Raw genomic sequence first — 72089 nt, 5'->3', positions numbered from 1 at the left:
ATCCTCTCATGGTAAGATTTCCCTCCATGATCTTTTAATGATCCTTTAAGCTTAAGGAATTGTGGATTTGGTTTGATTTCTCTATTTCTCCTCTCCTTTATGAAGCTAGGGTTTGTTGTTAGTAAAGTGGAAGCTTGAGTTTGAGTGGGTTATGGTTTTACCTTGATCAAGGAAGTAACATGAAGATGGAATGGGATGATTTCATTACCTTTCCTCACAAAGAGTTTCTTTTGAAGTTTAAGGGTTGAGTATGTGTTTGGAGGGTGATGTTTGGAGCTTGGTTTTGAGCATGATATGGTGTCTTGGTTTGCAAGATAAGGACAACAAGATAGAGGAGGTTTGGGCAAAGGAAGCAAATGGACCAAAGTTAGGGTTTTGCATGGAATTTGATTGATGCTTCAAGAGCTTATTAGGTGAGTTCCATAGATAGATTTCCCACCCTTTGGGATTATGTTATGCCATGTATATGATTAATATGAAATTCTAGGGTTCAAGTATATGTTTAGTTACCCCATTTGTATGCCATGCTTGCTTGACTAGTGAATACTTGCTGAGTTTATGTTTTACAGGTTTCTAATGATCCTAAGGGTCATATAACACTTAGAGACACTTGGTTTGAGGTTTTTGGGTCAAAAATACCATTTTTAAGTGTTCTGGACTGTCCTAACTCGCCACGGCGAGCTAGACCTGCGAATGGGGGGTCCTGCTCGCCTCCAACTCGCCACGGCGAGTAACCACTCGCCTCCCCAGTGAAATCACTCGCCTAGGCGAGTAAGACAGTGAGAATCTCATTGTTTTGCTCGCTTTAGGCAGGCATGGGGCTTGGCGATGCGGTTTTCTCCGTGGTGTCTTTTTACGAACGTAAACCCCTCAAACCAAGGTCCTAAATGATGATCAAAGAAAGCATGATTCTTATGATATGAGGCAAGTATTAAGCATGTTAGTAAGGCATGGCATACGATAGAAACAAGTTATGAACCGGGTAGCAAGTATCCATTAAGCAAGGGAAAACTAGAGCCTCGACATAGTTGTCGAGAACTAGCTAGTTAGCAAGAATTCCTAGATGTTAAGATGCGAAGTTTATTATCTTCGCCCATGAACAAGAATAAGATAACATGTATGTTAAGGTGTGGTTTGATTAGTTAATCACTCCACCATGATTAAGAATGTGTAAGCATGAACAAGTATGAGTTACCGCTAATCGGATCGATCAAGGATCCGAGGTAAATATGTATGCATGATTAGGTTTAACCTAAATGAATGACAAGACCATGATTTATGTAATGTAGGTGCCATGTCTCTTGCAATCCATGAAGGTATGGATTCAAGGGGTTCTCATGATGGGAACGGGGAAGGCTCCGTAAGGGGATCACATGGTACTGAGTAATTAAGATGTAGGTGGCATGTCTCTTGCAATCCATGAAGGTATGGATTCAAGGGGTTCTCATTATGAGAACGATTTAAGCCGTAAGGGACCCGCATGTCACTGAGGGAGTCCGATGTACGTACATCGGTCATGATGGGATTGTACTCGGGGTTACTCCACCCGGGACTATCCGTAAAATGAATCAAGATGATAATTGTTTGTTCAACGCTAACATAACAATGAATGAACGTATGCACGACTATGTATGTTATGTTACGATTATGTTTCTCAAGATTATGATTATATTATGAAATCCAAGAATGATTTCCATGCATGAATTAGTTCATGACCAAGAGCATTAGATGCTTTATGACAAGCATAAGACATGGAATAGAGCAAGTAAGGATTATGATACCGATGATGATATTAGGTTTCCCCTTATCGTCCGGTTAGAATCGTGCCATGATATGTTATGTATAGGCCATGATACGTAGAGCGTATTCTTGGCAATGCGGTTCTAGGTTCCCTCTCGACCGCCATGACACGTATAGGAAGTGAAACCTATAACAAGTAAGATAAGACTATGACGGCTCTAGTATGCACTACCGTCTATGTATGCAAGTCCCCACACACGTATAATCAACCGTCAGGTTGTAATGTAGACACGTGGTGACCGTAGGTTTCCCCGAGGTTACCTATAGCCTAGGATTTAGGGGAACTCACTGAGACATTATGTCTCATCCCAATCCTTATTTGTTTCAGATTATCAGGATGGATGGCAAGCTAGTAGCCGAATGGATTTTCAGCAAGAGCTCGTTCGTACCTGAAGCGTGAAGAATATGGATCTTAAGGATGTATTTATTTTAGATAAGATATTATGAGATGTATTGTTATTGTACGAACGTGTTTTGTTGTATATAAATTCATTCGAAGTTTCTATGTTGTATATTTTAATGTATCCAATACTAAATTCAACGCGCGTGCTAGACTTTCTAGATACGTCTAGTATGGGTGTTACATTTGGTATCAGAGCAGGTCGATTCAGACCGTGCCTTGGGTCATTAAATTACAACTAAGGTAGTGGGACCATTGGGTTCCGGGTAAATGTTCTAGTTGTTGTTGTTAGTTGAGCCTGATCAACTCAAATTAGCATTCAACGATTAGAATGGATGCCTGAGAGCTGAATAGGACCCAGGAGGAACGAAGTATGGAATGAAGTAGTTGATCGTGCCAAAAGGTGGCCGGTGAACTAATCAAGTGGAAGGGTGAATCCTCCGGGAATCTAAAGCATGTTAAGAAGGGATGTTCCGACAATGTCGGGTAAGATGATAGTAATACTCCATGTACCCGAAAGAGAAGAAGTTGGATATATGTATCTAACCATGACCGGAAGTTTCGGTAAGAGTTGTTGTTGGAACGGGTTTATGATATTTTGAAATGTCAGTACAAGGCTACAAGGTAGTAAGAGGTCGACATATGTTGACGGAGACAGCAGGATCTCAAGAATAGCACTATGTAAATGAAGTTAAGGACATGAAGGTTTGTCAAGTTGCGTAAGTGGCAACGTAAAGAAGTAAGCTATTCGTAGTGGAGGAAATTAAGGATTCAAGAGAAAGTTTTATGTAATTAGGATTAAGGCATTGATTTCCGACGTGCCAAGAATTGTATCGAAAAGGTTGATGTTGCCATGCAAATGTTATAGAATGTTTTACGATGCTAGGAATGAATGACGTGCATTGGTTACTTGAAAAAAAAAATAATAATAATATAGTGGGAGAAACTCATCCATAGCGAACTTGGAACGAAATTTTCCGTTTTTATGAAAATTACCCGTTCGTTCCAAAGGTTTGCAATGACTATTGGTGAGATGTCCTCACAATAATCTTTTATGACATCAAGTAACGAATGCATATCATCTCCTAAGATTTTCAAGGAAAAAGGCATAGGCAACGATCAACGAAATCGATAGGGTTTAGGGTAGCTTTGGAAGTTAATGTGTCAAGAGTCAAGAAAGAGCTCAGATCAAGAGATTGGAAGTTCCGGTATTGATACGGAAGTCATAGATGTGAAGGTATGAAGAAAGAAGTTAAAACGGTGCAAGTTATGGAAAACACAAGGTTCTCAGAATTATGACGTATCTCTCGAATCTATGTTTTGCTTAATTGACTTGCTAAGGCTCGATATGATGTTGAAATATAAAGTTTAAATAATTTTAGAAAGATTTGTGCCTATGGGTGATTGAAGTTGACATTTGAAAAATTCATAGGAAATTTTCTAGGAACCGGGTTGCTACGACACTTGTAGAGCGGGCTAGACTCATTAGAGTCTAGGTTTGGTGACACGTATGTGTTATCAACTCGTTCTATGCTTCCCGAAGCAATGGCTGGGGCCTAAACTCGATATATATTTATAAAGTAGAAAATCACCAACGGCAATGACCCATGCGCTATTTTATGAAGTTTTCTTTAAGGAAAAATTAACGAGCAAGCAATGATATGGTTCAGCAAAATATAGTATGCGAGAATGCGAAGGTATAAGGATTAGATGTTCAAGAAAGATATGTTCAAGTGCAAGATGAGTTTGTCAAAGAATTCGAGTTCACTCGGAAATAAGTTCAAGTATGATATGTATGATAAATGCAACCAGCTAGAACGTAAGGATTACCCCCAAGTCATGTATTATGAGTATAAGATAAGTTATCGCGAGTTTTGAATTTACAAGGCAAGTGTAAGGTGGTGATGTTGGTTGCAACATGGAAGTTCTCAAGACGTAAGTAATCAAGTGATAAGCATGAATTGAAGTCTCAATTGCTTTAATGGATTAGAGTAATGGTTTAAGCCAACCGGTGGGGATCAGAGTAACGCTAAGGAATCAAATTGTTAATCATGAAACATGGAATTTTAGTGTGAAAGAATTTTCGGTTGGTAACATAAGTTTGGCAAGAAGTATTATAAGACAAGTGAGGAATTCTCGAATGTAATAAGTTATAATGGATGCATAAATGATGATGAGGAGAATCAAGTTTAATGTTCTGAGTGAGGGAAACAAGTTAAAGTCAAGAGGTCCGAGAATTTCCTACGGATATGTAAGCATGTTATCGTGTGAGAGAGAAGCAACTTTGAAGTGATGTGTGATGAAAGTTATGCTCTTGTATGCAATACTTGTTAAGTGACAACGATATATGTTAAGATATGTCAAGCCATGATTTTATAACTTTTAAAAGCTAAGATTGGTATTAAGGAATTTGGGAACGATGCTTATTTTAAACTCATGGAATTATACAATTTCAAAACTAATAAGATACGTTTTAAGTAAACTCACTTAAGACGTACGAACTTCAGGACCATCTTGTTGTTGACAAGTTAGGAGCAAGTTGTTAAATTTTTTTTTTTTTTTTTTTCAAAATACAGAAACTCGTTGGGTGGTTCTGTGGTACCATTACAAATTCAGTTTTGGAAACGATAAACTCTTTTAGTCATGTATATATTCGTTCCAAGAACCCGAATACCAAAATTTAAGAAAAATTTCTTCAAGAAAGATGCTTGAACATGTATCGTTATCAGTTAACAAGAGACGACACTTGAAGGTATACGCATGTTATGGAAACGACAAAGTTCGTATGAAGCCAATATCCTACAAGATACACAGAAATGTGTTAAGAATGTTGATGTATGTGCAAGTAGATTTGCTAGAGAGTTTTAAGAACATGTGAACCACCACGTCGGTTGTTAGATTGTAAATGAAGTGACAATTTGATTTCACTCCTTTATGTCAAGCTATATGATATTGCAATGAAATCGCAAGATTTCTTAAGACTCGTTAAGAGATTCGTGGAATCGTCTATATGAGTAATGTATGTAAGAGGAATAGTTCGCAAAGTGCGGTAAGAAAGATCATATATGCATGAAAAGATGTTTTATGTTGTAAGTAAGCACTGCAGGGCAAACCTGGTTTCCGATAGAATTCCAGTTAAAAGGCAAATCCTGAGTGTTTGTGTTTATGATAAGATACTTCAACGAATGTTTTATGTTAAGTGGGTAAGATACAATCCGAAGCAATGAGTCTATGTTTAGCATGGAATGTCCCAAATCATGATGCACTAAGGTAACTCAGAGTTTAAGTGTTATTAATATCAAGAAAGCTTTATGCTTGTGTATATGAATCAAGAAACAAGACGAAACCTAAGCAATGATGAACTTCTTGGATGTATATGAATATGAAAGGTATGGCTCAGACCATAGATGGTGAGTTTTAGTCATGATGATTGGTAGTCGGTCTCTAAATTTCGAGGACGAAATTTTTTTAAGGGGGGTAGAATGTAATATCCCGCCTGACAGTGTCGGTATATTACCCGTTGACTGTGTCAGAGGAATTAAATTATGGAAAAGTAAATTAATGGAAATAATCTATGACATGTTAGCATAATACGGAAAAGTATCAGTGTCGTATTTAATACGCCTGTGGCAAGGGTATTATGGTAATTTCATGAAGAAAGGATATTTAATTGGATTTACCCAAAAATATCTCACTTTCTTCTTCTCTTTCTCTCTCTAGTTGGCAAACAATTGCTCTCCCTTCTCCCTACTATTCTCCATCGCCCTCTTTCTCTCCTTCCTTCCTTCAATCCTTTGCAAATCTTCTTCCCCATGGATTCTTTAATTGGTGATGGATCATACTTCATGGTTTCTTTCTTCTCCTCTTTCAAGAACAATTAGGAACTTTGGGAGATTGTACTACTTCTTCTCCTCTTCACCAACCCTTCTTGAATCTTCATCCTCTCATGGTAAGATTTCCCTCCATGATCTTTTATGATCCTTTAAGCTTAAGGAATTGTGGATTTGGTTTGATTTCTCTATTTCTCCTCTCCTTTATGAAGCTAGGGTTTGTTGTTAGTAAAGTGGAAGCTTGAGTTTGAGTGGGTTATGGTTTTACCTTGATCAAGGAAGTAACATGAAGATGGAATGGGATGATTTCATTACCTTTCCTCACAAAGAGTTTCATTTGAAGTTTAAGGGTTGAGTATGTGTTTGGAGGGTGATGTTTGGAGCTTGGTTTTGAGCATGATATGGTGTCTTGGTTTGCAAGATAAGGACAACAAGATAGAGGAGGTTTGGGCAAAGGAAGCAAATGGACCAAAGTTAGGGTTTTGCATGGAATTTGATTGATGCTTCAAGAGCTTATTAGGTGAGTTCCATAGATAGATTTCCCACCCTTTGGGATTATGTTATGCCATGTATATGATTAATATGAAATTCTAGGGTTCAAGTATATGTTTAGTTACCCCATTTGTATGCCATGCTTGCTTGACTAGTGAATACTTGCTGAGTTTATGTTTTACAGGTTTCTAATGATCCTAAGGGTCATATAACACTTAGAGACACTTGGTTTGAGGTTTTTGGGTCAAAAATACCATTTTTAAGTGTTCTGGACTGTCCTAACTCGCCACGGCGAGCTAGACCTGCGAATGGGGGGTCCTGCTCGCCCCCAACTCGCCACGGCGAGTAACCACTCGCCTCCCCAGTGAAATCACTCGCCTAGGCGAGTAAGACAGTGAGAATCTCATTGTTTTGCTCGCTTTAGGCAGGCATGGGGCTTGGCGATGCGGTTTTCTCCGTGGTGTCTTTTTACGAACGTAAACCCCTCAAACCAAGGTCCTAAATGATGATCAAAGAAAGCATGATTCTTATGATATGAGGCAAGTATTAAGCATGTTAGTAAGGCATGGCATACGATAGAAACAAGTTATGAACCGGGTAGCAAGTATCCATTAAGCAAGGGAAAACTAGAGCCTCGACATAGTTGTCGAGAACTAGCTAGTTAGCAAGAATTCCTAGATGTTAAGATGCGAAGTTTATTATCTTCGCCCATGAACAAGAATAAGATAACATGTATGTTAAGGTGTGGTTTGATTAGTTAATCACTCCACCATGATTAAGAATGTGTAAGCATGAACAAGTATGAGTTACCGCTAATCGGATCGATCAAGGATCCGAGGTAAATATGTATGCATGATTAGGTTTAACCTAAATGAATGACAAGACCATGATTTATGTAATGTAGGTGCCATGTCTCTTGCAATCCATGAAGGTATGGATTCAAGGGGTTCTCATGATGGGAACGGGGAAGGCTCCGTAAGGGGATCACATGGTACTGAGTAATTAAGATGTAGGTGGCATGTCTCTTGCAATCCATGAAGGTATGGATTCAAGGGGTTCTCATTATGAGAACGATTTAAGCCGTAAGGGACCCGCATGTCACTGAGGGAGTCCGATGTACGTACATCGGTCATGATGGGATTGTACTCGGGGTTACTCCACCCGGGACTATCCGTAAAATGAATCAAGATGATAATTGTTTGTTCAACGCTAACATAACAATGAATGAACGTATGCACGACTATGTATGTTATGTTACGATTATGTTTCTCAAGATTATGATTATATTATGAAATGCAAGAATGATTTCCATGCATGAATTAGTTCATGACCAAGAGCATTAGATGCTTTATGACAAGCATAAGACATGGAATAGAGCAAGTAAGGATTATGATACCGATGATGATATTAGGTTTCCCCTTATCGTCCGGTTAGAATCGTGCCATGATATGTTATGTATAGGCCATGATACGTAGAGCGTATTCTTGGCAATGCGGTTCTAGGTTCCCTCTCGACCGCCATGACACGTATAGGAAGTGAAACCTATAACAAGTAAGATAAGACTATGACGGCTCTAGTATGCACTACCGTCTATGCATGCAAGTCCCCACACACGTATAATCAACCGTCAGGTTGTAATGTAGACACGTGGTGACCGTAGGTTTCCCCGATTACCTATAGCCTAGGATTTAGGGGAACTCACTGAGACATTATGTCTCATCCCAATCCTTATTTGTTTCAGATTATCAGGATGGATGGCAAGCTAGTAGCCGAATGGATTTTCAGCAAGAGCTCGTTCGTACCTGAAGCGTGAAGAATATGGATCTTAAGGATGTATTTATTTTAGATAAGATATTATGAGATGTATTGTTATTGTACGAACGTGTTTTGTTGTATATAAATTCATTCGAAGTTTCTATGTTGTATATTTTAATGTATCCAATACTAAATTCAACGCGCGTGCTAGACTTTCTAGATACGTCTAGTATGGGTGTTACATTATCACTCTTTGCATGTATAATTTATATTCTCTTTTACTATGTATTATACTAGTGTAACGCCCCGTGCCAAGCACGGGATACATTTTATTTAAATTTTTTTAGCCGCGTTTACATATAAATAAGTTTTTTTTAGATATTATTTAACTTTTTTAGTTTGATTTCATTCAGAATTTTGATATTATGTGGTACTTTATCTTCATATTTAAAATTGAGACAGAGTCGGCAGGGACATGCCAACTCTGCTTAAAATACTGAGAAAAAGTACAACTATGCTTAAAATATAAAAAAAACTATAAATAATTACTATATTCTTAAAAATATATCTAATTAATAAGATGTATGATTATCTCTGTTATAATCTACCATTATGGCTGTGCCCTCTCTTTAGAAATCGTGTGAAGAGTGGGGACAATTAGGTTCAAGTTTTAGCATATTATAATAGGTTGGAGGGAGTTCATGTGAAGAGTGGGGACAATTAGGCGTATATGTGGTAGAAACACTTCCATAGTGCTAAAATAGCGGCGGAGATGGGGTTTGAAATTGGTTTGATGACAATTTGACGATAGTGGAGAGTAATGAGAAAAATACACTTTTTTGCCATGATTCGTGGTTGTAGAGTGGTCTTTTGTGTATTATAGTTAGAAGACATTTATAGTTATTTCAAAATAACTCTGTGCCATTTAAGGAGATGCGTAGGTTAGAGTCGGATGGGGTTGAGACGATGTCATAGATTTTTTTTTGGAAGGAGGTGCAAGGGATATATTGTTGTTCTTTGATGGACAACATTTTTTTAAGGCTAGCGTCATTGATAAGTGAACATGGAAAGTTAATCATGGTGAAAGGTACCCTAACAAAGGGGTATATCATCTGATGATGCAGGTGGACCATGATGAACCTATGGCTCTAAAAAAATCTCATTGGGAACAAAGTAGTCCTCTAAATGTCTCTCTCTTTTCGTGGAGGCTCTTAAATAACTGAATCTAACAAAGGATAACTTAACTTGATGGAGTATTTTAAATATGGACTCATTTTTATGTTCTCACAGGTGTGAGAAAGAGGAAAATGTTAATCATTTTTATTTTTAGTGTGAATTCTTTGATAATATTTGACATAATATTCTAAAGTGGTTGGATAATTATTGTGTTCTTCCCATTAATTCCTGCGAGAGTACTCTTAATGGTTCTCAACGTTAAAAAAAAAAGGTTTATTTTAGTTTTTAGTTGATTTTTTTGACTTGCATTTGGATTATTTGGAAATACATAAATTCTTATATTTTTGTCACAAGAACCCGTTTATGGTGTTATTAGATAAATTTACAATTCTCATTTAGTGGTGGCAAAATGCTAAGAAATTAGGCTGGTATTTTGAGTTGCAATGTTGCTGGAATAATCCTTCTACTTGTCTTGGTTATTCTACCTCATGATTTGATTCTTTTATACCTATGCATCTCGAACTTTGTATTTTTCTTTGTTAGGCACATCTTGTGCTTGAAGGATTTTTAATATAATTAATTTGATGTCTTCATACAAACAAAATCCACCTTAGTCAAGACACTAACTACATCAATATATCTATCTATCTATTATAATAAAATGGAGAATAGTGTGCAAACCCTACTCCCCAACCCTAATATCCTATTTTACTTTGTTGCCCTTTATTTTTGCCAATTCATTCCAATTTTGCTCTCCTTAAATTCCCATATAGAAAAATCCTTTGAACGTCCAACCAATCAGTTATAAACCTGCATTAAAATTGTAACCGACAATACCAGATATCCCATTCTATACTTTCTCTTGCAATCAACCAGATATAATATTCCATACTTTACCTTTCTATTTTCATTCCGTTTCCACTTTCCAATCCTTTTCTCTCTCTATCTCTCTCTCTCTCTCATGGACGATAGGCTGACGATAAATGAAACTGGAAAAATTAAAGAACCAAGACAATGAGAGATGAAGGTAACACCAAATACATCTCCTTTATACATTCTTTCTTTCTTTTCAAAAGTTTAATTTCAATCCTTTTTTTTTTTACTTTAGGTTTCAGAAAAAGATAAAGGCATGAGAGAGGATGAACACAACTTTGGTTCCTTTTATTCAGAATATTTAAGTTTCAATGTATTGAACTTTTTTTTTTTGGGTTTATGGTTTTAGGTAAAAAAAAAGTTATATTGCTTTGTTTAGATCAGTCAAGCTTTCAGTTGATCTTTTCTCTTTGATTTTCTTACACAATTTGGTTGATTTTTTATTTTGTTTGATTTTGCTTTAGATAAGTTATGATTCTTCTATTATCTTTAATGTTGCTACACAATTCAGACAAATAAAAATGTCACATTATTTTCACATATATTAAAACATAAGACCCGTAGGGCCTTGGCCCTCTTTATCTACCAAAAAAAAAACATAAGACCCGTGCGTCGCACGGGTCGACCGTCTAGTAATATCTTAAATGGTAAGTAACTTAACACTAAAATTTTCACGTTGTTAGAAAAGGGGTGGGGATGGGGGTTCAAAATTATTGTAATGATAAAAATATGATTCAAATATATATATATATATATATATAACCAAACAATTACATTGATGGTTATAAATTATTACCTTGAAACAATTTAATTTTTGCTAACATAATGACAACAACAACATTTTGAGATTCACCAGAAGATAGAAAAGAGTTCAACTCTTCAATATACTCTCCAAAAAGAGTACATTTAACGCGATACCTATTCAAAATTGTCAAAGATTATACAAATATTAATTAATACCATAATACATGTTTTAAAAAATACACTTACAAAAAAATCAAGCACCCATTTGACTCCAGTTCAATGACATTCATCTTAATTTTTCCACTGTCTCTTTGATATTCTCTTTAAACACACACTCCAGTCATGACTCCAATTACATCAGGTGCAGGTGTAAACGAATACACGTTTGATGGGACCAAAGCAGTTTTAGATAGTTTGACTTTTGTGTTGATTGTGAAATTCAGTTTGTATTCGCTGCGTGATGGTCGATACAAACCACTGTTGCAAGCAACATCAAATGAGGAAATCGTGAACACCATTCCCTCTTGGAGCTGCTCCTTAAACTTGTAGATCAATGTTCATCGTATAGACGCACCAATTCAATCACCCTAGATAACAAAGATTAAAACACTACACTTTAAACAAAAAAATACAAAAAAACAAAAAACAAAGACGATATGAAAAATGTACCTTTCGATCCTTTGGAACCAACTCAATGGAAAATGATAGTTTTTATTTTTGTAGTCTTGAACAAACCAAGCACGAACAACACTCACAACCAATGTTCACAGTTGTTTTCTTGGCTAAACATCAAAGATGAAGTCGTGTTTCGTAGACATTTTTCTTTGCAATAGAAAAAATTACAGAAATAACTTAGAATATAGTTATCAGAGAACCAAAGAATAGAAAAGGAAGAATTATATTTTGTGATTCTTGTGTACTCGTACCCAAAGGCGCTACTATTTATATAGAAAAATAGTACTATAACGGTTAATATCTATTAATTATTAATTTGACCGTTTTAGAATTAATATTATCAACGTCTTTAATATTATAAAATGTGCATTAAACGATTAGATTATATTTCATGTAACCTACAAAAAACTAACTTCATAACATTTGAAATTTAATAATATCTTATTAATATTAAGTAATATAATTCTGTAACGAATAAATATTAATTATATAACCTTAAAAACTAATTACTACAATTAAATTTTTAATTAGTAGGTTACTGTAATAGCGTAACGGACAAAAATTCAAAATATAATTTATTGAAGTTATATATTATAATTTTGTAACCTACCAAATTTTTAATGTTATGTATAAATGTTAATCGAATACTAATTATATTAATAATTATTTGATTGTAACGTACAGATTTTTAATGTAACATATAAATTTTAATCAAAACAATAATTATATTAATAATTATTTGATTGTAACGTACCAACTTTTTAATGTAACATATTAATTTTAATCAAAACAATAATTATATTAATAATTATTTGTTTGTAATCAACTATGTATTTTATGTACAATTTAATGTTAAATAAAAAACGGTTTTTAATAATAATTATAATTATTAAGTTTGTATTAAAAATAAGGAGAAATTTTTGGAACTAAAGCCAAGTAGGATTTTGTTGAGGTGGACATCTTTAGAGGAGAGGCTATTTCTAAGAACTCTAAATTGTTAGTATAAAGATGTTATTATAATCCTAAACACTCAAAATTAGGGTTGAATGAGGAACCTCTATAGAATTGTGTGGTCCATCTAATTTATGACGTCCTCTTAAAATGAAATTTGAGTTATGTTCAACGTATTTTCTTTTTTGTAATGCTTTTCACCGTCTAATCAACTTTGATTCGATTCTAGATTCAGTGGCGGAGCTAGAAAATATTCTGGGGTGGGCCAAATTATTTTTTATCCATTCAAGTGACCAATTATTTCATGTGCAAATTTACCGCGTAAATGAGTTTTATTTTTGGATCAACCAAAGCCTAAAATCGACATAAAATTGTATAAAATCTCGCAAAATAGACCTATAATTGAATTATTTAAATTTTTTGGGTGAGCCACTACATCATGGGAATTTGGATCAACCGAAACCTAAAGCCGACACAAAATTGTATAAAATCTCGCAAAGTAGACCTATAATCGTTGATTTTTTAATTTTTGGGGGTGGGCCGTGGCCCACCTCAGCCCATGAAGGGCTCCGCCACTGTCTAGATTATATATAGCTTGTTATTAATAAACACTAGATTTTGTAACATGATCTAGATATAATGTTCATTGTTATTGGCCTAGACATAGAAAAATTACTTGGCAGGTGAGAATTTAATGATCTTGAATGCTTTTGATACTATGAATTTCACCTAATACATATCAGGGTTTCATATTATAAATGGGGTCACGAGCCGTAACTGGTTTTAGTCTATTTTGTTAAACGTTGTGGACATAAACCTCAAATTGCTCTTGAAACAGGAACTAGTATTAATAAACAAGGACATAGATGGGTTCAGGAAATCGCTTCTAATCATTCTAAATCAAACTCTATTTATTTCCGATTGCAACCAACTCTTTAAATGTAGCCTATCTGACATAAACCTCAAATTGCTCTTGAAACAGGAACTAGTATTAATAAACAAGGACATAGATGGGTTCAGGAAATCGCTTCTAATCATTCTAAATCAAACTCTATTTATTTCCGATTGCAACCAACTCTTTAAATGTAGCCTATCTTCAATATACCTAAATTACCCTCAAATAATTTTACTCTTAAACCATTAATTATGAGAGAAAATCCAGTCTTCTCTCTAAACTTTCTTTCTCATTAGTGATCGGATCAACCTAATTTTTTAGTAAAAGAAACTCCAAATAATTGGGTATTTGAGAGAAACCCAATTAGGTATTTGAGGGTTGTATTTGAGGCCAGATAATTGGGTTGTATCTAGTTTTTTAGTGAGATAAACTTCAACTTCTCTCTAAACTTTCTTTCTCATTTGTTCATCGAGGAGGGGTGGTTTTAGGTCATTTTTTGACCTAAAATCACCCCTTTTACATCTTTTTCCCCGTTTCTTTCAATCTAAATAAGTGGTTTTCACATATATCAAGTTTTTTCTTTTGTATTTTTTGTCATTTCGTCGTCTAAGTGAGGCGTTGTGTTGTTCGTCGTCTTGTGCGGCGTTTGATTTCGCGTTTTGTCGCAGTGTTCATTTAGTTCCTATTGAAAAATCGACATCAGTCAATTACAAATTAAACCAATGATTTCGGCGTCAACGTTGCAGATCCGGAAGCATGGTGTTTCGGTGACTTAGGTTTTATCATATTATTTGTAGGCATTTTGCCGTTGTATGCTATTAACTAGGGTGTTGTGAGTTTGTTCGCAGATTGACCCTTTACGTTTTTAGCGTTGTTTGTATCTGATGTACTCTATCAATTTGAATGAAAGAATATCGTTTTGTTTTTTTCAAAAAAAAAAATGATTTAGTTTCTAATAATATGTATTTGTTCTTCTCTTAGCAATTCAAAAATTATTTTAATTTATATATAAACTACACCATGATTCAAAGAACTAAAAATCTATCCATAAGTTTTAACCAATTTATTTTTAAACCAATTTTCCCGAGTTGCATTGATATGTTCTATATATATATATATATATATATATATATATATATATATATATATATATATATATATATTTTTTTTTTTTTTTTGACAAAAGATATTACTCCCTCCGTCCCATAATACATGACACAGTTGACCATATTACGCATGACAATTTATAATTTTGAGCTTAAATATCTTGAATAATATGTTAGAAATTTTTTTGAAAATTTGATATTTTGAAAATACTCATCGAGACGAATCTAACGACATCTTATATGATATTATTTATCTTTGTATATTAGTTAGGTCAAAATTGAAAATTTTCAAATGAGTCATCTATTGCGGGACGGAGGGAGTATAAAATTAATTAAAAAATAACATTTGATATAATTCAAATAAAAGAAATAGAAAGTGCAAGTGTTCGTTTTTTTGCTGGTTTTCCTAAAAAAAAATATTAGTAATTATATTTATTTTAAGAAATATATATACTAATATTATCCTCTTTTTATATTAAAGAATCCAAATTTTAATACATTAAATCTGAAATAATTATTTATTTTGAAAAATAGAAGTAATTAATTTGATCTGATCTCAAGCAAAAAAACCATCATAAAAAGCTAGCCTATATAATATATTTGGCAATACAAGCATATTTATTAACACAATCTTTTCATAATAAAAAGAAATCTTATCGTTACAAGAAAAAAATATATCTTATCATATACAAATCTTTTCTGATCTTTAAAACCCTAACATCCCTTTCACTATTCTTACTATAAATTTAACAGAGAACGACACAAATTCCAATCATAAGATCGTTATATAGTTAACGGAGAACTTATAGAATTCTAAATAAACTCACAAGAAAAACCCTAGCTACCTCGTCTCTTTTTTTTCTTTCTTTCCCTTCTTCTTTCTGCTACGCAGAGAATTATTGATAAAACCAATAGGCTCTCTGATAGTGTTTTGAACCCTTCTTCATCTCATTACTACCGATTTACAGCAACATGCATACACGCAACACTACTTTGCCTCCAACACCACAAATCAAAGAAACCAGAGGCCGCAAACCGTTTGGAGACACAAGCAACAACCAGATACTCTTCAAGAATGCGATAAACACATCAACAGCGAAGAAGGAAGGGAAGGAGGCTGTTGTGAATTCCATGAAACTCAAACCAACATCAAATACCAAAGTAAGATACACAAGCCACAAAATGATACTATTGAAAAAGGCAATTAAGAAATCAATGGAGAAGAAGGGAGGAAAGGAGGCTAAGTTTGCCAAGACCATGAGGATAATTAAGCCGATACGCTCATCACCAAAACGTCCTCGTCGTCTCGCCTTTAAAATCCGGCCTTCTAGATTATCCACTATGTCTAATTCTCAAGACTTGCTCATCACTCAACCAGGTCAGTTAATCACTAATTCTAAAGACATTCCGAATAGAACCAAAGCAAGATACACAAGCCACAAAATGATACTCTTGAAAAAAGCAATAAAGAAATCTATGGAGAAGAAGGGAGGAAAGGAGGCTAAGTTTGCTAACACCATGAGGATAATTAAGCCGAAACGCTCATCACCAAAACGTCCTCGTCGCCTCGCCTTTAAAATCCGGCCTTCTAGATTATCCACTATGTCTAATTCTCAAGACTTGCCCGTCACTCAACCAGGTCAGTTTATCACTAATTCTAAAGACATTCCGAATCATTCATTAGTTTGTCTACCTTTGGATTCTATTGCTGGATACACATGCTTATCGGATTTGATTGATTTCAATTAACAGCACTAGTTCAAGCAGTTGAACTTATCTATTTGGCATAGAATAAAATCGTCCAAGCTTAGTCACTGATCTGCACATCAAAGATAATACATATTAGAATTGTGAATAAAGCAAATGTAGAAACGACTAAATTAAAATTGTGAATACGAGGTTTTGGTTGTAGGGTGTTTCAAATCAAATTTGTTGTCGAAATTGAAAGTTAGCCGAGTGATCTACTAATAGCTTTCAATTGTGATTCTCTTTGCGCTGCTTCAAACAATTACACCAATAATAACTCTTCTGATAGAGATCAAGCACATTAATTTATTGTTTCGATATTTTTCCCTTTCCTAACCAATTATTTGTTCCTTTTTAGGTCAAGGCCCAATTGTAATTGATTTAGAAGAAAACAAGGAGTCTTTGATTTCTAAAAAAAGACCAAGACCCAGTGCCATCAAGCTCAACGGACCATCCTATCCTTCCTTTTTAGGAAAAGGCCCAATTGTAATTGATTTAGAAGAAAACAAGGAGTCTAGACCCAGTGTCATCAAGCTCAACGGACCATCCTATCCTTCCTTTTTAGGAAAAGGCCCAATTGTAATTGATTTAGAAGAAAACAAGGAGTCTTTGATTTCTAAAAAAAGACCAAGATCCAGTGCCATCAAGCTCAACGGACCATCCTATCCTTCCTTTTTAGGAAAAGGCCCAATTGTAATTGATTTAGAAGAAAACAAGGAGTCTAGACCCAGTGCCATCAAGCTCAATGGACCATCCTATCCTTCCTTTTTAGGAAAAGGCCCAATTGTAATTGATTTAGAAGAAAACAAGGAGTTTTTGATTTCTAAAAAAAGACCAAGACCCAGTGCCATCAACCTCAACAGCCCATCCTATCCGAAGATGTCGAATATAAGCAAGAAGCAGTCCGACGAAGTAGCACTTACGTTAGATATAAAGACGAGGACCAAGGTAACTCGATTGTCTTACCCTTGTTTTAATCATTTCAGGTTTCTGTAATCATGTATTTTTCTTGTCTTGCAGAGGGCAAAACTCTCTCAACAAGGACCAAAGGAGAATGTGGCAACCCCTGATCTGCAAATGAATAGGGCAACACCATCCACCACCAATGTAAATTTTTTGTTTGACTAATGATTAAGTTTTCTTTTACATGGCTGTATAAAAATCCTAAATCTTTTTGGATATCTGTAATTTCAGGTTGTTGGGTCTTCAATCCCTTAACAATCCCAACCGCCAAAGATCAACAAGAAGCCGTCACTCAAAGCAACTTTGACATCAATAGAAAGAAAGATGAGAACCAAGGTAACCATATTGTCTTATTATTATAATCTTAACAACTTCCAGAATTTTCCTTCTGTAAATTATTATTTTTTCTTTTATCTCGCAGATGCTGAAATCCTCTCAAGAATCACAAAAGGAGAAGGTTGTAACCCCAAATCCTCTAACGACTAGGGCAACACGTAGTTCCACCACCAATGACTATGTTTTCCTTTACTTAGTCCGATAACAATCCCTAGTTTTTATGAAAAGTTTTTGGTTTGTATGACAAACATTTTGTATGTAAAAGAGGTATGAATGCATGTAAATAATAGTAGAGATAAATTATGGTTCACGCTATTCAAAAGTGGTTTAGATATCGACTCCATCCATTTCAATTATCTTTGCAAATTTTAGGTTTTTTTTTTTTTTTCCTTTTCAAAAGTGTTTTAGATATCTACTCCATCCATCACAAGGGGATCAAATAAAAAGAACCAAATGTTACTGAAATCATCTTCATGCACAAGGGGATCTACAACATGTAAACTTTTATGTGAACGAGGATGACGGTGTACGTAAGTTATAGTTCTCACGGTCTGCTTTTTTATGGTTTATTGTGAGAGAAACTTTATGGAAGAGACACAACCTTTTTAACATGCAATTAGTCACTTCCATCAAGTCACCAATATTTATAGGAAGTGGACAAATAAATCATCCAATTAAAATTTGCCAACTATTTCTTGAAAAATTCTTGAAGCTATTTTTCTTGAGAAGTAGCATTTTCCTTTATAGAAATAGTTGCACCCTTTCATGAATAGGTATATTACCTTCCATGAGTCACCGTAAATAGTTTAAATTTATTTAAATTAAACTTACATTCTCCAACTTGACTCATATGGCTTAACAATACATCAATCATAATGTGCATCAACTAACCTTACATGCATTGTTTACATCATACATCATAATTAAGAATATAACCAATAAAAGTCATAACGATTATATGTTAGTTAATTCGACATATTTCCTTTCATGTACTACTATATTAACTTTTCTCCTTAATATAAGTATAAATATAACTAATAAGAGTCATGACGGTTATATGTCAATTAATTCAACATATCCCTTTCATGTACTACAATATTAGCATTCTCCTTAATACGACCTTAAGTTGAAAGGTGCATAAGGGTTCAAACAATTATCAATAATTTGTTTTCAACATCAGTAATTACATGAATACATTAATAGAAAACGAAAAGAATAAGAAACGTTAAATTAATGGCCTCAAGGTGTCAATATACATCAATACTACATTATAATTCATTAATAGCTATAATACCATATTTTCAACATGGCCACTTTTCCTAAAAAAAAAAAAAAAAGGCCACTAAATACCTTCGACGGTAACCTTTTCGTCAAAGGATCAGAATCATAAGGTTGGTGCTAATATTCAATCATGTGGCTCAAAAAATCACTCGGGCACAAGTTACAGTGACAAATAAGATCAGAATTAATAAAAGTTTAATTCAATATGCTTGCTGTTTTTGAAACTTAAAATAGGAATTTTGAATTTTAGAGCAAAGGAATTTTCAATGGAAGGTTAGTTGCAAGTCAGAATATGAAGAAGAAGAACCTAACTGTTAGAGTCCGAAGTTCACCTAAGTCTGAAGATTCATCAGAAGCTGAAGAGAAGAACCTGAAGTTAGTTATTATCGATATTTGAAGACACAAAGATGCATAAATAATTAGAAGACTGAAGCAACAAATATTCTGAAGAAATTAGAAGGCTTTGGATGCTTATCCACAAACAAAGAACAATGAAGGACAATAGTACAATTGTACGACCAGTACCTCCACTACTCCAACATTTCCTGCGCATAGTACAAGCTACAGCTGTGTCTACACTGGATTGGAACGGTTAATTCCTATCAAGGAATGATTTTCAATTTATTCCCTCCTAGGAAATTAACCATATCAAGCAACAAATCAATGTTGATTTATCAAGCTTCTACAACTACTTTTTGATGCGCTGACACCTCTACAACGTCTCTTTCATACCTCTATATAAAGGAATGAATACTTGAAGATTAGTAGAGACTCCACAATATTTTACAAGTGCCAAAACTATTAGCGCATCTATGGTTTCTTCATGTACAAGCAATATGAATTAGGGTTTCTATGAAGGAGATGAAGTTAGTTATGGTGGTTAGGGTTTGTTATGGATTGATTAGAGAGAGAGAGAGAGAGAGAGAGAGAGAGAGAGAGAGAGAATAGTTTTGAGAGTTGTTATTCACATTGGATTTTGAAAAATGAGTTACAAGTAAGTATATATACAATGACTTAGAGAGAAAGTCTCTTGTAACTACCTAACAATCTTATCCAAATAAAACAAACTAGAATCTTAAGCACTTGCTAATCATGATTATGGATTAAAACACACAAACTAATACACCCCTCTTAATCCATAATCCTAACATTCTATCAGACCTAACTTGTCCCTTAAGCAAGTGAATCTGTCAATCTTCAATGCCTTTGTGAAACCATCTGCTAATTGTGCTTGATTAGGACAATACACCACTTCAATCATGCCCATTGTCACTTGTTCTCTTATGAAGTGAAACCTAGTTTCTATTTGTTTACTCCTGCCATGTGCTATTGGATTCTTGGCCAGATTTATAGCTGATCTGTTGTCAATCTTCAACTTCAGTGGTTTCTTTACTTCACAATTAAGTTCCTTCATTACATTGTCAAGCCAGATTGCTTGACATGCTGCAAATGCACTTGCAATGTACTCAGCCTCACATGATGATAGAGCAGTAAATGGTTGCTTCTTAGTGCACCATGAGATTGCAACACCATTGAACTTGAATAGGTAGCCATAAGTGCTTCTCCTATCCATTCTATCTCCACACCAATCTGAATCAGAGTATCCCTCTAGCTTAGCTTCTTCTTCATTGTTAGTAGCTAGAAATATTAGGCCAAACTTCAGGGTACCTTTCACATATCTCAGTATTCTTTTAGCTGTAGTGAGATGAGATTTTCTTGGATCATTCATGGATCTAATGATGATACTTACAGCAAAGCATATATCTGCCCTGTTATTGCATAAGTAACTCAGTGATCCCACTATCTGTTTAAATTCAGTAGGTTCTACTCTTTCTTCATTACTGCATTCATCCAGCTTAGCATTTGTTTCAGATTGATTTGATGCACTATTGCAATCAATCATTTGAAACCTTTCAAGCAGTTCCCCAATGTACTTCTGATGATGCATTAGTATGCCTGCTTTACTAGTTTTGAATTCTAATCCAAGGAAATATGATAGTTTTCCCAAATCATTCATTTCAAATTCACACTGCATAGTGTGTTTGAACTTCTCAATCTCACTTTGGTTACTTCCAGTCACCAGTAGGTCATCTACATATAAGAAGATCATAGTCATGTTCTCTTCATTCAGTTTCTAAACATATATGCCATACTCAGCTTTGCATTTCTTGAAGCCAATTTGAAGTAGGAACTGACCAATCCTCTTGTTCCATGCTCTAGGTGCTTGTTTCAAGCCATAGAGTGCTTTGTGTAACTTGTACACCATGTGCTCCTTCCCTTTTACTTCAAATCCTGGAGGTTGTGTAACATACACATCTTCTTCCAATGGTCCATTCAGAAATGCAGACTTCACATCTAGATGAGATAATAACCAACTCTTGTTGTAAGTCAGTGCCACCACCAATCTTATGGTCTCTAATCTAGCTACTAGAGCAAATACCACTTTATAGTCAACACCATATCTCTGTAATTAAGAGGTTCTGCATCATCTAGTAAAGCAAAATGGATGAGTTCACCTTCATCATTCACTGCACTATCAGGCAATATCTCACAATCTTCTAATCTTCTTGGAGCTTGCCTGTTTCTTTGTGGCCTCATAACTGGTTGTGTAGTTTGATTATCTTCAGTAACTACATTCTCAGTACCATTTTGAATTTCTTCCATATCTTCATTAGATTCTTCACTTTGATCTGATTCAGTGAAGATATGTGAATTCACATTTTTTATTTCAGTATTAGTCTCCCATTTCAATGTTTCATTCTCATCTACTATCACATCCCTGGTGATATGAACTTTCTTACTTATTGGATCATACAATTTGTATGCTCCAGTTGAGTGATAACCAAGTAGAATCATTTTTTCATTTTTAGCATCTAACTTGCTTCTCTTTGTTGGAACAAAATGTGTTTAACAATGAACCTTAAAGAGTTTTAATGATAACAAGGTATTAAAAATTGTAAATTGGACTAGCTAATATTTGTTCAAGTGTACAGGACCATAATTAAAAGGTTACATCATTTATTGGTTCTAAATGAGCAAATAAAGAGCAAAAGGAATCAACAAGATTGAAGCTTAGTGCTCCTGATGGCAACTCGCTCCTGAAGAGAAAAAGCGCTCCTGAAGAAAAGCCACTCCTGAAGATTAATATAGTGCTTCTGAAGAATAGTGCTCCTGAGGACAAGAGGTCCAGAAGCCACATTAGCAAAAGCTGCGTTATCAGAAGCAGCGTTATCAGAAGCTGCAACATCAGAAGCTGCCTCATCAGAAGTCATTTCACCAGAAGCTGAAAATCAACTGGATTTGCAAAGATTCAAAGATTGAAGAATCATCACTGCAAAAGCTGTCTATTGGATTCGAAAACATAGCAGAAAATTAGTGGAACATTGCAACGGTCATTTCAAAGGTGTTTGAAGGCATGTGCTTGCAATTTGGAGGAAAGCGTTGACATTGTACTATTGTACGAACTGTACAACCACCTTTTCCACTACTCTGTTTTATGTCCACACCAAAATACGGCTTCGCCTGCATAGATGTTCCTTTGGATAAGGAATGGATTTCAAATTGGTTCTTCATAGGACAACAACCAAATCAGGCAAAAGATCATTGGTGAAAGATCAAGCTTCAACAACGACTCTTTGATGTGCTGGCAATTTCACAACGTCTCTTTCACACCTCTATATAAAGAAGTGAAGACTTAGAGTTTTGGTAATGCTGAACGAAAGACTCACAACATTATTACAAGTGTCAAACCTCTGCTGAAATTGTTCTGCATTCACTTAGAATTTCTGTGTCTCAAAGTCATATCTTAGAAATTCTTAAGTCATTGAGTCTGTATCTGATTTGTATTGTGAGCACCTCTGATTGTATATCAAGTGTTCAACCTTAAACAATTTTCTGTGTAATTTTGTTTAGTTAGAAGTCTCTTGCAGTTGTGCTTGAGCAGGAAGTCTCTTGATTGTGTTCTTGAGCAAAGGAAGTCTCTTGCTTGTGTGCTTGAGAAAAGGAAGTCTCTTGCTTGTGTGCTTGAGCAATTGTAATCCGATATTACTCTTAGTGAAATCTCCTTGGAAGTGCAAGGGGGACTGGTCTACTTCCGGATTGTGGAAGGAACCAGTATAATTGCTTTATGTCGTTCTTCTTCTCTCTCTCTGTTTTATTCCGCTGCATTTAGATTCTGATTACCACTTCAGAAGCTGTCTCACTTAGCTTCTGATCAAGTGTGTTCAGTTTTAGGAGACACGAAGAATTTTTCAAAACACAATTCAACCCCCCTTCTTGTGTTTTTCTCACCTATTGACAATCAGAAACTATTGATATGTCTACAGCAGAAGCAGAATACATTTCAGCTGCAAGTTGTTGTACACAACTACTTTGGATGAAACATCAGTTGAAAGACTATCAGATAACTGCTAACAGTATTCCCATTTATTGTGATAATAATGCTGCTATTTGTTTGTCTAAAAATCCAATTTTTCATTCGAGAGCTAAGCACATTGAAATCAAACACCATTTTATCAGAGACTATGTTCAAAAAGGAATTTAAGATATACAATTCATTGATACTGAAAATCAATGGGCTGATATATTTACTAAGCCTTGAACTGTTGAAAGATTTGATTTTATAAAGAAAAATTTGAACATGCACTTTGTGTCTGGTTAAATGTTTGCTTGCTCCTGAATAGGATTTTAGGTTCTGAAGTTAGTTCAGAAGCAGTAGTCCATCAGAAGCTCTTTATTGAGGTTCTGAGGAAAACTCGCTTCTGATGATGACGTCAGCATCTGAAGTCCAGAAGCTGGATTTTATGCTTCTGAATAGTAGAGTTAGTGGAAACGTTGGGAGTTACTTTTTGTGGTAACTTCTGGCCCACTAACTTGGTAGTTACTGTGAGAACTTCTGACGTGGCCTGTATGTATTGGTGTATAACTAAATAGGGCAATGATGATTTAATAGCTTTGAAAGTACTTTTCACGCGCCCCCAATTTTGTCATTAATGTTATGTTTGTTTGTCTCTTTTGAATTGCAATCGTTTTACTTTTAACACTTTGTCAATTCACACACAACTCACTCACATCAAACACATTTGCTTTCAAACCTCTTGCGAAGTAAGCGCAAAAATCCTAGAACCCTAAATCTTCTTCAATCATCAAATGGCGTCATCAAGCTCACAACGAAAAGGTTCAGAATCTACTTCTAGCATGCAAGGTGCATCAGAATCTGGGTCCGTGTACAAAGAGAAGACTATGGATATTCCATGGAAATCCTTAATAGTTCAAATAGAATCACCGGTGGATTTCGCTTCACTTAAGAAGTATGAAGTGGACATGGAAGGTTTGGTAGATACTCAGAAGCTATCTGAGTACTTCAAGATGTTGAATGGGCCAACTTATGTGAACTTGGTCAAGGACTTTTGGTTAAGGGCTGAGGTGTACAATGGAAAGCCTGCAAAGGTCGTAAGTAAACAAGCTGGGTCAAAGAAAGGGAAAATAACCGTGGATTTGAATCCTACCTCTTTTGATAGCTTAGAAATAAGGTCTGAAGTGATGGGCATTCCTATAACCATCACTGAGGATGTTATAGCTAAAGCTTGTAGAGTGGATGCAGAGGGAAGATTCCAAGAAATAGTCAAGAAGGGAGATGTCATGCTAAAGAGCTACTATAACACGCTTCTGGGTGGGAACAAAGATGCTAAGCCTTCTAAAATGGAGATTCACAACAGGATGTTGGTGAAATTCAGTAATGATTGCTTCTTTCAAAGAGCAGGAGGGTCTGATCAACCCAACAACCAACAGAAGCTAGCAATAATTTACTTCATGGCTATTTTTGATAAGATAAATTTCCCAAGATATGTCATGGATCATCTCTGCTGGGCCATAAATGAAGGCACTGTTAAAGGAAGGAAACAAGTGCCCTATGGAAGATTGCTATCTGAAATCTTTTATCAAGGAAGGGTGCTGGATTTCTTGAAAAAGACAAGGGGTGCTTCTGACAAGTGCTTAAAAGTTTCTACTGCTGAAAGGACTATCAGTAGCAGGAGCTTATTTTCTATGAACTTTATCAAGAAAACCCCTGAAGATGAGAAGTGGATAGAGATGACTACTGCAGAAACTAAGATTATCAGGGACTTCCCTTCAATCTTTAAGGAAAGCAATCCTGAAATCTTAGCTAAATCAGTAGCTGAGTATCTCATGGAAACAGATGCAAGCCCACAGGACGAAGCTGCTCCTGTTAAGACCAAAGGGAAGAAAGTCAAGGGAGTTACTGCAGAAGCCACTGATGATAAGCCCAAGCAACAGAAGGATGCTAAGAGAAAAATGGGTAAATCTGAAAAGGAGACGGTGCAAGAAGCTCTTGAGAGGTTAGAACAAGAAGAAATGGAGCCTAAAAAGAAAAAGAAGAAGGTTGCTGAATCTGAAATTCTTCCTATGTTTGAAGCTACACCTGATTTGGAAAAAAAGGGGTAAAGAACAAAGTGATCAGTTCTTAGCTGACATGAAGAAAAAGAAAACTGGGCCAAGCGAATCTGAAGATTACTTTGTGGAGAAGATGGCAGATGTTAAGAAAATTGCTGATGAAGCTGAACGAATGGTCATGAAGAAAGCTGATACTTCAGAAGCTGATGCTTCAAAGTCTACTTCAGAAGCTATTGATAACACATCAAAGTTATCTCAGGTATCAAATGTCTCACACACATCTTGTACCACATCCTCTGTTCCTTCTGAAGACACTTCTCTTTTAGATCACCTAGAAAGTCATTATCTAGGTGAACTACCCCAATCTAGCTTTAACACAACCTCATAGAAAGCCTTTGAGACAACCCCAAAAGCAGCTGCTTCTGATAAAGTTGTTTCAGAAGACCCCCCACAACAACAACCTCAAACAGAACCTACAACTTCATCACCCCCAACTGTTCCTAAACCATATGTTCCTGAACAAGTCACTCCTCAAAAAACCGTTCCTGAACATATTGTTCCTGAACAACCAGTTACTAAACCCATTCCTGAACCTGCATCTGAAACTGCTGCTCCTGAACACATTATTCCTGAGCCAACCCCTGCTTCCATAACTCCTTCACCAGTACAAGCCATCAAAGATCACCCACCATACTGGTGTATGTGATATGGACACAGACTCTGAGGATGATCAAGATGATCATGCCTCTGATATGGTAGTTAACCCCACTCCTGACCATCCATCAACTAGCCAATCCTTAACTACAAATGACCAATCATCATCAAACATACCCATTGTAAACTTAGCCCCTCCAAAACCCTCTAAACAAACTTCACCTCCCACCATTTTCCTGGATTCTCAAGTGCTACAAGATGTGTGGGAAGATATTGCTTCTGAAGTTCTCAAACTGATAGCAGGAAGAAATGACTTGGGTCATCAAGTTAACTATCAGAAGCAATGGAGAAGGATCAAGGAAAGGGTCATCAACCTGATTTCAGCACTGCATGATTCCTGCATTGAGGCTCAAGAGCAAGCCAAGCAGAAGCTGGAAGATTGGTTGAATGGAATTGAAGAGAATACTGGAGATGTAGAAATTCTTGGTACTTGGGTGAAGAACCCACTCAGTATCAGAGGCAGAGAACCTGGTGAATTCCTGCCTAAGGATTTGCATCTGATTATTCCTTCTGAGATCCTGGAGAAGAATGATGCACCTGACCTGGCTCTAGCTCAGGAGAACAAGGTGCTCAAAGAAGAAAATGAAAGACTTGAAACAGAGCTACTAGAGCAGAAGCTGAAGATATCAAAATTCAAAGCTGATATGCAAGAAGCCAAGATCAGAGAAGACAACTACAGAAAAGACATGGACAAGAAGTATGCTGATGTTCAAGAACTTCTGAAGAAGATTTTAGAGAAATAAGCCAAACCCATAGTTGCCCATCTATGATCATCTCTGCTTCTGATTCAGTTCTATGATCATCTCTGCTTCTGATTCAGTTCTTTTCGCTTCTGATATTATATGCTTCTGAATTCTTCTTGCTTCTGAATATCATTAACTGTTTATATCATGTGTGTTGTTATTTGCTTTGATAATAATGCTTGCTATGCCCTGTTTATTTAATTTTTGAAGATGGTTAATATGCTTTAAAATAATTTGAATTATGCTCTGAACCTTTAATCTTACGTTTTTCTCATCTCTTCTTTTTGTTTATGTCTTTTTGCTAATGACAAAAGGGGGAGTATATGTGATAGTATTTAAAGGCTCTGAGCCCCATTAATAATATTTGAAATTTTTGAAAATTTCTATCCTTTTGTTTTACCTTAAAACGGTGTATCAAAAAGGGGGAGTATCAAATTTCAAATAAAATTAATTGAACCATTCTTCTTATCTATAAGTCAATTCTTTCAAATTTTTTTAAGCTCTGATATTATTGTGCGAAAAATGAATTTAATTAACCTGGATAGAACTTAGGGGGAGCTTACAAACCTCACCTTAAAAACTATCAGACTTAGGGGGAGTTAGAGCTTACAAACCTCAGACTCTGAGCTTACAAACCTCAGAAACCCCAAAGTCAACTCGTTAATTAGATTAACAACAATTAACCAATTTTAAATACTATTGTTTGTCATCATCAAAAAGGGGGAGATTGTTGGAACAAAATGTGTTTAACAATGAACCTTAAAGAGTTTTGATGATAACAAGGTATTAAAAATTGTAAATTGGACTAGCTAATATTTGTTCAAGTGTACAGGACCATAATTAAAAGGTTACATCATTTATTGGTTCTGAATGAGCAAATAAAGAGCAAAAGGAATCAACAAGATTGAAGCTTAGTGCTCCTGAAGGCAACTCGCTCCTGAAGAGAAAAAGCGCTCCTGAAGAAAAGCCGCTCCTGAAGATTAATATAGTGCTTCTGAAGAATAGTGCTCCAGAAGACAAGAGGTCCAGAAGCCACATTATCAGAAGCTGCGTTATCAGAAGCTGCAACATCAGAAGCTGCCTCCTCAGAAGTCATTTCACCAGAAGCTGAAAATCAACTGGATTTGCAAAGATTCAAAGATTGAAGAATCATCACTGCAAAAGTTGTCTATTGGATTCGAAAACATAGCAGAAAATTAGTGGAACATTGCAACGGTCATTTCAAAGGTGTTTGAAGGCATGTGCTTGCAATTTGGACGAAAACGTTGACATTGTACTATTGTACGAACTGTACAACCACCTTCTCCACTACTCTGTTTTGGGTCCACACTACAAGACAAGAAAATAGCTCCAGAATACGGCTTCGCCTGCATAGATGTTCCTTTGGATAATGAATGGATTTCAAATTGGTTCTTTATAGGACAACAACCAAATCAGGCAAAAGATCATTGGTGAAAGATCAAGCTTCAACAACGACTCTTTGATGTGCTGGAAATTTCACAACGTCTCTTTCACACCTCTATATAAAGGAGTGAAGACTTAGAGTTTTGGTAATGCTGAACGAAAGACTCACAACATTATTACAAGTGTCAAACCTCTGCTGAAATTGTTCTGCATTCACTTAGAATTTCTGTGTCTCAAAGTCATATCTTAGAAATTCTTAAGTCATTGAGTCTGTATCTGATTTGTATTGTGAGCACCTCTGATTGTATATCAAGTGTTCAACCTTAAACAATTTTCTGTGTAATTTTGTTTAGTTAGAAGTCTCTTGCAGTTGTGCTTGAGCAGGAAGTCTCTTGATTGTGTTCTTGAGCAAAGGAAGTCTCTTGCTTGTGTGCTTGAGCAAAGGAAGTCTCTTGCTTGTGTGCTTGAGCAATTGTAATCAGATATTACTCTTAGTGAAATCTCCTTGGAAGTGCAAGGGGGACTGGACTACTTCCGGATTGTGGAAGGAACCAGTATAATTGCTTTGTGTCGTTCTTCTTCTCTCTCTCTGTTTTATTCCGCTGCATTTAGATTCTGATTACCACTTCAGAAGCTGTCTCACTTAGCTTCTGATCAAGTGTGTTCAGTTTTAGGAGAAACAAAGAATTTTTCAAAACACAATTCAACCCCCCTTCGTGTGTTTTTCTCACCTTCACTCTTTGCATCTGGAATGTGTTTATAGCAGATTGAACCAAACACCTTCAATTGTTTGATACTTGGTTTTCTTCCACTCCATGCTTCCTCTGGAACTTTGTTCTTCAGCTTCTTTGTTGGACATTTGTTCAATATGTAAGTAGATGTACTGACTGCTTCTCCCCTAAACATATGTGGCTTGTTTTTCTGCTTTAACATACTTCTGACCATGTCAAGGATAGTTCTATTCCTTCTTTCTTCTAAGCCATTATGTTGAGGAGTATAGGGAGAATTCTTCAATTTTCAATGAGTTAGAAGTAATTGAGAGAATAGTATTGAGAGTTGTTATTCACATTGGATTATGAAAAAATGAATTACAAGTAATCATATATACAATGACTTAGAGAGCAAGTCTCTCGTAACTACCTAACAATCTTATCGAAACAAAACAAACTAGAATCTTAAGCACTTGTTAATCTTGATTATGGAGTAAAACACACAACTAATAAAAACTCTATCAAAATCATTGTGCATCAAACACTTAGAATTTCTTACTAACTTTCATATCTTAGAAATTTTTAAGTCTTAGAGTCTGAACTGTTTTGTACTTTGTAATTTGTTTGTTTACGAAGTCTCTTGCTTTTGTGCTTGAGCATAGGAAATCTCTTGCTTGTGTGCTTGAGTACCTGAAGTCTCTTGCTCGTGTGCTTGAGCAATTGTAATCTTGTGTGATTATAGTGAAAATCTCCTTGGAAGTGTAAAAGGTACTAGACTACTTCCGGATTGTGGAAGGAACCAAGATAATTGCTTGTGTCTCTTTCTTCTCACTCTCTCACTCTCTCTCTCTCTCTCTCTCTCTCTCTCTCTCTCTCTCTCTCTCTCTTATATCTGCTGCATTTGACTCTGAACTCTGAACTTAGTTAAAAAGAAGACAAATCTAACACAATTCAACCAGTGGCGTATCCAAGACCCTAGGTCAGGGGGTGCAAAATATAAAACTTTAAGAATAATTATAATTATAATCATGCATATAAAAGTAACATACTCAAAATACTACATTGTACTCAATGTATAATATATCAAAAAGATTTATATTTAACCTTAAAAAAAGGATTTACATATAGGCTCTACAAGTGTCATTTACGCCTTGCCATCTTCTGAAATCTTTGAATAATCAGTTCATCATCAATGTCCTTCATGATATCTCTTTCAATATAAGTCACTAAACAATCATTCATCCATTCATCCCCCATTCGATTACGTAATCTACTTTTCACAATCTTCTTAGCCGAAAAGGATCGCTCGACGGTTGCGGTGGCAACATGCAAAATCATCGCTAACTTCAAAAGCCGATAAACTAGTGGAAAAACAACATGCCTTCCAGTTTCAACCAACTTTTCTGAAAGATCACTAATTACTTTCAAAGATGCAAATTCAATACTGTTGCGCATATCAATGATATAAGTCTCAAGTTGATTATCAAGCCACGGCAAACTAGTGTGAGAAAATTCTAGTGGATAAAACTTTGCTAATTCAATCAATTTTTCCTTGTCAAAAGAAGAGAACAAGTTTCTTGGACTCAAACAAGCCATACAAATGAGCAAATGAGCAACTGAGTTTATCAATTCTTTCCTTGCTCTTGCTTAACTAATAATTCAGTATTTTTTTCTTTCCCTTTCTTGCCTAATTCAATCACTTACACGAAAACAACATAGTAAATCATAGAGCTTTCACAGTTTGGAATAAAAACTCAGTTAAATATGGAATACAAAAAAGCACCATAACAAAAGATTTCTGAAAACAAATTCGAATTTTATCACTAATTCCTCAATAATTCCAATTTCTGAAAAGCACCAGTTTGATCCATCACTAATTCACTAACACCATGCTACAAATTCGTAATTTTATTGAACCCTAAGAAAAAAATGGATTATGAGAGTAGTTTTCAGACTTGGGCTCTGTTGGGTCTAAGGTGCAAATAAAAAATTTTAGGGTGTGCAAAGTGCAAAAATAATAGGGTACTGGTGCAAATTTTAAAAGTTCAGGGTGTGCAGGTGCACACCCTCAGTATACACTGGATCCACCCCTAAATTCAACCCCCCTTCTTGTGTTTTTCTCACCATCAATCAACAACAACAACAACAACATTAGTCAGAAACAATTAACAGCCCTCAGAGAGTATTTTTGTATTTTTTTTCCTGGTGTTTTGGAGAAAAAATGATTCTGAGAATAGATATTTTCAAATAAAAATGCGAGTGCTGAAAAAGAAAAATTAGAACGAATGTATTTTTTAAAGAAAAAAAAGTGAATGTTGAAAACAAAATATTAGAATGAGTCTAGTTGGTACTACTCTACGCATTTTATAAACAAATGTCAACTTTTGCAATTTTAATAAATTAAGTGTTTGGTAGCTCAACTAAATTAAGCTAATGGTTAAGGAGTTGGAGGTTTAGGTCCTGACAAGGGAAAAGACTAACATAAAAATTAACTTACTAACATTTGCCAACTAAAAAAGTATATTAGTCATGAAGAAAAATTTAATTTATTTAATACTTTTGGTCAAAAAGGTATTTATTACATATGAGCATTCTATTAAATTTAATTATTTTATGTTTGACTTTTGCAACATTTTTTTTCTGCGTTTTTGTAATTATTTGTTTTAAAAATAAAACATAATAGCTCATATAATTTAAAATATTATTTTGACTCGGTGTAGGTAGATAAATTAATATACGTATTTGAATAGTGCAAACAACATTCTCTGTAAAACTCATTTTTTAATACTCATTCTTTAATTTCTTCTTCAAAAATACTCACTCTTTAATTGGATAGAATGAGGGTGACTCGCACCATTTGGGATATGGGGTCCATCATTTGAAAATTGTGCCGACACAAACAGATGAGATCACATGTATATCACTAAATAAAAAGAAAAATGCTCTTCTAACCATCATTTTTTGTCCAAAACACCAGAAAAATACGAAAATATCCCCAACGGCAGTTAATTGTCGTTAGTGATCAACAACAACGACATTAGCGATCAATAATTAACTTCCCTCAAAGGGTATTTTTGAATTTTTCTGGTGTTTTGGAGCAAAAATTATTGTGAGAAAAGGATTTTTCAAATAAAAATGCGAGTGTTGGAAACAAAATTAGGCTCGGGTGCTACTTGTAACGCCCTGGATTTTGGTCCAAGACATTACGCCTAAATCATTTTCTTTTTCTGAAAAACACTACTATTTATTTATTTCATCAATAATATATATTCCAGCAAAGCCTATACAAAATTCTTTACATAATTTAATAAAAATTCTTAAACTAAATGTCCTTCAAAATTATTTCTAAAACTACAATTTAATCAAAAACCCAATTTTTGTCCCCGCGTACGCTTTCATCACATATCAAACTTCATATATCATCTTTGGTACCTACAACATTATATTAATGTAAGGGTCAATTTCCTTATCCAAATTGGTTCATACTCAAAGCACCAGAAACAATGTCATGAAATAGATAATATCAAAACTTATCAATCAAAAGAAATAAGAAAAATACATTTAAGTCTTTAAGGTAAAGTTCATACACATTTCTTTTATATATATATATAACAGTTTAATCACTTATCAACACACAGATGTATAATAGATCCAATGCAATGCAATGATGTGCAAAATGCATGCTCTTATAACTATATGATCCGGATATAATTCCCGCCACTAAGGCATCCACACAGAAATATAATTGCAATTCCCGCCACACAGGCATCCACACAGAATATAATTGCAATTCCCGCCACACAGGCACCACACAGATGCATATGACATGCATGATAATGATAATGAAACTAAATCCCGCCACTTAGGCACCACTAAGAAATGCAAACTAAATCCCGCCACTAAGGCACCACTAAGAATATAATTATAACCCGCCACTAAGGCAATTACAGTCAAATATTAATGCATCATCAAACACACAACCAACAGTCAATCATTTCACAATTTCACATATTCATCTTTCTCTTTTCTTTAATTCATCAAAATCTAACATTTCTTTTCCAACATCACAAAAACATATAAAGCATAATAATATAAAATATATCAATTCACACCTCATTATCATACAAAATTTTCATATACAACATAATAAAATAAAATAATTATATCATTCCTCATCACACATTTATCATATAAAACATAATTAAATAATCACATTTAGAAAAGATTAAATTTTAACCTTAAAATACATTTTTAATTAGTTTTCTTTTCAAAAGACAAGAATTGCTACCACTATTTAATAACAGAGCCCTAGCACTTAGTATGGACGTATGGGGAAAAAGCCCTTACCTTGCCCGTTTTTCCGTTCCTAATAGCAAAGATTAGTCCCACTAATTGCTCGCATACCGAACGGTTCAAAACTTCAAAGGGACAAGTTCTGATATAAGGAACAAAACAACAAAAATAAGAATAAAGAGAATAGAAAAGAGGCTGGTTTGAGTCCCGCACAGAATAAAAGTAAAACCTTCGTAGGAAGTAGCTTATGAGTATAGGGCATTGATTGAAATGCCAAGAGAAGAATAAGTATAAAATCTTACCTTCACACAAAAATGGAATGAATATGGATGAACAAGAGATAGGATGGTGAAGAGGTCGTACTATATACAACCCTGATGGCATGAGAATTTAAAATGGAAAGAATGGTTCACGTGTTTGTTTTCATGGGAGACAGAATGCCGTTTTAGATTAGCAAAGAATGAATTTGTAGTCTTTAAGGGTCATCATGATGATTGAATGACAATAATTTATGGAAGTTGGAAGAATTGATAGTGGTCTTGGGTGTCTGACTAAGGAAAGTAAATTCATGCGGAGAAATATATCTGAGATGGCTGGTATAGCTTGTGTGGTTTTAAATAACAACCGATGCAATGAAATTAGAGAGGAATGTGCTCAGTGTGGAAAAAAAACTGATTGTGAGAGGATTGGAATAGGTGAATAACGTGGCTAGTTTTTAGGAACTAAAATAACACATGATGAAGGGGAGAATTTGACTATTGGCTCCACAATTTAAGGCAACAAAGTGGGATATAGAGAAGAAGAAATCTGCATGTTGACTGCTAGTGTCTCTCAAACTAAGATCACTAACTAGTAACTACCAGCATTATACCCACGATAACAGAACATAGGTTGTTATCTATTATTTCTCCCAAGCAAGGCCACTAAACCTAGTAATTAGGAGATGAATTGAAACATGTTTAGTTGGGCAATTAGGCAAGGAAAAGGATGAGCATAGATTCCTCCAAAAAAAAAAAACGTGTACTATTTATATATATCACAATGTCTAAATTAAAGACTAATAATTATTATAATACAAAATTAACTTTAAAATAAATCACAAATTAAAATGCAGCAATAAAGGATTAGAATAAAAAAACATTTAAGAAATAATTATCTTATTTTCTCCACCCCAAATTGATTTATAAAGATTAAAGTAGATGGAATAAAATTCAAGTTCTACTTGATTAATTAACCAAAGTAGAAAATGTCAAGATTTCTATTAATTTTACACATAAAATAAGTTGTAGAATAAATTATAAATCAAGAAAAATATTACTAATGACATATATATAATGTATAAAATATCGGGATGTTACACTACTATTCCCATTCTCAACGAACCTTGGTTGCCAAATGGAGAGTTTATTAGTAGTGATATTCCAGGTGCTCATTTTGTTCATAATTTTACTATTAATAGTCTGATGCATTTACATGACAAAAGCTGGAATGAGCAGGTGGTTAGACAGGTTTTTAGCGTGGATATTGCAGATAAAATACTCCACACGCCGCTTATTTCTCAGGTTGCGGAAGATCGAATTATTTGGAAAGCAGAAAGGCATGGTCGTTACTCGGTACGTAGTGCCTACAGGTTGTGTGTAACAGAATTAATTGATTCTTCCTTTTTATGGCGTCCGGGGTATTGGTCTGGTATTTGGAATCTTAAAGTCCCACCAAAGGTAAAGAATTTAATTTGGCGCATGTGACGAGGATGTTTACCGACTCGTGTCCGCCTGTTGGATAAAGGTGTCGTCTGTCCCACTAACTGTTCGAGCTGTGATTCTATTCATGAGGATCTTTTGCATGTTTTTTTCGGTTGCCCTTTTGCTATACAGGTGTGGAACAGGACTGGCCTTTGGAGCTCGGTGCAAAATGCTCTCACTCATACTAATTCAGCTGCGGATGCTATTTTCTATCTGTTAGAGAATTTGTCTACTGAGCTCACTCAGCGTCTGTCAACTATCATGTGGAGCTTATGGAAACATCGTAATCTTAGAGTTTGGGACGATGTTATAGAAACGAGTGCTGTGGTTGTGGAGCGTGCCAGAAACATGATTACAGATTGGCAACTAGCAAATGCTCCGGATGTTCTGACATCCACTTTATCGCCTCAACATGTAATAGATGCGCAGGCAGGGCCCTCCTCCTCACACCAACATCACAGACTCTTATGGCAGCCCCCTACGTCAGGTAGATTCAAGTGCAATATCGACGCGGCTTTCTCTTAGCACAATAATTGCACAGGTATTGGTATGTGTGTACGTGACTCGGAAGGTAGTTTTGTTCTGGCTAAGACTATTACTTATCCTTGTACTGTTCCGGTGGATGTCGGTGAAGCTTTAGGGCTGCACTCTGCTATGCAATGGTTAAGTGATATGCAAGTTGATAACGCGGATTTCGAAACAGACTCTAAATTAACAGTTGATGCCTTCCTCTCTACACGGAACGACTTGTCTGAATTTGGCTCCATTATTTCTTCCTGTCGTTCTTTGTTTCGTAATTTATTTTCTAACTCTAGGGTGGAGTTTGTTAGGCGACAAGCCAACGCGGTTGCTCATGCTCTGGCACGAGAGGCCACGTCTCTAGCTAGTCCCGCCGTTTATTATGATATACCCAATTGTATTGCTACTATTATGATTAATGAAATGCTATAAGCATGTTTCCTTCAAAAAAAAAATTTGTTTGGTAGCTCAACTAAATTAAGCTAATGGTTAAGGAGTTGGAGATCCATGGTTTTGGTCGTGACAAGGAGAATTTAAACAATAGACTTAATATTTTATTTATATTGTATATAATGTGATAAATTATTTTTATTAATACGCATAACTTAATAAATTTTGGATAAAAAGTACGACATATCAATGTAAAATACTTTTAAACTAATATCCGATTAGAATCCACTACTTCTCCACATCACCTCACTTTTGTATCATTATGTTGAAATTATAGCATGAAAAAGTGTGGTTTCTCATTAAACATTAATGTACAACTATTATTTACTGACAAGGATTACCATTGATTCTATATTGTACAAGATTTCAGACAAGCACTACGTGCCCGCCTATCTGCTTTTATTTATTGCACTGATGCGTATAAATTGTGAACAGTAAATTTTATTAAATTTATATTTTGATTATTATTATCTTGATTTTCATTAAAATTGTAGATATAAATATTTTGCACATTCATATTGTAACAAGGTATACTTTTTTTGAATTCTGTTGGCTTTACTAAATTTTTCTAAGTGTTATGCACTGGGCAGAATCTGACACAAAGTCTGATAGCAGCAGATAAGATAAAACACAAAGATAGACAGACAGACAGACAGACAGACAGATAGATAGATACATATATAGATAGATAGATAGATAGATAGATAGATAGATAGATAGATAGATAGATAGAGAGAGAGAGAGAGAGAGAGAGAGAGAGAGAGAGAGAGAGAGAGAGAGAGAGAGAGAGAGAGAGAGAGAAGACACAAGCAATAATACTAGTTCCTCCTACAATCTTGGAGTAGTCCAGTCCTCTTGCACTTCAAAAGGATTTTCACTATAATCACATCTTATTACAAATTTCTCAAGGAGAAAACCAAAAGATTTCCAAAATGATCAAGCACAAAAGCAAGAGACTTCCAATGCTCAATAACAACTAAAGGAGACTTCTAAAAGATTACAAATAAAATATTTGTTCTTACACTTGATATACAATTAGAGGTATTAACAATAAAGTACTATGCACTAATCAGAGTCTGATGAGTTTTAACTATATTGGCTTTTTCTGAGTTTTTCTAAGTGTTATGCACTAGTCAGAGTCTGTTGACTAGCTCACCTACTACAATTTTTCCGTAATCACATTGTCCTTATGTTGGGGAGTTTATGTGGCCTGCGTAATATATTTCTACTCTCACTTAAAAGTTAAGATATTCTAAAACTTATAGCATATTCAATACCTTTGCTTCAACAAAATTGAACAAATTCAAATAAGAATAAATCAAGTCTTATTTTCAATTTTCATTGGTTAAATAATTTATTTACGCACATTAAAGAATAAAAATAAGAGGGGTAAAAATGGAAAACTCCATATGAATGAAAATTGAAAATATGCAGATTAAATGAGAAGGATAATAAAATCTAATTTCAAATATAGTCATAAAATGAACCAAATCTGCAATAACATCATTAACCAAAAGTGACCCTCGCTTGCAATGTTTCATAAATTATTTGAAAATCATAATCAACAGAAAAACAAAGAAACAGATATAAAACTAATTGATAAACCCCCTTAAAGTTTATCCAAATTATTTATGTTTCTATTTCCAAATCCAACATGATTAGCACAACTTTGAACAATCATCATGTAAATAACCTTCTTCTGCACTGGTGAGCTTAACAGCCCATCCTCACTTCTGAGTTTGGTGAGCCCATAGTTGCTGGTACATCGACATAGTAGGAATGGGTTGGATAGTATTATTGTATATTGCAGTCCCTTGGCTAAAAGGATTATTCTCTTTGACACCTATGGACTCAGATGAATGCCCTTGAGTGGTCACATCGGTTTGAGTCCCAATAGCAACAAGCTCAGGCAATGGCGCTGAAGGAAGTTCATATTTCAGGTTATTCAAGCTAGCATTTTTTCCATCCAAAGTAAAGCTACCCACTATGACCTGTAAATGATTCATAAAAAATGTTAAAATACTTAAAAAGTTATAAAATTAATGCAACAATGTTTCATTAATCCTTCTTGTAGAAAATACTATCAACACAAGAACTTACTTTCAAATTGCGCATTTAAAAATCAACATAAATTATATATCATTTGTGAGCAATACCTTTACTAATGATGCTGCAATAAGCTTATCAGCAACTACTCCTACCAAAAGACTTGAATCAGTGTTTCCTAGAGACACCTTGAAGTAACTCATTCTTATATTGCCGTTGTTGTTGTCAGATACTTCTAAATTTCCAGACAAGGATACAATTTCAAATTGACCCTATAACGAAAAAAGACATCATTGCAACAGCATTAAACCAAATCATGTTTATTTATAAAAATAAACTATCAAATTTAACATATTTACATTTTAGCACATTAAATTATGAAAAATTAAGCACAAACAACTAAAGATGTCGTAGAAAAAATACCATCGATGTGATTTATTACTCTCAAAATAACCATCGGAAGAAAAACTAGTAAAATTAAAGCTAACACAAAAAAATGTAAGTGACACTCTTCAACAACTAAATAAGTGGTATTTAAGTAGATATGCTTAAATAGTGTTGTGTTTAGTGAATATCATAAACTAAACAATGCAAACATAGCAGAAATAATGAGAGTAGAATATATCTTGCTAATCCTTTCCATGTTGTCAATGGATTCAGATTTCCTACAATCACAATTCAACACATTCACACAATTAATAAATTTTTTGTTCTTGTCACGGTCGGATGATGCAGATTTTACACTGTGTTTGAGAATTAAATAGAAAAATTCAAATAACTTGCTTTATTGAATGGATTCCAATAAAAAGGTTGTAAAAAGTATGAGCAGACAATGCTCATACAAACAAACTACTCTCTTTATTGAATATCATAATACAAAAAAAAAATCATATCAGAAAATAGATATAATTGAATGGATTTTTATTAAAAAAAGGATGTAAAAAGTACTACCTCGTAATTAACAATGCTCCCTGAATAATGAAGGGCGACACTGCCAACTAAACCATGAGCAGACATAATGCATATCTCAGTATTAGGTTCTGCTACTGCCTGGCTATAGGCTGTGACTTTTTCAATGATGTCCTACAAACAAGTGAAAAAACATATTGGTAAAAACCAATCTTCAAAAAAATCCAACCACCACCAGATCTGTCAACAAAAACTTTCGAAAATTCTATAAACAACCACATTTTTAACATCATCAAAATCTACATAACCTTGCAATTTATAAAGTTTCCAATATTTTAAAAAAAAATTGAGAAAGGTAGTGTAATATATAACATGTTAATGTTGGAATTATAGGTTCCACTGCATACCTCTCCTGGATTCACAAAGATCACATGTGGAATTATAGCACCTAGGCATGGATTCAAGGATGAAGGAACGATGTTGCTAACAAGAGGCTCGTGATTTGGGGAAAGGTTAACGTTCATATTGAATGGAGAGCCTTGAGCAGTGTTTGGTTCCATCACGGTGGTTTGGATGGTGGTTGTGAATGGATCTGGACCCACCAAGATGACAATTTCAAGTTGATTGTGGTGAGGGTGAGGCGAGTCTGGCATTTCATTCAAATCCATGAAAATACAATGTTGCAAAGAAAATAGAGTAATTGAAAAAAGAGTATGAATCAATGTGTATATATAGTCAAAGTAAGTAAAAGTGGTTACAATGATAATGATGATGATGAATGATGACGAGGAAAGAAAAACATGAACCTAAAAATTTTATAACTGAAGAAGAGAGGGAATAAGGAAAGTCTTTGATTATTTTATTTTATTTATTTGGGGTTTTTAATTTTAGATTTTATTTTTATTGTTTATTTTTCTTGTGGGTCCCTACAAATTATATTTCATTCATGGACTTAAGTTATTAATAATATTATTTAATTTATTTAATATTTTTGGTCAAAAATGTATTTATTACAAAGGAGCATTCTATTAAATTTAATTATTTTATGTTTGACTTTTGCAACACTTTTTTTCTGCCTTTTTGTAATTATTTGTTTTAGAAATAAAACATAATAGCTCATATAATTTTAAATATTATTTTGACTCGGAGTAGGTAGATAAATTAATATACGTATTTGAATAGTGCAAACAACTTTTTCTGTAAAACCCTTTTTTTAATACTCACTTTTAATTGGATAGAATGAGGTTGACTTGCACCATTTGGGATGTGGGGTCCATCATTTGGAAATTGTGTCGACATAAACTGATGAGATCACATGTATATCACTAAATAAAAAGAAAAATGCTCTTATCACCATCATTTTTTCTCCAAAACACCAGAAAAATACGAAAATATCCACATCTGCAGTTAATTGTCATTAATGATCAACAACGACGACATTAGCCATCGATAATTAACTTCCCTCGGAGGGTATTTTTGAGTAGTTTTTCTGGTGTTTTGGAGCAAAAATTATTGTGAGAACAAGATTTTTCAAACAAAAATGCGAGTGCTGGTAAAAAAAATTAGAATGAATGTAATTTTTAAAGGAAAAAAGTGAATGTTGAAAAGAAAATATTAGAATGAGTCTTGTTGGTACTACTCTACGTATTTTATAAAAAAAATGTTAACTTTTGCAATTTTAATAATTTAATTGTTTGGTAGCTCAACTAAATTAAGCTAATGGTTAAGGAGTTGGAGGTCCATGGTTTAGGTCGTGACAAGGAGAAAATACTAAAAAAAAAATTAACTTACTAACATTTGTCATTAAAAGATATATATTAGTCATGAAGGAAAATTTAAACAATAGACTTAGTATTTTATTTATATTGTATATATTAAATGTGATCAATTATTTTTATTAATACGCATAACTTAATAAATTTTGGTTAAAAAGTATGACATATCAATGTAAAACAATTTTAAACTAATATCTGATTAGAATCCACTACTTTTCCACATCACCTCACTTTTGTATCATTATGTTGAAATTATAGCATGAAAAAGTGTGGTTTCTCATTAAACATTAGTGTACAAGTATTTTTTACTGACTAGTATTACCATTGATCTTATATTTTACTAACTTTCAGATAGGCACTACGTTCCCGCCTATCTGCTTTTTTTATTGCACTGATGCGTATTAATTGTTAACAGTAAATTTTATAAAATTTATATTTTGATTAATATTATTTTGATTTTCATTAAAATTGTAGATATAAATATTTTGCACTTTGATATTGTAACAAGGTACACTTTTTCTGAATTGTGTTGGCTTTTTCTTAATTTTTTTAATTGTTATGCACTGGTCAGAATCTAACACAGAGTCTGATAGCAGCAGATAAGATAAAACACAATGATCGATATATATATATATATATATATATATATATATATATATATATAGAGAGAGAGAGAGAGAGAGAGAGAGAGAGAGAGAGCAGACACAAGCAATTATACTAGTTCCTCCTACAATCTAGGAGTAGTCCAATCCTCTTGCACTTCCAAAGGATTTTCACTATAATCTCATCTGATTACAAATTTCTCAAGGAGACAACCGAAAGATTTCCAAAATGATCAAGCACAAAAGCAAGAGACTTTCAATGCTCAATAACAACTGAAAGAGACTTCTAAATGATTATAAATAAAATAATTGTTCTTACACTTGATATACAATTAGAGGTGTTAACAATTAAGTACTATGCACTGATCAGAGTCTGATGAGTTGAACTATGTTGGCTTTTTCTAAGTTTTTCTAAGTGTTATGCACTGGTCAGAGTCTGTGGACTAGCTCATATACTACCATTTTTCCGTAATCACATTGTCCTTATGTTGGGGAGTTTATGTGGCCCGTGTAATATATTTCTACTCTCACTTTAAAGTTAAGATATTCTAAAACTTACAACATATTGAATACCTATGCTTCAACGAAATTGAATAAAGTCAAATAAGAATAAATCAAGTCTTATTATTTATTTTCATTGGTTAAATAATTTATTTACGCACAGTAAAGAATAAAAATAAGAGGGGTAAAAATGGAAAACTCCATATGAATGAAATTTGAAAATATGCAGATCAAATAAGAAGGATAATAAAATCTAATTTCAAATATAGTCATAAAAGGAACCAAATCTGCAATAACATCATTAACCAAAAATGACCCTCGCTAGCAATGTTTCATAAATTATTTGAAAACCATAATCAACAGAAAAACAAAGAAACAGATATAAAACTAATTGAACCGCCTTAAAGTTTGTCCAAATTATTTATGTTGCTATTTCCAAATCCAACATGCAGAACAACTTTGAACAATCATCATGTAAATAACCTTCTTCTGCACTGGTGAGCTTAACAGCCTGTCCTCACTTCTGAGTTTGGTGAGCCCATAACTGCTGGTACATCGACATTGTAGAAATGGGTTGGATAGTGTTATTGTATATTGCAGTCCCTTGGCTAAAAGGATTATTCTCTTTGTCACCTAAGGACTCAGATGAATGCCCTTGAGTGGTCACATTGGTTTGAGTCCCAACAGCAACAAGCTCAGGCAATGGAGCTGAAGAAAGTTCATTTCAGTTTATTCAGGCTAGCATTTTTTCCATCCAAAGTAAAGCTACCCACTATGACTTGTAAATGATTCATAAAATGTTAAAATTCTTAAAAAGTTATAAAACTAATGCAACAATGTTTCATTAATCCTTCTTGTAGAAAATACTATCAACACACAAGAACTTACTTTCAAATTGCGCATTTAAAAATCAACATGAATTATCTATCATTTGTGAGCAATACCTTTACTAATGATGCTGCAATAAGCATATCAGCAAATACACCTACCAAAAGGCGTGAATCAGTGTTTGCTAGAGACACCTTGAAGTAACTTATTCTTATATTGCAGTTGTTGTTGTCAGATACTTCTAAATTCCCATATAAGGATACAATTTCAAATTGACCCTATACCAAAAAAAGACATTATTGCAACAACATTAAACCAAATCATGTTTATTTATATAAATCAACTATCAAATTTAACATATTGGCATTTAGCACATTAAATTATGAAAAATTAAGCACAGACAATTAAAGATGGCGTAGAAAAAATATCATCCATGTGATTTATTACTCTCAAAATAACCATCGGAAGAAAAACTAGTAAAATTAAAGCTTACACACAAAAATGTAAGTGACACTTTTGAACAACTAAATAAGTGGTAATTAAGTAGATATGCTTAAATAGTGTTGTGTTTAGTGAATATCATAAACTAAACAATGCAAACATAGCATAAATAATGAGAGCAGAATATATCTGGCTACTCCATTCCATGTTATCAATGGATTCGCATTTCCTACAATCACAATTCATCACATTCACAACATGGCATTTTTGGGGGGCAATTTGTTAGCTTGTATTTTCACCAGCCTCATTTAGTGTGGTCAACATTAGTTGACTTTTACTCTTGCAACAATCGAAGTCTTTTCTTAAATCAAAGGAGTTCGATGAGATGTGGGGTCTTAGCATAAAAAGTCTTAAAGCTTTGAGGTTCGATAAGACACGGAGCAAGAAGCGAAGCCGTCGAAGTCAAGCAACCGCCTCTGAAGCGGGAAGATTCAAATTTCAAAAGAGAAGCGGTTTCCTCAAGGGAGAACGTGGGAGACAAGCGGTTGTCTGCATGGAAGGAGTGTTGATCCTGGGATTAGTTTCTTTCCAATTATTTCCAATGTATAAATAGTAGTTTTCCATAGGGAAAACGGGTCACAAATCGCCTATACAGAATTCTAAAATACTTGAAGTACTGGCGAGAGAGAAAAGAGACATAAAGAATGTATGTATAGGATTTGTCAAACCACTTTTACTTTTAATGCACTTGCATTTGCACTTTTTCTTTTCTTTAAGTTTCTGCAATTTAAACTTAATGCATTAAAACCTGTCGAAAGACGCCACACGGTCTCGTCCCATTCGTTAAGCAACCTACGAACTCGATGAACGCACAACAACAAAATGCACAACATGTCATAGGATCTCTAGTTTGGTCCTGCTTGTTATAATCAAAACCAGTCGATATTTGTTTGCCATAAACACCGACAAACAGAGGGAGAGTGTGATATGTGCTTCTAAGATTCATAGATGAGTACGTGGACCTTTAAGACATTGGGACTACACTGATCGAAATTTAGGAAAGCTAACTTAAGTTTATATTTCAACTACCTCTGATAAAGTAAGACCCTAAACGTACGTCCGTGTGATCAGTAGGTGCAACTCGACAGCTGGAGGGGAATAATGAGCACAAATCTCTAAGAGAGTAAGGCCCCACACGTACCATCCCCGTGTGATTAGCAGATGCAACTTGACAGCTGATAGGTAGTAAGACCCCATGAACTGATCACTTAGATAGATAATGATTAATAACATGAATAAGACTTGACTGTTACGTGATTCTAGCAATTAAATAGAGAGGATTTGAATCATAACCGCCACTAACATTCTGCAATCAAAACAGGTAAACTATGCCATGTTGCAAACAGATTAACTTTGAAAAACTCTAAACCCTTATCTCTTTTATTTTATTTTGCTCCCAAATAAGTAACGTGAATCGTTTGGTTGAAACAACAATCCATGTGGATACGATACTCTACTTATCTTTTTAGTATTTGGTAAACGATTTGATACACTTGCCTAATCCGACCATCAAGTTTTTGGCGCCGCTGCCAGGGATTGTTTATATTTTCGATTAAGCAATTTAAATTACTTATCCGTAATTGTTTATATTTTATTTTTTTAGTAATTTATTTATTTTGAAAAAGAGAGAGAGAGAGAGAGAGAGAGAGAGAGAGAGAGAGAGAGAGAGAGAGAGGGAGGGAGGGAGGGAGGGAGGGAGGGAGGGAGTATAGTAAGCATAATAATTATAACAACAATTATTATTATTTACAGTCACTCCTTGAACAATGTTGCTTGGGTATATTTGTTTATGATTGTTTCAAGAAACAAATCATGGATTATTTTACAATAAACCAGTTCAATCATTACAACAATACATACCCTATTGTGTTTCATGAATCTGATACATAATCTTGGGACTACGAGCAGAACACACAATTTGATATGGCAAAAGCTACACAAAATGTGATAGCTGAAACAACTAGATACATGAATGAGTACTATGAACACGTTAAGAGAGCAAGTGAAGAACAATGCACTATCATCCATCAAATAGGTTGAAGCCCAATACCACTTCAAAGGAACCAAGTTGGAGTAAGACATGACAGTCAGTAAGACAATTGGACCGTCACATATGCATAATCAGCCTAACCATAATTCAAAAATAGAGAAAAAAAACAATTGGAGAAAATATTGTCAAAGGGATTAGCTTGTCTCGATTAATTTGGGCCTTGCACATTTTATAAGAGACCAAAATAGGTTTCTACTAACATTTTTTTATCAAAATTTTATCAAAACTTCCATTATTTTTGCGTTAAAAAAAAAAAAAAAAACAGCCATTAACTCTTTTTTTTTTTTTTTCCTACAAAACTACCATTATTCTTACTAATGCTTATTTAACGGAGCACACCACAAAATTTAATCCCAAGTCTAACACCATTAAATGCTACCCTGAGAAAAACCCTAGCTACTTCGTTTTTTTATTTTTTTACTGCCACTGTAATCAATAGGCGCTCCAAAGTATGCTTTAGCCGATTTACAGCATCAACATGCATTCATCCAACGCCACTTCGCCTCCAACTCCAAAAACCACTGAAAGCTATTGCCGCAAAAGTAAAAGTGAAAAGAGAAAACCCTTCAGCAGCAACATGACACTCTTCTTAAGAAAGGCAATCAAGAAATCAATGGAGAAGAAGGGAGGTAAGGAGGCTGAGATTGCCAAGACCTTGATTAGAATTAGGCATAAGCGCTCAGGAAAAGGAGATCTTCGTCCTCGTCGTCGCGCCTTTCGAATTCGGCCATCTAGGTTATCTACCATGTCTGATGCCCATGAGTCTCCCATCACACAACCAGCTCAGATTAGCCCTAATTCTGAAGACAATCCACCAGGTCAGATAAGCCCTAATTCTCAAGACAACCCAAATCATTCATCTGTTTGTCTAGGTTTAGATTCCATTGATGAACATTAATAATATGTATCTGAAAGAATTCACCTAAAATGTAACTATTAAGTCTGTATTAAAAAGTAGATTTGTTTGTAATAAATAAAGATGGATTTGTTCGAATTGTAGATTTATTATGTGTTTTAAAGCATTTTATATTAAGCCAGATGGGTGATTCAATTAATGAAAATTTAGAATTCAATGGATTCACTGAGTGATTCAATTTTTTAGTTGTAAATTCTGTAGTTAATTCAAAGATTTGTGCCCGAACTAAAACCAAAAGTACAGATCAAGGGGAAACAACACAGACCAGAACAAAATTTACTCAACCCGGAGGGTGGTGATTGGTGGATGGTTGGATTTGTTATGGTAGTGTGATTTATGCTCAATTGAACCAAACTGATTTGCAAAACTTATCATAAGTGAAATGGGAATTGGTGAAAATCCATTATTTTGGAGTGAATTATGGACAGGTAACCAACGAATCAATTTTCAATTTCCTAAACTGTATGGATTGGCTATTGCAGAATAAGATACAGGCGGGCAACAGGTCGGAGTTGGCAGCCAAATCTGAACGGCGATATAAGATATGGAGCAGTTTCTGTTTGAGATACAGCTGCTGCAAGGCGTGTCAGATGTTGTAAAATGGTTGCCGGACGAGTGAAATGGGTTCTCCGTAAAAGGATTTATCAAGAGATGTGCAATTTACGTTTTCACAATGATTTCGACGATGAATTCTAGGCAGCCAGCCGTACAGGAATTATGGCTAACAACAGTGCCATCCAATTAAATTTGCATGTTTGGTTGGGGAGTCTTACAAGATAGACTTCGAACCGTGTCAAATTATGGAGAAGACGGGTTCATCCGCAATGTGCATTGTATTTTCTGTTTTAATGAAATTGAAGCCGCAAGTCAATTTCTGGATTTGACATTCAATTGGCTGCATTGGAAGGTAACTGGATGCGGAGATGAATTGGTCGAGAGTTTTCTTCTATTAAACTCGTTATGCATAAGAAATGAAAGAGTAGCTCATTTTATTAGGTTAATAACAGCGTAAATCTATTTGGTTGGAGTGCAACGATATCCTCCTTAACCGGAAAATTGTCAACATGTCAGAGTAGTAGATCGTATCGAGTAGATGTCATGGTCATGGTTTATTTGTCGAGATGGTAGAAGTAAAAATCTTCTTTTCTCATATTGGTGGCTAAATCCACATACTTGCTTTCAATATATTTGTTTTTGAGTACTCATTTCAATAAATCTTATAAATAAATAGGTCACAAGTCACCGCTATTTTTCATGTTCTATGGTCTTTGATGTAACAGTCATATTCGGAAGTCGATCATATCCTGCCTTTGGAATTTAGCCATCCATCATGTGCTTCATCTAACGGTTGAGAGTTCATAGAAAATAAATAAGCAAAAAGCAGCGGTTTTGAAAAGAGAGAAAACAAGTGGATGAACGGTCGAGCTGGGAGCCGATTTCGATCCTCTCCATCCTCTCATTCTATCCTTCTCCTTCCTTCACCAAATTCTATCTTTCTATCTCTAAATTTTAGAAAGAAGATCAAGAGAGAGAATAAAAAAAGAAGATCAAGAGAGAAAAAGAAGATCAAGAGAGGGAGATACACAAGTTGGAGAAGGAGGGGGAAGGAGAGGATCCAAATCGGTTAATTTCATCCTTAAACTATGGGTTGGTTGATATCAATAATAGTACTAGTTCAACCTCTTAAACTTATTTATTTACTTAGCACCTAATAAATATCATTCAAGCTCGGTTACTACTCAGCACATCAAACATAATGGAGTATATATTAAAATCGTTTTAACTTGGAAACCTGCTCTTAAATCTATAAAGCAAATGTCGATGCGACTAAATTATAATTGTGAATATGGGCTTTTAGTTGTATAATTAGAAATTAGTAGGGCTGTTCAAATTTAAATTGTTGTCAAATTTAAAAGTTAGCTGAAAGATGTTAATAGTTCTCAATTGTGTGATTCTCTTTACGCTTCAAAGAGTGTTAAGTATGGAGAGTTGAGTTTTATGGGAGCTAGTTATAATACACTAATAAAAGCATAGGTAAAAGGTAAAACAAAAAAATAAAGGATAAATTATCGTGAAAAAAACTAGATATTAATTGATTGTGTGTGTATTTAAAAACAAAACTAAACCTATTAGCCAAAACATCGTGGTCTACAAAATTCAATCTCGTTCAGTTATTTTCCTTTTTCTAAAATGTTATTTGTTCCTTTTTAGGTAAAGGCTCAATTGTAGTTGATTCAGAAGAAAATGATGAGTGTTTGGTTTGTAAGAAAAGACCAAGACCCAGTTTAATCCAGAATAATGAACCATCTGATCCCATGACGCCAAAGATCAACAAGAAGCAGTTAACAGATGCAGCGCAGACGGCAGCAAAGAGAAAGAAAAGGACCAAGGTAGCAGAATTGTTTTTTACTATTGTTATAATCTTAACAAAATATATACTTGGCCTCTTAAGAAATAAATCTTTCCAGCTTCACTAATCATTTATTTTTCTTTGGTATTGCAGAGGAAGATATTTTCTCAACAAGCACCAAAGGAGAATGTGGTAATAGCATATCCTCAAATGACTAGGGCTACACCTAGAACCTCCACCGAGATAAATTGTTTGTTTGATCACTATAGTGATTAAGTTTGATTTTACTTAGTCTGATAACAATCCATAATCTTCATGCATTTTTTTACTTTCAGGTTGATGGGTCTTCAATTCCTGAAAAATGCCAATCGCCCAAGATCAGCGAGAACCAGCCATCCGAAGCAACACTGACATCGGTAGAAAGAAAGAAGAAGACCAAGGTAACCATATTTGTTTTACCCTTGTTATAACCTTTACGGCTACATGATATTTCCTTCTTCTCTAATCATTTCTTTTTCTCTTGTCTTGCAGAGGGTGAAATCCTCTCATCAAGCACCAATAGAGAAGATGTTAACCCTAAATCCTCAAATGGCTAGGGAAACACCTAGATCCACAACCATGGTTAATTTCTTGTTTGACTAATGATTAATTTTTCCTTTACTCGTTCGGATAAAAGTCTTCAATATTTTTGCATGTTTTTAATTTCAGGTCTGTGGGTCTTCTATTCTTGAACAATCACAATCGCCAATCAGCAAGAAACGGTTAGCCAAAGCAGCATTAGAAAGAAAGAAAATGACCAAGGTACCTCGATTGTCTTACCCTTACAACTTTATGATCTTTCCTGCTTTGCTAATCATTTTTTATGTTGTCTTTCAGAAGGTGAAATCCTCTCAACAAACACTGAAAGAGAAGGAGGTAACCTCGTATCCTCAATCAACTAAAGCAACACCTACTTAATGATTACTCCCTCCGGTCCTTATTATAAGAAAAAGTTGACTTTTTAAGTTCATAGAATAATTAATGTATCTTATTGTAAATATAGACTAGATACATCACTTATACAATGAACCAAAAAAGTCAATTGTTTCTTATAATAAGGACCGGAGGGAGTAATTTTTACTTTAGTTAGTCAGGTAACGATCCTTAATATTTTAGCATCTCTGAACTATCAGGTTGGTGGGTCTTCAGTTACTCAACCATCACCTCCAACGCCGATTATTTCAGAAGATAAGTTGAGCAGATACTTCTCTGAAGTTGACTTTCCAACATCGGTCTCTTTGTCTATTCAGGAGTACATTGACAAACTTAATTCGGCGTTTCGAGGACAAATTCCAACTAGCCAAGATGAAGTGACGGCCTTGATGACTCAAATGTTTAGGCTCGGATCAGCCAAGGAAGTGGCCTTTCCTCAACAAATAGTCTTTAACCAGATAGCACTTCGACTAGGTGATATGTCGACAAGCTCCTTATACTTCAAATATCAACATCATCATGCCACAAATAATCTTCAGAGGTTACAAGAAGAGAGGGCTTTTATCAAGAAAATGTATGCAGAGCTTGATGAGGAGAAAAAGGAGACCCTGCAAAAACAAAAGAAGATTGAAGATAGGATGACGTCCTTAAAGGAGAAGCAGGAGAAAATTAAGAAAGAGCTAGAGCAATTGAAGCCAAAATCTTTGCAACTAGCAACAACATTGAAGAAGATCAACATCAAGAGAACTAGCTTATACACTGATTTAACCCACGTTGATGACAAGTTGAAACCCTTGTTGGACCAAACGCAAGACCTAGAGATAGACTTCCAAAGGGAATGGGAACAAATAAGGGCTTCCCTTGAACAAGTTATGGCATCAAAACATTTTCCTTCGATTGAACCATCACGTCCTGATGTAGCCGAGCAACAGATAAGTTCAATTGAACCAGCAAGTCCTGATGTAGTCGAGCAACAGATGACTTCATTTGAACCATCACGTCCTGATGTAGCCGAGCAACAGATAACTTCAATTGAACCATCACGTCCTGATGTACTCGAGCAACAGATGACTTCATTTGAACCATCACGTCCTGATGTAGTCGAGGAACAGATGACTTCAATTGAACCATCACTTCCTGATGTAGTCGAGCAACAGATGACTTCAATCGAACCATCACTTCCTGATGTAGTCAAGCAACAGAAAACTTCAATTGAACCCACACGTCCTGATGTAGTCGAGCAACAGATGACTTCAATTGAACCATCACTTCCTGATGTAGTCGAGCAACAGATGACTTCAATTGAACCATCACGTCCTGGTGTAGTCGAGCAAAAGATGACTTCAATTGAACCATCACGTCCTGGTGTAGTCGAGCAAAAGATGACTTCAATTGAACCATCACGTCCTGATGTAGTCGAGCAGCAGATAACTTCAATTGAACCATCACGTCCTGATGTAGTCGAGCAGCAGATAACTTCAATTGAACCATCATGTCCTGGTGTAGTCGAGCAACAGATAGCTCATATAGTCAAGAAATCAGAGACAACCTTGGTTGAGCAACCAGAGGTTCCTAAAGTTGGAGAAGTGGCAATTGAAGAAAACAGGTTGGAAGATATCGCCACTGTTTCAAGTCCTTCTCTTCACCAAGATGAATAAACTGTAAAATTAGGAGAAGATATAATTCAAGGCCAAACCTCTTAAGATTTTTTGTAATTTTTCTTTTGGTTATACTAAAGTGATGACTAAAGTTATTGCCGAAAGATTGCACCCTATTCTCTCTCATGTGGTGTCACATACTCAAAACAGTTTCAACCCAAACATGTTTTCTATATGAGTAATTTGAAGGGTGCAAAGACTATCTGATAGGGAAACTGTATTCATCAGAGTATATGATATGATTGTTGTATTTTTATTTTTAATTTATTTTAAAAATATCCTTCAAAAATTAATTATATCAGTTAGTCTTGTTGGTGGCTAAGTCTTGTACCAACATGTATTGTTGCCTAATCAATATGCACGTTTACAATTAATATACTTGGTCTTCATATTAATTGGAAAAACGGTTTTGTTCACATACCCTTAATAAGAAAATTAGGACAGTTAACCTTGATATTTAGGTTTTAATGGGTTATATATATGGGATAAGAGGGGTATGAGAGGGTAAGATATAATATTGCCTAATCAATATGCACGTTTACAATTAATATACTTGGTCTTCATATTAATTGGAAAAACGGTTTTGTTCACATACCCTTAATAAGAAAATTAGGACAGTTAACCTTGATATTTAGGTTTTAATGGGTTATATATATGGGATAAGAGGGGTATGAGAGGGTAAGATATAATACAAAGTATAGTAGCATCTTCATTCTCTTATTCTTATTTTACTGGATTTCTATTAACAAAATTAAGTTCCCTTGAACATTTATAAGTTGTTGTATTCTAAATGGTACTAGATGTGAAACTAATGAATTAGGTAATCTATCTGTGGTGGCGAAATATGTATAGCAAAACTATTTGGTGCAATTTATGCATGTTATGAATTGACGGTTGCGAGATACTAAATTTTAATGAAACTGATATGTTGAAATTTGGTTATAAATATTTACATCCCTTAATAACATATTATCTTAATTTATTTACATCCCTTACATAGAATGATTGAATCTGTATGATGTTTTTCAATGTTATAGTTTCTATTTTACAACCCTATTAAATTTGGTATTTACGTAATTTGTAAATTCAAGTTGATGTGTGTATATCATGAGAACACTAACTTGAGAAGATTTATACCAGTCACACATGATAAAAGAAATTAGATTATTAATATTATGTATCTTAATGATAGTCTAGTATCTTATTGAATCTAGGTGGAATTATAATTTTTTTCATTATATATATTGATACTATCTAAAATATAATAGAAAAACTATTTGGAGGATTTTTTTATTATGGAATATTATTTAATTATATTATTGGCGACAAAATTGTGAAATCCAGGAAGATACATACATGATATGCATATGTGAAACAAGTGTAATGTAATAGAGATTGTTGTGGTTTAAAAATAATCTAAGTAGACATGTGTATATTTTTGTGGCAATTGTTAAGATCATGAGATATTTTGAATACCATAAAATATAATATGGTATATTGTGAATTATTCATTGTATTAAAATAATACAATGATGTTTTTTTTTTTTGAAGAAAATAATACAATGATGTTTTGAAATGAAAATACTCTCTTCTGTCACATTTATAAGCAACTTGTGTTTTCAGATTTATTAAATAACTAATGTATTTAGACTATATTATAATCCAGATACATCAGTTAATTAATGAATTTAAAAAAGGAAAAGTTGCTTATAAATATGACCGGATGGAGTATGTATTTGTGTGGATTTATTTTCCCCAATGTAGGGGTGTCGTCACTTTAAAAATTATTCAAACAGACTTGTATAAAAGTTCACACATGAGTTTATATTTATTCAATGTGGGGGCTTTGTCGCTTGGAAGCATTTCCATGTAGACCCGTGCAATAAATTTAAACTTGGTTTAAATTTTCTCTTATGTGAGGGTGTTGTTGCTTAGAGTTTATGTAAGAAGACTCAGTGGCGGAGCCAGAAAAAAAAAAACTCAGGTAGGCCACTAAAATTAATTATAATATATAAACACAAATTAGAGTTGTAATAAGTATTAAGTACGAAATTGAAATGACGGAGTTTGACTAAAAAGTTAGGGTGGATACTTAAATAATTACGTATTTAACAAGTATTATAAATTATGAAACTTTTTTTTTGTACATTACGACTGTTAACTGAGAGAATTTTCAGTTGACAGAACAATATGCGGGAGATTTGAAACTCATGCAAATTCGAAGGTCTATAAGTCTCCTCTAACATGCCAAGTATAAACATCACAAAAATCATGTATGCCACTTTTGAAACCACGGAAATCTATAACCGTTTAAAAATTGTTTAAAGTCTCGCAAAATAGACCTACAATTGAATTATTTAAATTTTTCGGGTGAGCCACTACACCACTTTGTGGAAATTTGGATCAGGCGAAACCTAAAACCGACACAAAATTGTTTAAAATATTGCAAAATAAACCTATGATCGTTAATTTTTTAATTTTTCCGGGTGAGCCGTGGCCCACTCTAGCCCATGAAGGGCTCCTCCACTGAGAAGACTTATGATAATCTATCGTAGATGTTGATTTGGTAATATATATGAGATACTGACTGATAGACGTCTTAGTCAATTTATTATTTATAATGCGTCAATATACTAAAAAATATATATACATCGAGGGCGTGGATTTATGTCCAATACAGACTTAGAGAGTGATGGTAACCCAACATAGATTGTGAAAAATCACAAGACTATGTTCATAAGGGTAAGAACAAGTCACTTGTCAATTTGTTGAGACACTATCCATTTTAACAGAGGCGGAGCGCTTCATGGACTGGGGTAGGCCACAGCCCACCCGGAACAATTAAAAAATTAACGATGGTAGGTCTACTTTGCGAGATTCGAAACAATTTTGCTATGATTTTAGTGTTCGGTAGATCTAAATCCCCATTAATTGGTGTAGTGGACCACGTACAAAATTAAAAAATTAAAAATCATGGGTCTATTTTCTGAGGTTTTAAATAATTTTTCAACGCGGTTTGGGTTTTCGGCGGTTCCAAAAGTGATATATGTGATTTTTTCATGTATGTCTGTTGGAATTGTTTCGAAAAAGCAGCATCTATGTTGCACTTTATACGACCTTGCGTAGGTGGCTGCCACTGCTGTACAACATGGGCCAAAAGCAATGGTTGTTGTTGCTGGACTTGTTGCTGAACCGAAACAGGTTGCAGCTGATTTGCACCTGCATACACAGAAGTTTTAGAAGACCGGAAATTCGCTGCCTACCAATCATATAAGAGCTCGGGCTTTGTCAACAAAATTAGCACTTAAGTCATCAAGATCTTCCCACACTTTTAAGATTTATGTGTTTCCACAAAAAGAGTTAAAATATGTTGAAATGTCAAATGATTAAGATGAGACAATATTGATTTTTTCTTGTTCATTAACTTTCATAATTATATATAGAAGATTTTATTCAAAAGAGTGTCTGTCCAAATATATACTATCAAGCTACTAAATAATAAGTCAAGATCATCTCCATTTTGAGTAAAGGAGGTTTCATTTCAGGTTGTGGTGGAGTGATTTGGGAAAGATGGAAACTAGTTGTACAGCTTCACATATTTGCTAGGCCGCATTAGTATAATGTTAGCGATAACCTTTGTTGGGAGCTCATGTAAACGTAACTTGTTAACCGGTGCCCCTAGAGTACTGGTTAAGGAATCCAAAAATATATTTTTTGTTTTGGAAATATAAGTTTTTGCTTTTTATTAAATAATAATTACATCACTTTTTAATAAAAACTTACTTCTTTTGTTTGCTTAACCAATGCCTTTGGGGCACTTTTCAGCATCCTTCTTAATATAAGAACATCTTATGCTGTGGAAAATAACTTTCTGCCCTTTAATGAATGATTGCCACGTCGCCCTTTTAAGGGTAAATTTTGTCTTAATATTACTTTTTGCAACTAAATAATGACTTTTAATTCAGTTTAGTTACATTGCTCTTCATAGAAAAAAATCACCTGCAATCCAACTAAAAAACTGACGTGCTCATCCTATTACAACTAAAAAGTTCACCTTTGCTTGTGACAAAGTACAAAGTCAGACTTTACATCATCAATCAACTACTACACTCTTCTCAATGCATCACTAATACCAATTTCAAATGTTGGGAGCCAAATTTTCAAATTTAAATTTCAAATTTAAATTTCAAATTTCAATACTTTATTATATAAGATGCTATACTCGGTCACAATTTTCTACTTCTTTCTCTCCCTTTTTCTTACCTATATTGCATCATCTTCTCCACTTTTCTAATCTTCATTTTCTTTTCTTATTTTTTTGTAGGAACGTTTACTTTTTTTTTTATTGATGAAGAACACCACACCGATAAAGGAAGAACACCAGTAAGGTAACAAACTCTTTCTTTTCTATGCAAAATTGTATTCATCCTTCTTTAAGTATTTCTCTTTGCAAGCTTGTCTTCTTTATTCTTTATGTCCTTTTTATCATCATCTTAAAACAAGAATTAAGCTTCTATTTTTCATCTGCATGAACATAACAAAATTATTTTCAAAATATACCGAACAATATTCATATTCAAACTAATAATAGAGATTTGTATTATTTTAAATCTTTTTCAAAATACTTATGTTCTTAAAAAAAAATTACTTTTCTTTTTTCTTTTTTTGACAGAAACAAGAGAGAAGAAATAAAGTCGATGGATATTACTATCAAAGAGCAAGAACAATGAAAAAATGAAGATGAATACAAGATCTTCTAAGATGTGACTATATGGAAAGAAAACACCAGAGGTAAAAAAGTGATTCTCTTCAGCAAACTTCAAACAAAGAAAGAAGACACCAGTAAGTAATTTACTCTTTCATAATCGAACATGTACCTCTTTTTCAAAAAATACATGTACCTATTCTTTGTTATTTGTATTTATCTTCCTTCAACTACAATATTTTGATCTATAAATGTTTTTGCAGGAAAGTTGAATAGAGTTCTTGACTCTTCAGCAAACTACACAAAAATATAGGAGACATCAGTAAGTAAATGAAGAGAAAAACAAATTAATTAGTTTAGTACAGAAATCCTCAACAAAATAAATAACCAGCTTAAGTATAAAATTCTTGCTGGAAATGATGTATCAGTGTCTTGTATGTTGCTAATAAGATTGAAAAATATTAAATTTTGCAGGAAAGTTGAATGATGTTCTTATCACTTTAACAAACTACAAAGAAAGAGATGCTTAAATACAAGATAAAGGAAAACCGAGAAGAGTTTGATTAGTATATTCTTGTGTGATTTTATATTGTTTTTAAGAAATGAAGAAGATAAATACATAAGAAAAAAGTGTAGTTGTGATGTGTATACAAATTATTATATTTTAAGGAAATGGCGTGTGTTAAATGTAATTATCTACTAATTGTATTTAGTGTACAAAAAACAGTATTAGTTTTTTAGAACACTTCATTAAAAAAAACATTTTTTTTTGGTAGATGAGGAACACTATATTTAGTTAGCATTATATATTAAATGTTGTGATGAATATCTCTTTTTGAAAAATTGATTTTAGTAATGAGGTGATGAATAATATGTGGTTGTTTTTTTAATAAAGGTTGCATCAAGGAGGTTGTGGTGTGTCCGGAAGGTGGCCACTGGCCTGTGTTGGTGGTTTATGGTGAAGAAGAAGAAAGCATAAAAAGAGATGAGGGAGATGAATTTGTTTGGGTAAAAAAAAATGAATAGTTGATTTGTCATTGATGTGTGGTTAAATGTTATGACATATCACATGAGAGTAATCTGATGTGTGATAAAAAAAAACTTTCTTTTTTAGTTTGAATAAAAAATAGTTGGGATTTATGACAAAAAAATTGAGTGGTGATAATTATATTTTTTGGTATAATGTGTGGGATGAAATTTGTATTCGATTTCAATTAAACTTCAGACCAAAAAGCATATGGTAGTACAGAAGAGAGAAAAAGAAGGAGGAGAACTTACAATAGCATTAACCGGAATATAAATTCATGCCATTACTACTAATAAACAATGGTGATTTCAAACATAGAAGCAAAATCAGAGACAAAATGTGAGGGTCAGTCAGAACATGGGATTTAGATTGAAAAGAATCTCAGGGTCAAGCATAGTATCTGCAATGAAGGGAAATAAAGGATTAAAACAATCTATGCAACACAAAACACAAATTATCTCAGTGATATCAATAATCTCATATTTGAACTAGACAAGGGTTAAGGTCTCAAACACCAGAATATAACATACAAATATTTTTCCTCATTTTATTTTTGAAAAAACAACATCTTTTATTAGTTTAGGTTTAGATTTTAGTCTCAAGATTTAATAAGAAAGTTTAGTGCTTAAATAAAATTGAACAGTCCAACACCATACACTAGAGCCTGAGTCTTCTGTTTAAAAAAAAATAAAAAAATAATCCACACTTAAAATTCAGAAAAATAAAATAAAAAACACAAAATAAATAAGATGAAGTTTTGATCAAGATTTTGTAAAAAGAAAATTCATATCCAAGAAAGTTTAGATCCAAAATCTAGAGTTTTATTTGTTGTTTTGTTGTTGTTGCATGTGAGTGAAGAAGTCATGCGGATTAGTGCCTAAATCATGATGAAATAGGTCTAACAGAGAGCTTACATGATGAAGGTTCCAGATCTGTTGTCCTAAACCCCATGCATGAGATCGAAAATGGTGTTTTGGCGGCGGTGCTACAGTGTCAGTATTATGGTTTTGAAAAAAGGAACATATGAGAGGAAAATAAAAGATGATATAGTGAGAATGGTAGTGTTGTAATGGACATTGGAGGCCAAATGGTGGTGGGGCGCGGCCACAGCCCATGGAAGAAGAAGAGAGGTGGCCATGGTTGTTTGGAGAAGAGAGAACGTTCTGATAAGTGAGGAGGAAGAGAGAGAAAAGTAAAATTCAATGTGTTTGTCTGTGTGGTGTGAGTTAAAGGTATAAAAGAAAAAAATAAAATAAATATAAAATGTGTGGGTGAGGATTGAGGAGTCATCTGCAGCTTATTTTTTACGTACATTTTCTTTTTTTTAAGGAAATTTAATTTTACATGTATAAGTGTTTGTGTTTTAATATTATAAATCAATGTCAACTATGGTTTCCGTTAAAAAAATCAATGGCATTTATATTAGGAAAAAAAAGATCTATGCCAATTTAAGTAATAAAAACTCTTTCTTTCAAAATAAAAAGTAATTAATTGTGAAATTTAATTATTTATATTAAGAAAAAAAAGATCCATTCCAATTTAAGTAATAAAAACTCTTTCTTTCAAAATAAAAAGTAATCAATTGTGAAATTTAATTATTTACAATTATATTACTATTATCAACCGAAGTACTAATACTATTGATAACTAAATGCTACTTCACATTCTTATTAGGCTTAAATAGGTATTTCGTCCCTGCAAGATAATTGGGTATCGACTAAAAGTTCAAAAATAACTGAAAATGCATGGGAGAAATTGACATTGATTAAATATAACTATCTTGCACAAGATAAGTTGTCATTAAGAAAATGCACAAGAGAAGTTGACATTGATTAAATTAAATTATTATAGACTTGACAAGTTTTCAGCAATTAAAATTCAAAATGAACTAAAATGCACGAGATAAGTTATCACTGGCTAAACTAACTTTGATACACGAGACAAGTAGTCAATATCGTAAAAAATAATAAAATGTTTTTCATTATTAGTAATAAAAATTCAGACAAATTAAATTTTACTTCGTTGATATTTTTAGTAAATTAGATTTAATTATTACAAATATAAATGAAAGACAAAAAAATTCTTAATAAAAATGATTTAACTATTAAATTAAAATCTTGGTGTACCGGGACACTTCAATTTTTGGGTGTAACATAGTATTTGCCTTAAATTAAACTATCATGTACTTCGAAAGTTTTCACTAATATAATTTAAGAATAAACTCAAATGCACGGGATAAACTGTCGTTGACTAAGCTAACTTTGATACACTGGACAAGCTATCGTTTATAAAAAAATCCGGTCCTACTAAAATGTTTATGCTATTTGGAATATCATCTCACTTCAATTCTACAATTATATTGTATCCTCATCAACAAAAATGGACGAAATATGTGTACTTTGACTAAATTTGGTTAATAGCTGAAATGCATGGGAACAATGGGCATCGACTAAAATTTCAAAGTTATTTGAAACGGACAAGATAAGTTGTCATTGACTACACCAACCCTGATTGACTGGACAAATTTTCATTTATAACAGAGTTTCTACTGTTTAGAATCACCTTCCTTCAATTCTACAATCACATTTGACGCTCATCAACTAAAATGGACAAGATGAGTGGGCATTGACTAAAAGTTAAAAAATAACTAAAATACATGAGAGAAATTGACATTGATTAAATACAACTATCTTGCACAAGACAAGCTGTCATTAAAAAAATACACAGGATAAGTTAACATTGATTAAATTAAACTATCATGAACTTGACAAGTTTTCAGCAAAAATATTTTGTACCGAACTCAAATGCACGAGATAAGTTATCACTGACAAAACTATAACTTTGATACACTCTTAACTATTTGACTTAAATTAAACTATCATGCACTTCAAAAATATTTACTACTATAATTTAAGAATTAACTCAAATGCACGGGACAAGTTCTCATTGACTAAACTAACTTTGATATACGAGATAAACTGTCGTTTATAAAAAAATTAGTCCTACCAAAGTGTTTATATTATTTGGAATATCACCTAACTTCAATTCTACAATTATATTGCATCTCATCAACAAAAATGGAGGAAAGAAGTGGAATTGCACTAAATTTAGTTAATAACTGAAATGCATGGGAAATGTGGGCATTTACTAAAATTTCAAAGTTAAATCATATGGACGGGATAAATTGTCATTGACTACACTAACCCTGATTCACGGGACAAGTTGTCATTTATAAAAGAGTTTTCTACCGTTTAGAATAGCACCTTACTTCAATTCTACAATGACATTGAACAATCATCACCTAAAATGGCCATGATAATTGGGAATCGACTAAAAGTTCAAAAATAACTAAATTACGTGGGATAAATTGACATTGATTAAATACAACTATCTTGCACATGACAATCTGTCACTAAGAAATTGCACAAGAGTAGTTGACGTTGATTAAATTAAACTACCATGAACTTGACAAGTTTTCACTAATAAAATTTCAAAATGAACTCAAATGCACGGGATAAGTTGTCACTAGCTAAACTAACTCTGATACACGAGACAAGTAGTCAATATCACAAAATATAATCAATATTTTTCATTATGAGTATAAAAAAATTAAATTTTATTGAGGTTGACATTTTGAGTAAATAAGATTTCGTTATTATCAATATAAATGATAGAGAAAAATAAACCTTAAAAAAATGATTTAACTATTAATTTATGAACTTTGTGTACCGAGACACTTAAAATTTCGTGTGCACTATAGTATTTGCCTTAAATTAAACTATCATGCATTTCAAAAGTTTTCACTAATATAATTTTAGAATTAGCTCAAATGCACGGGATAAGTTTTCATTGACTAAACTAACTTTGATATACGGGACAAACTGTCATTTATACTATTTGGAATATCATCAAACTTCAATTTTACAATTATATTGCATCCTCATCAACAAAAATGGACGAAATAAGTAGACTTCCACTAAATTTAGTTAATAACTGAAATGTATGGGATTGACTTAAATTTCAAAGTTAAATCAAACGGACGGAATAAGTTGTCATTGACTACACTAACCCTGATTCACGGGACAAATTGTCATTTATAAAAGAGTTTCTACCGTTTATAATAGCACCTTACTTCAATTCTACAATGACATTGAGCGGTTATAAACTATAATGGCCAAGATAATTGGGAATTGACTAAAAGTTCAAAAATAACTAAATTGCATGGGATAAATTGACATTGATTAAATAGAACTATCTTCCACATGACAAGTTGTCACTAAGAAATTGCACAAGAGAAGTTGACATTGATTAAATTAAACTACCATGAACTTGACAAGTTTTCACTAATCAATTTTCAGAATGAACTCAAATGCACGAGACAAGTAGTCAATATAGAAATAAATAATCAATTTTTTTCGTTATGAGTAATAAAAATTCAAAAAAAATAAATTTTATTTCTTTGTCATTTTTATAAATAAGATTTAATTATTATAAATATATATATATATATATATATATATATATATATACACGAAAGAAAACAAAAACTCTTAAAAAAATGATTTAACTATTAGTTTATGAACTTGGTGTACCGGGACACTATAATTTTTTGTTGTACTATAGTATTTGCCTTAAATTAAACCATCATGCACTTCAAAAGTTTTCTCTAATATAATTTAAGAATTAACTCAAATGCACGAGATAAGTTCTCACTGGGTAAACTAACTTTGATATATGGGACAAACTGTCGTTTATGAAAAAGTTGGTCATGCTAAAGTGTTTATACTATTTGGAATATCACCTAACTTCAATTCTAAAATTATATTGCATCATCATCAACAAAAGTGGACGGAATAAGTGGACTTTGACTAAATTTAGTTAATAACTGAAATGCATGGGGAATGTGGGCATTGACTAAAATTTAAAAGTTAATTCAAAGGACGGGATCAGTTGTCATAGACTACACTAACCCTGATTCACGAGACAAATTGTTATTTATAAAAGAGTTTTCGACTATTTAGAATATCACCTTACTTCAATTTTGCAATGACGTTGAACGTTCATCAACTAAATTGGACAAGATAATTGGGCATCGATTAAGAGCTCAAAAATAACTAAAATGCATTGGAGAAATTGGCATTGATTAAATAGAACTATCTTGCATAAGACAATTTATCATTAAGAAAATGTACAAGAGAAGTTGACATTGATTAAATTAAATTATCATCAACTTGACAAGTTTTCAGTAATAAAATTTCATAATGAATTCAAATGCACGGGATGAGTTGTTACTGGTTAAATTAACTTTGATACATGAGACAAGTTGTCAATATCGTAAAAAATAATCAATATTTTTCATTATGAGTATAAAAAATTTAGAAAAATAAAATTTTATTTCATTGACATTTTGAGTAAATAAGATTTAGTTATTATAAATATAAATGATAGAAATAAAAAATTCTTAAAAAATTTATTTAACTATTAATTTATGAACTTGGTGTAGCAGGACACTCGAATTTTTGAATGTACCATAGTATTTGTCTTAAATTAAACTATCACGCACTTCAAAAGTTCTCACTAATATAATTTAGGAATTAACTCAAATGCACGGGATAAGTTGTCATTCCTAAACTAACTTTTATTTATGGGACAAAGTTAATAATAATTAACTTTTAAATGGTCTAAATTTAAAATGTTAACAAATGCATAATGTCAAGTTCTAACTACCAAAAATCATCCACGACCAACCAGTACCCGTGCGGATGCACGGGTATGTTACTAGTTCTCCTAAACATAATTGTCCACTCTAAACATTATGATACACTAGATAGGCAACATAAAAAGAATCAAAATTTCATCAGATCAGATTTAAGTAGTGGTGACTGAGACTTTGTTTGAGAGGAAATTTTGGAGAGCATAACTTTTTTTTTTTTCTTTCTGAATTAAGCAAGCAATAAAATATATGTAAAAATGATTGAAGTGTGATTAAGTTGTTATATGATCATATATTATGATTGTTGAGATAAAACCTAAAAAATCTCTTTTAATGTTTTAATGATAACAGAACATTTAAATTATGTTTAATGGACTCTGATATTATTTGTTATTTAACATGTGTTTTTGAGTGAATTTGAAATAGATAGGTTACAAATCAAACAACATTTTCAATAACATTCTCATAACAATGTCCATATCTACTCCTTAGGCTTGCCTTGCAAAAGTCAGCCCAAGCAAGATAAATTGGAAGTTATTGTTAATCATGGGTACAAAGTGAAGGTGAGAAAAACACAAGAAGGGGGGTTGAATTGTGTTTTGAAAAATTCTTCGTTTCTCCTAAAAACTGAACACACTGATCAGAAGCTAAGTGAGACAGCTTCTGAAGTGATGATCAGAATCTAAATGCAGCGGAATAAAACAGAGAGAGAGAGAGAGAAGAAGAACGACACAAAGCAATTATACTGGTTCCTTCCACAATCCGGAAGTAGTCCAGTCCCCCTTGCACTTCCAAGGAGATTTCACTAAGAGTAATATCTGATTACAATTGCTCAAGCACACAAGCAAGAGACTTCCTTTGCTCAAGCACACAAGCTAGAGACTTCCTTTGCTCAAGAACACAATCAAGAGACTTCCTGCTCAAGCACAACTGCAAGAGACTTCCTAACTAAACAAAATTACACAGAAAATTGTTTAAGGTTGAACACTTGATATACAATCAGAGGTGCTCACAGTATAAATCAGATACAGACTCAATGGACTTAAGAATTTCTAAGATATGACTTTGAGACACAGAAATTCTAAGTGAATGCAGAACAATTTCAGCAGAGGTTTGGCACTTGTAAAAATGTTGTGAGTCTTTCGTTCAGCGTTCTTGCATTACCAAAACTCTAAGTCTTCACTCCTTTATATAGAGGTGTGAGAGAGACGTTGTGAAATTGCCAGCACACCAAAGAGTCGTTGTTGAAGCTTGATCTTTCACCAATGATATTTTGCCTGATTTGGTTGTTGTCCTATGAAGAACCAATTTGAAATCCATTCCTTATCCAAAGGAACATCTATGCAGGCGAAGCCGTATTCTGGAGCTGTTTTCTTGTCTTGTAGCGTGGACACAAAACAGAGTAGTGGAGAAGGTGGTTGTACAGTTCGTACAGTAGTACAATGTCAACGCTTTCGTCCAAATTGCAAGCACATGCCTTCAAACACCTTTGAAATGACCGTTGCAATGTTCCACTAATTTTCTGCTGTGTTTTCGAATCCAATAGACAGCTTTTGCAATGTAGATTCTTCAATCTTTGAATCTTTTGCAAATTCAGTTGATCTTTAGCTTCTGGTGAAATGACTTCTGATGAGGCAGCTTCTGATGATGCAGCTTCTGTAGCTTCCGATGGTGCAGCTTCTCCAGCTTCTGATGATGTAGCTTCTGATAATGTGGCTTCTGGACTTCTTGTCTTCAGAAGCACTTTTCTTCAGGAACGCTATTTCTTCAGGAGCGCTTTTACTATCTTCAGGAGCAGCTTGACTTCAGGAGCGCTTTCCACTTTCAGGAGCATATATTGCCTTCAGAATCGTCTAAGCTTCATTTTCTTTTGCCCTTTATTTGCTCATTCAGAACAAATTAATGATGTAACTTTTTATCAGTGGTCCTGTACACTCGAACAAATATTAGCTAGTCCAATTTACAATTTTTAATACCTTGTTATCATCAAAACTCTTTGAGGTTCATTGTTAAACACATTTTGTTCCAACAATCTCCCCCTATTTGATGATGACAAACAATAGTATTTAAAAATGGTCAATTGTTGTTAATCTAATTAACGAGTTGACTTTGGGGTTTCTGAGGTTTGTAAGCTCAGAGTCTGAGGTTTGTAAGCTCTAACTCCCCCTGAGTCTGATAGTTTTTAAGGTGAGGTTTGTAAGCTCCCCCTAAGTTCTACCCAGGTTAATTAAATTCATTTTTCGCACAATAATATCAGAGCTTAAAAAAAATTGAAAGAATTGACTTATAGATAAGAAGAATGGTTCAATTAATTTTATTTGAAATTTGATACTTCAGCCTTTTTGATACACCCTTTTAAAGGTAAAACAAAAAGATAGAAATTTTTCAAAATTTTCAAATATTATTAATGGGGCTCAGAGCCTTTAAATACTATCACATATACTCCCCCTTTTGTCATTAGCAAAAAGACATAAACAAAAAGAAGAGATGAGAAAAACATAAGATTAAAGGTTCAGAGCATAAATCAAATTATTTTAAAGCATATTAACCATCTTCAAAGATTAAATAAACAAGCATAGCAAGCATTATTATCAAAGAAAATAATAACACACAAGGTATAAACAGTTAAAGATTTTCAGAAGCAAGAAGAATTCAGAAGCTTATAATATTAGAAGCGAAAAGAACTAAATCAGAAGCAGAGATGATCAAAGAATATTAAAAGCCTAAAGAGACAAAAAAGAAATAAGCTAAAAATGGGCAACTATGGGTTTGGCTTATTTCTCTAAAATCTTCTTCAGAAGCTCTTGAACATCAGCATACTTCTTGTCCATATCTTTTCTGTAGTTGTCTTCTCTGATCTTGGCTTCTTGCATATCAGCTTCCAATTTTGATATCTTCAGCTTCTGCTCTAGTAGCTCTATTTCAAGCCTGTCATTTTCTTCTTTGAGCACCTTGTTCTCCTGAGCTAGAGCCAGGTTAGGTGCATCAATCTTCTCCGGGATCTCAGAAGGAATAATCAGATGCAGCTCCTTAGGCAGGAATTCATCAGGTTCTTTGCCTCTGATATTGAGTGGATTCTTCACCTAAGTACCAAGAACTTCAACATCTCCAGTATTCTCTTCTATTCCATTCAACCAATCTTCCAGCTTCTGCTTGGCTTGCTCTTGAGCCTCAATGCAGGAATCATGCAAAGCTGAAATCAGGTTGACGACCCTTTCTTTTATCCTTCTCCATTGCTTCTGATAGCTAACTTGATGACCCAAGTCATTTCTTCCCGCTATCAGTCTGAGAACTTCAGAAGTAATATCTTCCCACACATCTTTTAGTACTTGAGAATCCAGGTAAATGGTGGGAGGTGAAGATTGTTTATAGGGTTTTGGAGGGGCTAAGTGTATAATGGGTAGGTTTGATGATAGTTGGTCAGAAGTTAAGGATTGGCTAGTTGATGGTTGGTCATGAGTGGGGCCAACTACCATATCAGAGGCATGATCATTTTGATCATCCTCAGAGTTTGTGTCCATATCACATACACCAGTATGATGGGTGATCTTGATAACTTGTACTGGTGAAGGAGTTATGGAAGCAGGGGTTGGCTCAGGAACAATGTGTTCAGGAGCAGCAGTTTCAGGTGCAGGTTCAGGAATGGGTTTAGCAACTGGTTGTTCAGGAACAATATGTTCAGGAACGGTCTTTTGAGGAGTGACTTGTTCAGGAACAGATGGTTCAGGAACAGTTGGGGGTGATGAAGTTGTAGGGGGTGAAAAGGCTTTTTCTGGTGAAGGTTTTTGTTGTGGGGGGTCTTCTGAAACAACTTTATCAGAAGCAGCTGCTTCTGGGGTTGTTTCAGAGGCTTTTTGTGAGGTTGTGTTAAAGCCAGATTGGGGTAGTTCACCTAGATAATGACTTTCTAGGTGATCTAAAAGAGAAGTGTCTTCAGAAGGAATAGAGGATGTGGTACAAGATGTGTGAGAAACTTGAGGTACCTTAGATAACATTGCAGAGTTATCTACTGCTTCTGAAGTTCCAAGATTCTAAACTTGCTCTACATTTTCAGCATCAGCTTCATCCACGATTAGCATCCTTTCTCCTTCCTCTTCTCTTCCAAGTTCTTTCAAGGCTTTCACTTCTCGCCTATTTGCTAAAAAGTCATCAGAATGTTCCTTAGTCATTCTCTTCATGACTAGAGTCACTTGAACCATAGAGCTTTTCATATCAAGTGGAGCCTTCTTTCTTTTCAGTTTAGGCTCTGCCTCTTCTTTCTCTATCTCCTCCCAAGCTTCTTCCAACCTTTCTTTATGAAAAACGGTTTCAGGTTTCCCTCTCTTTCTCTTAGCAACCTTTTGTTGCTTGCCCTTATCAATAGCTGCTTCTGATGCAGTAGCACTCTTAACCTTCTTCACTTTAGCAGGAACAGCTTCCTCCTGAGTGCTTGCATCTTCTTCCAAGACATACTCAGCTACTGATTTAGCCAAGATTTTAGAATTACTTTCCTCAAAGATTGAAGGAAAGTTCCTGATAATCTCAGTTTCTTCTGTGGTCATCTCCAACCACGTTTCATTTTCAGGAGCTTTCTTGATAAACTTCATAGAGAATAAGCTCCTACTACTAATAGTCCTTTCAGCAGTAGACACTTCAAAGCATTTATCAGAAGCACTCCTTGTATTTCTCAAGAAGTCCAGCACTCTTCCTTGATGAAAGATCTCAGACAATAATCTTCCATAAGGTACTTGTTTTCTTCCTTTAATAGTGCCTTCATTTATAGCCCAGCAGAGATGATCCATTACATATCTTGGGAAGTTTATCTTTTCCAGATTGGTCATGAAGTAAATTGCTAGCTTCTGTTGGTTGTTGGGTTGATCAGACCCTCCTGCTCTTTGAAAGAAGCAATCGTTACTGAATTTCACCAACATTATGTTGTGAATCTCCATTTCAGAAGGCTTAGCATCTTTGTTTCCACCCAGAAGAGTGTTGTAGTAGCTTTGCAGCAGGACATCATCCTTCTTGACTATTTCTTGAAACCTTCCTTCTGCATTCATTCTACAAGCTTTAGCTATAACATCCTCAGTGATGGTTATAGGAATGCCCATCACTTCAGACCTTATTTCCAAGCTATCAAAGGAGGTGGGATTCATATCCATGATTGTTTTCCCTTTCTTTGACCCAGCTTGTTTAACTTCGACCTTTGCAGGCTTTCCATTGTACACCTCAGCTTTTAGCCAGAAATCTTTGATCAGGTTCACATATGTTGGCCCATTCAGCATTTTGAAGTACTCAGACAGCTTCTGAGTTTCTATCAATCCTTCCATGTTCACTTTGTACTTCTTAAGTGAAGTGAAGTCCACCGGTGATTCTACTTGAACTATTAAGGATTTCCATGGAATATCCATAGTCTTCTCTTTGTAGACGGACCCAGATTCTGGTGCGCTTTGCATGTTTGAGGTAGATTCAGAAACTTTTGAGCTTGATGATGCCATTTGATGATGATTGAAGAAGATTTAGAGAATATAGGGTTCTAAGGTTTTTGCGCTTACTTCGCAAGAGGTTTGAGAGCAAAATGTGTTTGTTGTGAGTGAGTAGTGTGTGAATTGAAAAAGTGTTTAAGAGTAAAAACGTTTGCAATTCAAAAGAGACAAACAAACATAACATTAATGACAAATTGGGGGCGCGTGAAAAGTACTTTCAAAGCTATTAAATCATCATTGCCCTTTTAGTTATACACCAACACATACAGGCCACGTAAGAAGTTCACAGAGTAACTACCAAGTTAGTGGGCCAGAAGTTACTTTTAAAAAGTAACTCCCAACGTTTCCACTAATTCAACTATTCAGAAGCAATAAATCCAGCTTCTGGACTTCAGATGCTGACGTCATCATCAGAAGCGAGTTTTCCTCAGAACCTCAATAAAGAGCTTCTGATGGACTACTGCTTCTGAACTAACTTCAGAACCTAAAATCCTATTCAGGAGCAAGCAAACTTTAATCAGACACGTAGTGCATGTTCAAATTTTTCTTTATAAAATCAAATCTTTCAACAGTTAAAGGCTTAGTAAATATATCAGCCCATTGATTTTCAGTATCAATGAATTGTATATCTAAAATTCCTTTTTGAACATAATCTCTGATAAAATTGTGTTTGATTTCAATGTGCTTGGCTCTTGAATGCAAAATTGGATTTTTAGACAAACAAATAGCAGCAGTATTATCACAATAAATGGGAATACTGTTAGCAATTATCTGATAGTCTTCCAACTGATGTTTCATCCAAAGTAGTTGTGTACAACAACTTGCAGCTGAAATGTATTCTGCTTCTGCCGTAGACATTGCAATAGTTGTTTGTCTTTTGCTAGCCCAGGATATAAGATTATCACCCAGAAATTGACAATTGCCACTGGTTGACTTTCTTTCAATCCTATCACCAGCATAATCAGCATCACAGAATCCAATTAGCTTATAATCTAAGGATTTCCTATAAAGGAGTCCAAGATTAGTTGTTCCTTTCAAATACCTGAAGATTCTCTTGACAGCAGTCATATGAGATTCTCTAGGATCTGATTGGAATCTTGCACACAAGCATACACTGAATAAAATATATGGCCTAGATGCAGTGAGGTATAACAAAGAACCAATCATACCTCTATACAGCTTCTGGTCAACTTTAGCTCCTTCATCTTCTTTGCTTAAGGTGCACGTAGGGTGCATTGGAGTGTTCATCACTTTACAATCTTCAAGTTTGAACTTCTTTAGAAGCTCCTTTGAGTACTTAGACTGATGAACATAGACTCCATCTTTGCATTGATTAATTTGAATGCCCAGGAAGAACTTCAGCTCTCCCATCATGCTCATTTCAAATTCATCCTGCATTAACTCAGAAAATTCCTTGCAAAGAGATGCATTAGTAGAACCAAATATTATATCATCAACATATATTTGCACAACAAGAATATCTTTCCCAAGGGTCCTTCTGAAGAGTGTTGTATCAACCTGTCCTCTTTTAAAATCATTCTTGATTAAGAAATTACTTAGTCTATCATACCAAGCTCTGGGAGCTTGTTTCAAGCCATATAGTGATTTCTTTAGTTTAAAAACATGGTCAGGATATTTAATATCCTCAAATCCAGGAGGTTGCTTGACATACACTTCTTCTTCTATGACACCATTTAGAAATGCACTCTTGACATCCATTTGATATAATATTATGCCATGATTAACTGCATAGGAAAGAAGTAACCTGATTGCTTCCAATCTTGCAACTGGAGCAAACGTTTCAGTGTAATCAATGCCTTCTTGTTGACTATACCCTTGTGCAACAAGTCTGGCTTTGTTTCTTGTTACTTCTCCTTGCTCATTCAACTTGTTTCTGAATACCCATTTTGTTCCAATAATGTTCTTGTGCTGAGGTTTGGGTACCAGATCCCACACATCATTTCTTTGGAATTGATTCAACTCTTCTTGCATAGCTAGGATCCATCCATCATCTGAAAGTGCTTCATCAACTGTTGTAGGTTCAATCATTGAGATTAGTCCAATCATTGACTCTACTTGTCTGAAATGTGATCTTGTTCTTCTTGGACTATCTTTGTTTCCAATGATTAGCTCCTCATGATGTGAAGACTTGTGTTTGAATGTGTTTCTGAGAGGATCTGCTTGATGTGAGCCATCTTGTGCTTCATCAGAAGCAGCTTCATCTTGCGCTTCTGATGTGGGTTCAGCTTCTGGACTATCTTCAGATTCAGCTATCTGATCAGGTTCTGGAGTAACTTCAGGAACCTGTATTTCTGCAGAATTTTCATCTTGCTTTGAAGTTTTATCTTCAAGCTCCTTGTCATCAAATTTAACGTGCATAGATTCTTCAACACAGAGTGTTTCTGAATTATACACTCTGTATGCCTTTGACCTTTCAGAGTAACCTAAAAAGATTCCTCTTTGAGCCTTGGCATCAAATTTCTTTAGGTAGAGCTTGTTGTTCAGAATGTAACATGTACATCCAAATTGATGAAAGTAAGAGATATTGGGTTTTCTTCCTTTAAAGAGTTCATATGCTGTTTTCTCCAAAATAGGTCTAATATAAATCATGTTTTGAACATAACATGCTGTATTCACTGCTTCTGCCCAAAAATGTTTAGCCAAATTGTTTTCATGGATCATGGTTCTGGCCATTTATTGTAAAGTTCTATTCTTTCTCTCTACAACCCCATTTTGTTGTGGAGTTCTTGGAGAAGAGAATTCATGGATGATTCCATGTTTTTCACAAAAAGCTTCAAATGACTCATTTTCAAATTCTCCACCATGATCACTTCTGATTTTCAAAATTTTTGACTCTTTTTCAGTTTGAATTTGTGTGCAGAAGTTACTGAATACCTCATATGCATAATCCTTACTTTTCAGGAATTTCACCCAAGTCCATCTGCTGTAATCATCAACAATGACTAATCCATATTTACTTCCATATAAGGATGCAGTACTCACTGGTCCAAATAAATCAATATGGAGTAATTCTAAAGGTCTTGAGGTTGAAACAATGTCTTTGGTTTTAAAAGAAGATTTTACAATTTTCCCTCTCTGACATGCACCACAGAGTGCATCTGAATGATAGTCAATGTCTGGTAGCCCTTTCACAAGTTGTAACTTACTAAGCTTAGAGATTAACCTCCAGTTAGCATGTCCCAACCTTCTGTGCCACATCCATTTCTTATCATTCACTGATAGTAGGCAAATCACCTTCTGATCAGCCAGTTCAGAAAAATTGATTTTATAGACATTGTCAACTCTCTTTCCTTTGAACACAATGGATTTGTCTTCCTTGTTGATTACTGTACAGTTGGGTTTTTCAAAAAGCACATCATAACCATTATCACAAAATTGACTAATGCTCAAAAGGTTATGTTCAAGACCATCTACCAACCATACATTATTAATTGAGGTAGAGCAATTACCAATAGTTCCTGTACCTATGATCTTGCCTGACTGGTTGCCTCCAAATTTCACATTTCCTCCCTCTTTCATTGTTAGGCTGAGGAACATGGACTTGTCTCCTGTCATGTGTCTTGAGCAACCGCTGTCTAGGTACCATGATTTTTGCTTTGGCACTCCTCTTAGACATACCTACATCATTGACATTTTTAGATTTAGGTACCCATTGTCCTATGGGTCCTGGAAGGTTAGTACTTAAGGCTTTACTCTTCACTTGTTGTACCTTGTGCTGTGAGTTGGGTTTCTTCTGATTAACCATCACCTTAGGTTTTGGTACTTCAGAAGCAGTAACTGTCTTCTTCTGAAACTTAGATTTCAGAGCCTCAGATTTTGGTTTCACCAGACTCTGAGGAATAGGTTCTGATCTTTTCAGGATCCTAACTTTTGAAGTCTTGGAATCAGATTTGATCATAGCCTTTGACTTAGAGTTCTTTGGCTTTGAAGTAATCTTAGCCTTAGAACTAGAAGCTTCAGGTTCTGATTGAACAACAGTTTCCAACTCAGCCCCTTCTGGTACAAAGAAGGTTTTCAGACCTTCCTTGATGCATTCACAACAAG

The 72089-nt window shown here is 34.2% G+C and overlaps 3 protein-coding genes, 3 long non-coding RNA genes and 1 pseudogene across 7 annotated transcripts; 3 read left to right on the top strand and 4 right to left on the bottom strand.

Annotated features, from left to right (window-relative positions):
- Nucleotides 1–30145: 30145 nt before the first annotated feature.
- LOC146936058 (uncharacterized) lies at nt 30146–30601 on the bottom strand. The gene has a single exon (XM_085749132.1). It carries the CDS (start codon nt 30599–30601, stop codon nt 30146–30148), a length of 456 nt encoding a protein of 151 aa, XP_085605258.1.
- Nucleotides 30602–32223: 1622 nt separating this feature from the next.
- Nucleotides 32224–33879, bottom strand: LOC146936057 (uncharacterized). Its single transcript, XR_015033126.1, has 3 exons — nt 33601–33879; nt 33353–33440; nt 32224–32437 (listed from the first exon to the last, which is right to left on the bottom strand). It is a non-coding gene; the product is annotated as an uncharacterized LOC146936057 (long non-coding RNA).
- A 753-nt stretch (nt 33880–34632) lies between these two features.
- On the top strand, nt 34633–35991 carry LOC146936056 (uncharacterized). Its single transcript, XM_085749131.1, has 3 exons — nt 34633–35016; nt 35173–35527; nt 35612–35991. Exons 1-3 carry the CDS (start codon nt 34633–34635, stop codon nt 35989–35991), a joined length of 1119 nt encoding a protein of 372 aa, XP_085605257.1.
- Nucleotides 35992–37486: 1495 nt separating this feature from the next.
- LOC146936055 (AT-hook motif nuclear-localized protein 8-like) lies at nt 37487–39772 on the bottom strand. The gene is made up of 4 exons (XM_085757665.1): nt 39372–39772; nt 39007–39138; nt 38166–38327; nt 37487–38000 (listed from the first exon to the last, which is right to left on the bottom strand). The coding sequence occupies exons 1-4, from the start codon at nt 39630–39632 to the stop codon at nt 37737–37739; spliced, it is 819 nt and encodes a 272-aa protein (XP_085613791.1). The 5' UTR covers nt 39633–39772; the 3' UTR covers nt 37487–37736.
- A 5864-nt stretch (nt 39773–45636) lies between these two features.
- Nucleotides 45637–51272, top strand: LOC146936054 (uncharacterized; annotated as a pseudogene).
- A 3742-nt stretch (nt 51273–55014) lies between these two features.
- On the bottom strand, nt 55015–58060 carry LOC146936052 (uncharacterized). Of its 2 annotated transcripts, XR_015030445.1 has the most exons (4): nt 57764–58060; nt 57101–57249; nt 55995–56119; nt 55015–55641 (listed from the first exon to the last, which is right to left on the bottom strand). It is a non-coding gene; the product is annotated as an uncharacterized LOC146936052 (long non-coding RNA). The 2 variants fall into 2 exon arrangements; XR_015030444.1 differs by having other exon boundaries at nt 55015–56119.
- LOC146936053 (uncharacterized) lies at nt 55370–56987 on the top strand. The gene is made up of 4 exons (XR_015030443.1): nt 55370–55505; nt 55790–55959; nt 56086–56144; nt 56297–56987. It is a non-coding gene; the product is annotated as an uncharacterized LOC146936053 (long non-coding RNA).
- Nucleotides 58061–72089: the final 14029 nt, after the last annotated feature.

This window comes from Medicago sativa, chromosome 3 (genome assembly GCF_051527215.1).
Source record: "Medicago sativa cultivar Bolivia chromosome 3, Bolivia_mono, whole genome shotgun sequence".
NCBI lineage: Eukaryota > Viridiplantae > Streptophyta > Magnoliopsida > Fabales > Fabaceae > Medicago > Medicago sativa.
This window is presented reverse-complemented; position numbering and strand designations above follow the sequence as displayed.

What these genes read in the sequence shown, in the direction of transcription:
- LOC146936058 (XM_085749132.1), bottom strand. Translation starts at nt 30,601, where the DNA reads ATGGCTTGTTTGAGTCCAAGAAACTTGTTCTCTTCTTTTGACAAGGAA.
- LOC146936056 (XM_085749131.1), top strand. Translation starts at nt 34,633, where the DNA reads ATGTATAAAATATCGGGATGTTACACTACTATTCCCATTCTCAACGAA. An exon ending in ATCTTAAAGTCCCACCAAAG is followed by an intron (nt 35,017 to 35,172) that starts GTAAAGAATTTA and finishes TTTGCTATACAG; the next exon opens with GTGTGGAACAGGACTGGCCT. An exon ending in ATGGCAGCCCCCTACGTCAG is followed by an intron (nt 35,528 to 35,611) that starts GTAGATTCAAGT and finishes GTGACTCGGAAG; the next exon opens with GTAGTTTTGTTCTGGCTAAG.
- LOC146936055 (XM_085757665.1), bottom strand. Translation starts at nt 39,632, where the DNA reads ATGGATTTGAATGAAATGCCAGACTCGCCTCACCCTCACCACAATCAA. An exon ending in TCTTTGTGAATCCAGGAGAG is followed by an intron (nt 39,139 to 39,371) that starts GTATGCAGTGGA and finishes ACTTGTTTGTAG; the next exon opens with GACATCATTGAAAAAGTCAC. An exon ending in TTGCAGCATCATTAGTAAAG is followed by an intron (nt 38,001 to 38,165) that starts GTATTGCTCACA and finishes AATCATTTACAG; the next exon opens with GTCATAGTGGGTAGCTTTAC.